At 41.6% G+C, this 70,189-nt stretch overlaps 6 protein-coding genes and 2 pseudogenes across 11 annotated transcripts in view; 3 read left to right on the top strand and 5 right to left on the bottom strand.

The window, feature by feature from the left end:
* Positions 1 to 6,296: 6,296 nt before the first annotated feature.
* hamp (hepcidin antimicrobial peptide) lies at positions 6,297 to 7,270 on the bottom strand. Its single transcript, XM_084026576.1, has 3 exons — positions 7,015 to 7,270; positions 6,834 to 6,911; positions 6,297 to 6,678 (listed from the first exon to the last, which is right to left on the bottom strand). Exons 1-3 carry the CDS (start codon positions 7,099 to 7,101, stop codon positions 6,571 to 6,573), a joined length of 273 nt encoding a protein of 90 aa, XP_083882702.1. The 5' UTR covers positions 7,102 to 7,270; the 3' UTR covers positions 6,297 to 6,570.
* A 6,511-nt stretch (positions 7,271 to 13,781) lies between these two features.
* On the bottom strand, positions 13,782 to 30,617 carry usf2l (upstream transcription factor 2, c-fos interacting-like). Of its 2 annotated transcripts, XM_084027167.1 has the most exons (11): positions 30,017 to 30,613; positions 29,520 to 29,560; positions 29,244 to 29,350; positions 23,217 to 23,336; positions 22,544 to 22,697; positions 21,278 to 21,365; positions 19,350 to 19,388; positions 17,301 to 17,359; positions 16,863 to 16,957; positions 16,651 to 16,779; positions 13,782 to 15,888 (listed from the first exon to the last, which is right to left on the bottom strand). In XM_084027167.1, exons 1-11 carry the CDS (start codon positions 30,049 to 30,051, stop codon positions 15,799 to 15,801), a joined length of 957 nt encoding a protein of 318 aa, XP_083883293.1. In that variant the 5' UTR covers positions 30,052 to 30,613; the 3' UTR covers positions 13,782 to 15,798. The 2 variants fall into 2 exon arrangements, with proteins under 2 accessions (XP_083883293.1, XP_083883294.1); XM_084027168.1 differs by lacking the exon at positions 19,350 to 19,388 and having other exon boundaries at positions 30,017 to 30,617.
* Positions 30,618 to 32,023: 1,406 nt separating this feature from the next.
* etfb (electron transfer flavoprotein subunit beta) lies at positions 32,024 to 37,115 on the top strand. Its single transcript, XM_084027169.1, has 7 exons — positions 32,024 to 32,183; positions 33,336 to 33,494; positions 34,064 to 34,222; positions 34,561 to 34,623; positions 35,254 to 35,412; positions 35,582 to 35,797; positions 36,491 to 37,115. The coding sequence occupies exons 1-6, from the start codon at positions 32,130 to 32,132 to the stop codon at positions 35,750 to 35,752; spliced, it is 765 nt and encodes a 254-aa protein (XP_083883295.1). The 5' UTR covers positions 32,024 to 32,129; the 3' UTR covers positions 35,753 to 35,797; positions 36,491 to 37,115.
* A 433-nt stretch (positions 37,116 to 37,548) lies between these two features.
* Positions 37,549 to 47,210, top strand: vsig10l (V-set and immunoglobulin domain containing 10 like). The gene is made up of 12 exons (XM_084027967.1): positions 37,549 to 38,122; positions 38,724 to 39,053; positions 39,621 to 39,893; positions 39,978 to 40,244; positions 40,483 to 40,725; positions 40,817 to 41,095; positions 41,574 to 41,666; positions 41,918 to 42,139; positions 42,206 to 42,325; positions 42,624 to 42,664; positions 46,712 to 46,798; positions 46,890 to 47,210. The coding sequence occupies exons 1-12, from the start codon at positions 38,050 to 38,052 to the stop codon at positions 46,962 to 46,964; spliced, it is 2,103 nt and encodes a 700-aa protein (XP_083884093.1). The 5' UTR covers positions 37,549 to 38,049; the 3' UTR covers positions 46,965 to 47,210.
* A 1,893-nt stretch (positions 47,211 to 49,103) lies between these two features.
* Positions 49,104 to 64,512, top strand: lim2.5 (lens intrinsic membrane protein 2.5). 3 transcript variants are annotated; one of them, XM_084027278.1, is made up of 6 exons: positions 49,123 to 50,028; positions 51,225 to 51,436; positions 52,186 to 52,335; positions 52,593 to 52,727; positions 53,089 to 53,469; positions 64,427 to 64,512. In XM_084027278.1, the coding sequence occupies exons 2-5, from the start codon at positions 51,259 to 51,261 to the stop codon at positions 53,148 to 53,150; spliced, it is 525 nt and encodes a 174-aa protein (XP_083883404.1). In that variant the 5' UTR covers positions 49,123 to 50,028; positions 51,225 to 51,258; the 3' UTR covers positions 53,151 to 53,469; positions 64,427 to 64,512. The 3 variants fall into 3 exon arrangements, with proteins under 3 accessions (XP_083883402.1, XP_083883404.1, XP_083883403.1); XM_084027276.1 differs by lacking the exons at positions 53,089 to 53,469; positions 64,427 to 64,512 and having other exon boundaries at positions 49,104 to 50,028; positions 52,593 to 52,986; XM_084027277.1 differs by lacking the exons at positions 49,123 to 50,028; positions 53,089 to 53,469; positions 64,427 to 64,512 and having other exon boundaries at positions 50,087 to 51,436; positions 52,593 to 52,986.
* Positions 53,451 to 56,194, bottom strand: LOC311024720 (free fatty acid receptor 3 pseudogene; annotated as a pseudogene). The gene is made up of 2 exons (XR_014599333.1): positions 54,985 to 56,194; positions 53,451 to 54,422 (listed from the first exon to the last, which is right to left on the bottom strand). The product of XR_014599333.1 is annotated as a free fatty acid receptor 3 pseudogene (transcript).
* On the bottom strand, positions 64,361 to 66,050 carry LOC311024719 (free fatty acid receptor 2 pseudogene; annotated as a pseudogene). The gene is made up of 2 exons (XR_014599334.1): positions 65,936 to 66,050; positions 64,361 to 65,373 (listed from the first exon to the last, which is right to left on the bottom strand). The product of XR_014599334.1 is annotated as a free fatty acid receptor 2 pseudogene (transcript).
* A 2,572-nt stretch (positions 66,051 to 68,622) lies between these two features.
* Positions 68,623 to 70,189, bottom strand: part of LOC311024715 (sialic acid-binding Ig-like lectin 12) — a 4,914-nt gene continuing 3,347 nt past the window's right edge. The window contains exon 8 of the mRNA XM_084027261.1: positions 68,623 to 70,189. This exon is cut by the window's right edge and continues 173 nt beyond it. Within this exon, the coding sequence (XP_083883387.1) occupies positions 70,009 to 70,189 (181 nt within the window). The 3' untranslated portion in view covers positions 68,623 to 70,008.

A 70,189-nucleotide genomic window follows, 5' to 3' on the forward strand; every position in this document is an offset into this window, starting at 1 on the left:
AATAATTGACTAAATGAACATCATGATATATTAAAGGAAACTTGAAGAGATTTAGATAAAGTCATGTTGATAATAAATCAAGTTAGAAGGAGGATCATTTTCTCATCGACGTCCATGCAATCAGACTTATTTTTCCAACTAGAGGAGTCGCCCCCTAAAGACCAACAGAGGAAATGCAACAGCGGCTCCTAAAGAGGTTGCCGTACAAGCTGCGATGGTTTCAGTTAAATGAGAGCATTTCTTCATTTGAAGGACGGCGCTGAAGGCTCCTCCAGATGGAACAACATGTTTCTTCTCCTGACTGCCTTCGACAACAGCTTTGACTGACAGACTGTTCATCCAATCACCTGCCAAGTATATCATCTTTTGAAGAGCCTGCCTTTTTCCACACAGCTCCTCAGATGGGTTGTTTGTGTTCAGATGTGTCGAGGTTAAAAGATCAACTCAGAAAATAGAAACTAGACGAACGAGCACAACTCGTTAGATTTAATAGAAGAACTTTGTGATCTCACTTTGTTTTTTGTTGTTTTTTTTAATTCACAAGACATTTGGAGTTGTCGTGGCGTGACGAGCTCAGGTGAAACAAACGTCTTTAAACAAAGACTCCATGAAGTGTCGCAGTAAGACGGCGGGACAACACGAGGCCCTCCCCCGAGTGGAGCTCAAACGTTATTAAATCCACTTTGCATTCTGCTATGAAGCAGGAAAAAGGCCTTACTGTCAGGAACGACATGACAGAGCAGAGCTGGAACACCAGACACCAACACACATCTGCATAATTAAAAGGAATCTGCTCCCAGACTAATCCAATAGGCCTCCCCCCCACACAGAAGACTTTTAAATAATACAATTAAAGATGGCTGAATTCCATTTAGCTGCTTTCGATTTTCGGGGTCACCGTACGCCAGCTCACTGGGACACTCTGAGAGTCGGGACTCGTTGTTAATGTGGTTAGGAGGACCTAACACCTGCTTTCCCTGTGTGCCAACATGGATGCTGTGATAGAAAAGAAAAGAAAAGCTGGATAACACAATCTGATGAACCCACGGGGCGTCTCTGCAAACGCTCCACAACAGAGGAAATAAAACATGAGGAATTATCACCCATTCTGATTGAATTGCTTTTCTCCCTCAGTGGGAGGAGACGGTGCTTGTTGTGCTTTTAATGAGGTTTTTGGTTTTGTGCTTGTTCTCATAGAAAATGAATGGAAGCGGTGTCTTTGCACCTGCAGTGTGTGGCCCTACCTGTCCACCACACAGCCTCTGAGTTTACCTGACACCTGATTGGCCAGCTGCCTGCTCAAGCTGTTTCCTATTTGCTCGTTAACTAGCAGGATAAAGGAAGGTGATTCCCTCGCGGGGTGTTTGTGGTGGTTTGGTTCGGTTTGTGTTGGTTTGTGTTGGTTTGGTTTGGTTCGGTTCGGTTCGTGTTGTGTTTTGTTGTTTTGGTTTGTTTTGGTTTGGTTTGTGGTGTTGTGTTGTGTTGTGTTGTGTTGTTTGGTTTGGTTCGTGTTGGTTTGTGTTTTGTTGGTTTGTGTTGTGTTGGTTTAGATTGGTTTGTGTTGGTTCGTGTTGTGTTGTGTTGTGTTGGTTTAGATTGGTTTGTGTTGTGTTGTTTGTTTGGTTTGTGTTGGTTTGGTTTGTGTTGGTTTGGTTCGTGTTGGTTTGTGTTGTGTTGGTTTAGATTGGTTTGTGTTGTGTTGTGTTTGTTTGGTTTGTGTTGGTTCGGTTCGTGTTGTGTTGTTTGGTTTGGTTTGTGTTGGTTTGTGTTGTTGTGTTGGTACGTGTTGTGTTGGTTTGGTTTGTGTTGCTGGAGCTGTTCCAGTCTGCCTGTTGCTGTTTGCATATCTGGTCCCACTCCAAGCAAAATGCTCCTCCAAAGTGTCTCTTCCCCACTTCTTCCACATTAAATTCCAGACACACATTACCACACTTGATGAGGTAACTTTAATTTGAGTGAAATCCAATAAACAGAACCTGCCTGAGGTGGAACCGCTAAGCTAGCGAGGATGAGACAACACGGGGATCATCGTGCTCGTGGCGTTCGTTCTTATTGGAGTTGCATTAGTGCCGGACCAAGTTGATTTTTCTTCCTGCTCTCCGACGGTTTCTAGTTTAACGGCTCGGCTTTATCGGGTTTATTGGATGGACCCGGTCTCGGACTGAGCCTGATGCCCCCGTTGTCGAGTCCACCACTGGCACACATTTGATTTCTAAAATAAACCAAGGTCTCGGTTGATGTAAGACTCGATGATGCACCATTCTGCCAGGTTGAAATAAAACGCTTTACCCTTTGAGTCTATTTTTCTTTTCTTCTTCGTTTTTTCATTTCACCAGACACTTAAATGAAAGGGCATTTTAAAAGCTTTTTTTCTCTCCTTGACGTATTTCCAATAGAAAGAGGAAATTTGTCTGGCCATATAACAGTTATTTTTTCTCAATTGGCTTCTCATTTCACGTCATAATCTATAATATATATTTTGTATGAAAACAACCCCATTTTGCTTCTCCAGTGCAAGTTGATAAAATGTAATAGTGATTCATCAAAGCTTTTCAATGGGTATTAAACAGGTAGAGCTTATTTTCACAGGAAAACCATCTGGCTGCAAGAAGTGCATTTACATCACAGCGATGACAATTTATCAGCGTAATAAATGAAAAAAGGGGAACGGGACATTTAACGGTTCCTACTCATACAGACGCTCGCAAACGGTAAAAGAAATAATCAGACCCAAATGTATGAAAATACAACAAAAAACAGAAATCCATCATCCAGCAGCAGCACGGGCTCTTGCTGGATATATAATTCTATAATGTATTATAAATGATAACGCTGAAGGATGCCGGCTGGAGTGTGTGTTGGATGTGATGATGACGAAACACAGACGACATGGCAGTTTATAAAATGATCACCCATCATTAGGCTTTGATTATCATGAAAACGATGAATTGTCAAAACCGATTGATTGCATTGAATTCTGTGTGTGTGTGTGTGTGTGTGCGTGTAACAAGGACATTCTGCAGGTCCACTGCAGCATTGAATCAGGCTCTAAGTCTCTGGTGATTGGACTTGAATTGTAGCCGAGAGGGAACCTGCAGGCGTGAGTGTTAAAGTTCAAGCTCAACGCTGCCCCTCCTGGCTGGAGGAGGCGTTTTTAATGACTCCCAAACACAAAGTTGTTTTGGGTTTTTTTATTTGTTTTCTCCATGTTCTTCCAGTATGTGCATGGCTTACAGCCCCAGGCAAGCTTTCAGGCTACAAGGGGGATATTTAGCAGGCTGGAGAGAACCAACCTGGCGACGACGGTAGCGACCTGTCAATCACAAGCTAGCCCCGCCCTCAAGCAAACGCTGCTTTATCATCTATTACTGTTAACATTCATAAACTGAAAACACACTGAAAGGGTTGAAGTTGAAAGACTACAACACAGAACAACGCTGCCCGTCAATCACAAGCTAGCCCCGCCCTCAAGCATCCCCTGCTTTATAGTCTATTTGACTCTAAAAGTTCCATAATTTCCTGAGTTGAAGAAGATTTGAAACAAGCAATTGGGAACATGAACTCATGTTTACGATGTTTACTGAGGTAATTAACCAGAGGAGTCGCCCCCTGATGGCCAGCAGAGAGAATGCATGTTTAAGGCACCTCAGCATGGGCTTCACTTTTCGGAACAGGAAGTTGCCGCCTGGTCTGAAGTCAGTACTTCAGAGTAAACCGTGCTGACAGCGTGTGTTTTCTGATGAGTTCATGTTTCTCCTCTTTAAAAGCAATAAATGCACATTATGCTTAATTAAAAAGGACGACTAGTCCTGCTTTCTATAAAAATATGTGGACATGACGATATGATGTTCTACCTCAGGTCAGAGTGAAGAAGGGAACGCACCTGTATAATTAATAGCCAATCAACGATTAAACATCACAGGATTATCCCCTAATCAGCCGAAATGAATCATCTGATGTGTGAGAGAGAGACAGTTCCTCTCATTTCTCTAAGATTATTTTCCTCTATTGTGATGTCATCGATCTATACTGGAACATGTTGACACTCTGACATTCTGCTTTTTGACACATTTGACTTGAAACTCAAGTCATTTTCAAATGCGTTTGTATTTGTGATTCTAAATATATTGATGACTACTTTTACAAAGTTATAGTATTTTTATTAGGACTTAGCAGATTCCCCCGCTGAACTCTCTTTCTGTGAACTCAACTCCAGCAAAGTATCACAAAAATAGCTTTCAAGAAGAGTAATGCTGTTTACAGCAACTCCCTACCCTACTTATATAGGGCCGATGTGATGTAACGCCTTTTTTTGTCTCTTTTTATGTCGCAGGAGTGAAAATGAGTCATCCTCAGCATTTTATTGTGCTATAGTTTCAGAATGATGAAGACAGCTTGAGAACAATTACATGCAAAATAGGACGGAGGATGTTTTTATCCAAATTATGTACATATTTTTAGGCATTTGAACATGATATGGCTTGAAGAATAGTGTGTAGCTGCTGTAAATGGGGAGGATGTCCCCCATGGATGTTGTCACTTTACCTTCTTTTTTAACTCTTTTCAGCTGTTTTAACTGTTGATTTGTTTTATACTGTGTATTTATTAATATTGTATTTGTATCCCCTTTTGCTTTGTTTTGCTTGTGTAACCCTGTAAATGCCCCACTGTGGGACTAATATAATAATATAATAACGGATTATCTGATCTTAATTAAATTCTACGTGAACAATAAAAATTGTAAATAAAGTATTTAATTATTACATGTATTTGTACATTTGTAATGATGATTGTTGGGTGATATGTATGTTGTTGTTGTTGTCCAATGTCCAATCTCTATTTGATCATGTGACAACACTGTACGATGGTGTGTGTGTGTGTGTGTGTGTGTGTGTGTGTGTGTGTGTGTGTGTTGAAGTTTAACCCCTGACACACAAACATGAAACATCTTTTTGCCGGTTGCATAACACCTTGTTTGAGGGATGAACGAGAGGAAATAGAAATCAAACTCAAACTGCCTGCCTGATGTTTCTTTTGGGAGTTCATTGAGAGTGTGTTGCTCTTCCCTTTTTTTTGTTTCAGCTGTTGTGGCTGCACACACACACACACACACACACACACACACACACACACACACACACACACACTTCTTCTCTGTCTCACATACAAGCAGTGACATTATGACAACCCAGAGAATCTGTGAGCTCCTGCATCCCACCGACACGCCAACATGTGACACCTTAAAGTAGTTCAGCCTTCAGCAGTTAGTTAATGAAAAGCGGTTTGTAACCTCGACACACATCAGCCAGTAAGAATCTTTCAAATAGAAAAGTTCCATGCCAGTCATTCATGTGAGCAGCCCTCGTCGTATCAAACCGACAGTCCATGCATGGCGTACGTTGGTAACCCAGAGAGGGAATTCAATCTCTGCTGCTTTTTTATTTCTGAGAAAACACCGGGGAATTCTTACAACACTGTCGTATTTCTTCTCTGCGGCTTTTATTGATTGATTGATTTGATTTGCCGTGGTTCTGCAGTAGATATCACGCTCTCTGAGGTGGAATGTAGCGAGCTGCATCTTTGGAGTGAACTGATTATTTTCTCACCGGTAGGAGCTGCAATAACTAGAAGAGCAAGCAGAGGGCACACTGTGGATAACTCGGCTGGTGCTTCTTTTTTCCACCGTGTGTGATGTGTGACACAGATACTGGAGCAGCCTGCCTGCTGTCACAGATCACACCAGGATATATGTCGCTCCATGTCTACTCTTTTGTGTCCACGCTGCGAGCCGAGCTGTTAGCAGGTAAACAATAATCAAGTTGAGCTGCTTTTTATGGAGATTATACGTGATGTCTCGATGAGGATCTGCAGGAAAGCACCGGATTAGAAGCCCGGCTGCCTTGACTGTAAAAACAACACCCCAAATAACCTGCAGAGAACATGAAATCATCTCCTCAGCACAAGAGAGAGCGTGATTTTTGTGAAGGAGCGCACTCGCAACACGATGCTAAGATGCACGAAAGCCAGAAATATCAAAGTAAGAGAAGGGACGAGGATTTAAACCATGGTTGTTCTGAGAATTTACTTTTAAGGTGCTGAAACAAGATCGGGTTGAAAGTCTCTAAACGGCAGCGACTGAGACGCCAACGACTTAGCAAACAGAGAACAGTGTTTCTATGAGTTCCTGAAGAGTAAAGCTCCTGATTCTTCACACTCCTACTGGACAACCGGTGTAATATTATATAAATAACATGTGACCTGATGGCCGTGATACCAAAAACAAATTTGCAGTAGCTTCAAAAGTTCACTGTTTATTCAACGTCAAACATTAACTCTGTTGGACTTAATTTACATGAAGAAACCGTCACATGTGGATTATTTTAGAAACAAATTTACAAAAACACTTACAGGGTGAAAATAAATAGTGTAGAACTAGAATTTCTTTCCTCAGTGCTCTTCCATGAATCATAATATAAAAAACGTAGCGCAGGCAATGCATTGGAGAAAGAGGTCAAGAAGAAGGTCATTTCTGGGGGTAAGAGCTTCATGTTTGGGGTTGTTGGGCGGCCCTCAGAACTTGCAGCAGTAGCCCCAGCCCTTGTTGCCCCTGCAGCAGTTGTAGCACCAGCGGCACATGGAGAGGTGGCTCTGGCGCTTCTGCCTGATGTGATCCTGCATCTGTGAGAAAAGACGAGACTGATCAACGGCAGCATTGCATCCCCTTCCATGTGGAGAGAGAGAGCACCACGGGCACTCCGTGGGGAGAATACAGCCACTTAGATTTTAATTTGCACACGGTAATTGCCGTAATTCATTCAGTCAATTGAACATACCATGCTCGATTCCATTGACATTTCTTGATACGCTGCAACTGGAGTGTCAAAGCTCCCTGCCTCCTCCATCTCCTGCACCTGTTAATGAATTATGCACATTTAGGAGGCCACATCTCAGCATCCTGACAAAACATTTAGAGCTTAATGAGCACATGAAGTGAGCTTCAAGTCACATTCTTACCCCGTGCAACGGGAGGGCAGAGCTCTCCAGAATGCAAATAAAGGCGAGCACGAGTGTCACTGCAACTGCAATGCTGGATGCCTTCATTTTCGAGGGTTAAACGGCTTTAGTTATGAAATCCTTCTGAAGATTAGAGTCGCCGAGGTCTTCTCTCTCATGGGTGTCGGGCCACCGAAGAGCACCACGATATCTCTCAGCGCAGCTCCAGTGATGGATGCCGATTTCCTTCAGATGTTTGCGACCCCCTTGTCGGCTCTTTGGAGTCTGATGGTCCGAGTGTGCAGAGTGTTCTGGTATTTATACCCTCAGTGTTGCCTCATCGCCCGGAGGTCCGGCCCATTCCTGTCAGCGGTTACCTAACATACTGGGGAAGTTTTGACCTTCTCCTTTCTCCATAGTGCTGCAACCCTGGTGGAAATGGGATTTTTTTTTTTATGATGATGGTCTCTGACTGTCTGTTCAGCAATATCAAATCAACTCTGAACGTTTCAATTCAATTACTTTCCACAGACAGAACACACATGTAATTCCACACATCAACAAGCTGCTGCTGCTGCTGCTGGAGACACCATCATTCTTCACAACATACCAGAGCAATATGTACTCTGTGTTGACGCAGACTTTTTTTCCCCGGAACAAACGCTAGAGATTCCTACAGCAAAGGTCAGCGTGGGGTCAACCTACGGCGCGGCTGAATGAGCAGCACTTGTGTCGACCCGGGAAATCCTTCACCGAGGAGAGGGAGCCACTTTGGAATATCCATTGCTCAGTCTAAAGGATGTAATTACTACCTCTCAAATGGAATAATTAGCCCCTCGTTTCCAACACATTCAGTTTTTGCATAATACACAGGAACCTGCAGTTGAACCAAATTAAATCCCTTTGAGAGCGGCGGAGTAGCCGGGATTAAAATCCTCCATTTGTGCATCAAGGTGTTTGAATGTGTGAGTTAAAGCTGAAGAATGATCTGATGAGCTTCATTGTATCTGGACAGTGAGAGTCCAGGCGTCTTATTGTATCCATGACTTTATATCCATGACTTTATATCCATGACTTTATATCCATGACTTTATATACATGACTTTATATCCATGACTTTATATACATGACTTTATATACATGACTTTATATACATGACTTTATATCCATGACTTTATATCCATGACTTTATATACATGACTTTATATCCATGACTTTATATACATGACTTTATATACATGACTTTATATCCATGACTTTATATCCATGACTTTATATCCATGACTTTATATACATGACTTTATATCCATGACTTTATATACATGACTTTATATCCATGACTTTATATCCATGACTTTATATCCATGACTTTATATACATGACTTTATATCCATGACTTTATATCCATGACTTTATATACATGACTTTATATCCATGACTTTATATCCATGACTTTATATACATGACTTTATATCCATGACTTTATATACATGACTTTATATACATGACTTTATATCCATGACTTTATATCCATGACTTTATATCCATGACTTTATATACATGACTTTATATCCATGACTTTATATCCATGACTTTATATACATGACTTTATATACATGACTTTATATCCATGACTTTATATCCATGACTTTATATCCATGACTTTATATCCATGACTTTATATACATGACTTTATATCCATGACTTTATATACATGACTTTATATACATGACTTTATATCCATGACTTTATATCCATGACTTTATATCCATGACTTTATATACATGACTTTATATCCATGACTTTATATCCATGACTTTATATACATGACTTTATATACATGACTTTATATCCATGACTTTATATCCATGACTTTATATACATGACTTTATATCCATGACTTTATATCCATGACTTTATATACATGACTTTATATCCATGACTTTATATACATGACTTTATATCCATGACTTTATATACATGACTTTATATACATGACTTTATATCCATGACTTTATATACATGACTTTATATCCATGACTTTATATCCATGACTTTATATCCATGACTTTATATACATGACTTTATATCCATGACTTTATATCCATGACTTTATATACATGACTTTATATCCATGACTTTATATCCATGACTTTATATACATGACTTTATATCCATGACTTTATATACATGACTTTATATCCATGACTTTATATACATGACTTTATATCCATGACTTTATATCCATGACTTTATATACATGACTTTATATCCATGACTTTATATAAATGACTTTATATACATGACTTTATATACATGACTTTATATAAATTACTTTATATACATGACGAAATCTATCTTTGGCCTCTTCTGTATTTCAATATGACAAAGGAATGCTGCTCTTTGTTTCATAAAAACACCGTTCCAGTCATTTCCTGACACACAGCGTTGATTAATACATTCACAAGAGTGTGAATTTATTAACCAATGACGTGAGAATAATAACCCAGATTGTTAATGATTGCATAGGAAACAAAAAAAAAAAACAACCCTAGAAATTGTAAGATTAATTTTCCCCCTTATCACCGAAGCAGCAATAGAAACCATAAGATTAATTAGCATGTCAGGGTAAGAAAACTATTCCACAACAACATCAGGCTGTGAATAAATACAAAAAAAAATCAATAACGGTGGAAATGAAATAACAAAAACAGGCAAACTAAAGCTCCAAACTGATAAACGGTGGGCTGATAACATCGGGGGGGCATATGAATTCTCATTACACCTTCAAAGTCCCTCCAAATCGCCTCGCTGACTCAATTAGTGAACAACATGCGGCGGGACGTCAGTCTGTCTGTTTCACTGATAACCCGCCGGCCGCCTGCTTGCTTTGGATGACCACAACACCAGTGTCAACAAATACAAGCATGAATGGCTCCACATCTGCTGGAATCCACCCATGCTGGCCCAATACGTGTGTGTGTGTGTGTGTGTGTGTGTGTGTGTGTGTGTGTGTGTGTGTGTGTGTGTGTGTGTGTGTGTGTGTGTGTGACTGAGACACTGGTCCACTAGCAGGATCGGGTCATTGTGTGAGCAAATGTGTTTAAAAGTAAAGAAAAGTGGAACGTTCATGTTAGAAAAAGGAGCTTTTTGAGACTGTGGGTTTTTCCCAGCATGCATTGTGTGTCCCGTGTTTTCCTGACCGTCTCCTATCAGCCACGAGGCTATCGCTGGGAATCTTCTAGCCAAACAAAGACAGGCACCAGCACGGCGGACAGACTCACCTCAGCAGGCGCCACGCTGCCTTGCTCCTCCTGGTCGAGGGCATTGCCCCCGGCTGTGGCTGTTTCATCATCGTCCTCTGTTCCTGCCCCCCCCCCCCCTCTGTCCCCACCTGCGTTATATGGAGCCACGAGTCACTCAAGACACGAGTTCAGCTCATCGCGGTCATCTCGGCACCACACAACCTCGTCACCCCAAACACAAATACAACAAAGTGTGCCTCAAAACTGGGACACAAAGAACCTCCAGCATAAATACGTCAACGTGTAAATAGACATGGGAACCTTTAAAGGTTCTGACTCCTGACTGTGAAGCTTTAAACGAGACGCAGTGTCACGTTTCAGACTCCGGGGGCAGTGTGGAGCTCGGCTTGCTGGAATGCCTTCTGAGAAAAGTGACTGTGGGGAATTCCTCAGTTTGTGTGAAGTATGATTCAATACTTATTACTGGAAGTTCCACCAGTTATTTTTAATGTCATTCATGGAGAACCCTGACTTACCTCTAAAATAATATGAAGGAAAAGATCATATTTACATGGTACCTTTTCATAAGAGCTCAAAGTGTTTCACAAGAAAATGACAAGAAAAACAAGAGTGCAACAATAGAAATACATTAGTAAAAGATATGAAATAAAAATGAAGTTTAGGCACTGACCATGAACTCCAGTGTTCCTGGTGGAGTCAGAGACGCTTCATCTCTCCTCTCTAGACACAGAAAATCTCTGAAAAATGAGAAACAAAACAACAGAACATCACATGGACGGCATTCTACCCAAAACTGACATATTCAATCAGTATTTGCTGCACTACGACGTCAAACATGTTCCAGGCAGCAGCCTTCTAGTCCCTCCTGTTTATTCTCATGTCAGTCCGATGAGTTCTGGTTCCTCCGGTCCGGTCGCCTGCTTTCCATGAGGGTTTAGTGCCTGAGAAGTCATTTTCAAATCCCTATTATGATCGTTATTTAGTGTACATCTGGTTATTATACAGTGTGTCAACCATTTAATGTACTGAACTGTCTCATTGACAGAATCAAAGGAAAATAAATCAATGATATAAATCCATCAGATTGTCTGTCAGAGAGAAACCTCTGATTCCGACCTGAGTCACCTTAATCATCAGTTGTTCCTTTTATGTATATATGTATGTGTATATGTATATATATATATATATATATATATATATATATATATATATATATATATATATAATAAAAAAAAAATGTCTTTCTATATAATAGAAAGTTGACTTTGAGATGAGGGAACTGAAAGTGCCACTCAGTTCCATGTTTTCAGACTAATTTGCTGCTATCCATGAATCATCAGTTCCCCCTTTGTTTCCTCTCATTGCTTCATTTCTTCACCGATGTGCTGCCAAACATTAAGTCATGTCTTTCAGAATATGCAAACACAAACTTGTATTCTCAGTTGGATCCAAAAAAAAGAAAGAAAAGCACCTTGGCTGCTCAAGAAAAAGGAAGAAAAAAAGAATGCAAGCTTGTTTCTGTAAAGCATCTCTTGACGGCAGCAGAATACACAACGCTGTGCTGATACTACTATATCATGAACAAGACAGATGCTGTGTAGTTATTAATGTAGGAAGATGAGAGCCGGGTATACCAGGTACCAGAGCATTGTGTGTCAGATGGAATGAGGCTCTTTCTCTCAGCCTTTTTTATTGTTCGACAGAAAACAACCTCGGAGCGAGGAGACGATGTGTGTGCTCCTCAGACTTCCTCCGGAAGCACGAAGGTACGACGACGAGCCTGCAGGACATGAAGCTTTCCAGCAGAAGGTGTTGGTCCAGAGCCGTTCAGCCGAATGCAGTCGACCAGCGGTGCCTAAACACTCAATTTAAAAAAGCTATTTCCCAGTTCACATAAAAGATTGGTACAAAGGACTTTCACAGCAGACGACTTCGGCCCTCCCTCCGGCAAAACGTGAAACCGGACACGAGCACACTGTTTCAAATCCATTAAAAAAATGATCTCTGCAATAACAATTTATTGGTCAAAGCGGAGACACTTCCAATTACAACATCAAACTAATTGTAAGTGAATTATCTGCACTGAGAGGCAACGGTGACATTTCCCCGGCACAGGAAATGTGTGTTCTGACTTCATGGCGTGGTTCTTTCAGTGAGCTCTCACAGGACTGGGGGGGAGACAGGCAGGCAGACAGACAGACAGACAGACAGACAGGCAGTTGTGTGTCCCACATAGGGAGCTACGTGTTATCAGAGATCAGCCACTTCAAACAGAGACAGGAACACACAGACGCCTGCCTGGCTAGCTGCATGTTTGAATGCAGCCTGCAGACGCTGGCTGGTGGATTCAACACATCGGCCTCGTGAATACTGAGAGGTAATACGTCTGTACTGTCTGTTATTTTAACCACAGACTGTGTAGAGGAGGTGGTTTGTGGACTACCTTAAGTCTGGGTGCCAGCCTGTTGGAATATTTCAGTGAATGGAAGTGATCGCATCGGGACTGTGGAGGAGAACCAGTTGATCTGATTCCTGCAACCTTCCTGCATCTGGTTTAATTCAAGGTCAACTTTACAGTTACATGTTAAAGTCACCTCGGTAGTTGCATTGTTAGCAACGCCATGATAGCGACCTGTCAATCTCAAGGTAGTCCCGCCCCCTAAAGCATCCCCTGCTTCCTGGTCTGGTGGACTCTAAATGGACCATCATGTACTAAATGAACATCATGCTGGATTGAAGAAGACTTGAAACTAGAGATTGAGACCATAAACTCATGTTTACAGTGTTTACTGAGATAAGACTCTCTTATAAGGTTCCCCCCGATGGTCAGCAGAGAGAATGCAGCTTAAGGCACTTCAGGTTGCTGCCTGATTTGAACAGGAAACGTCTAAAAACCTTGATCTAGAACTGCTTGGAGAATCGCGCTGATTGGCTGAGCATTTCTATAGAGTACCTCTGTTCCATTTCCAGGATTATTATAACGATGTATTTGGGGAATTGTGGTCATTTTCACACTCAGGACTCTCGGCCATCTTAATGCATCATGTTGAAACCCGGTTTGTTTGGATCCTTCAGAGTGAATGTGTTTAAATGTGGTCAAGTATGGCAGATAATCTCAAATAGGCCATTTAGCCTCATCTTAGCCTCTGAAAACCTTTTGCTAGCTTTGAGCGATGACAAAGTTAAAAACATTAACTGCGTTGCATATTGAATTACAAATATTTAATATTTTATGTATTAAAATGAGTTCTGATTGATTGCATAAGCAGCTTGAAAAATTTGTGTTTCATTTGTTTTCACTGGAAAGAGATGAGGACTATTGAAGACTAAAACTGAAAGAGGAAGCAACATATCTGTGATTCAGACTGTAAGTGAAGTCCGTGACTGAGATTTCACTCAAATCCATAATAATAATGCAAATAGTCCTGCAGGACAAACACACGAGGAACTGAACACCAACGTGAGGTATCGATGTTTGTGGAAGACGTGCAGAACGACAATGAGCCACAACCAGAGTCCATGAAGGATATTATCGAGTGAAAGTTTAATTTTTCCACCATTTAATTTAGAAAAGGTGTCTTAAAATCTAACCTGAGAACAGTGAGGCTGCTACAGAGAGAAATGAGTCTCTTTCTTTTGCCATTTCAAAAAAGAAACGCAAGGAAAAAAAAGAATTAGCCACTAGTGACCTTTCATTTGTGAACATCCGTCTTCCAAAGCATTATTCATGTCTTCACATTCACATTCTCTCCTCTGCTCTCTCACAAAGATGTAAAAAATAAAACCTACGGCAAAACATCTATCATTCAACTTTGGCTAGGAGCCTCTTTGATAGATCAGACACTTGCACTATCCATATCAGGTTTTAATCTAGCAGTAGTAGCAGAACAGCATTTAGAAAGCACAAGCTGTTAACTTGCAGAGTCTGAGATATTCAAATGTGATCGTCGGCCTGATTTTTTCCCAGTGTTGGTTTTGCTTTGCTGGATCCTGAGCTGTTGACACGGGGGGGGGGGGCTCCCAGATTTGATATCTCTCTTTTCCGCTCACAAAAATCATCAACAATGTTAATATTGTCTCTGTGCCGTTTGTACAACCAATTACAGTTTACTTTGTTCGCCTGAGTGGGCGCAGGAACGTGAGCTCAAGTTTCCCCGACTTTCAAACTATTCCTTCATTTGGTGGAGAACGAGTTGTGCCGAGCTAAGAAGTACAACACAGTATTTCCGTGTACTCCTTTTCCATAGTGAGCAGATAGTCTTTGAGTGCTGCTCTCCAGGGTGCCTCCCCCCTCTCCCCCTCCTCCCCTCCCTCTCCCCCTTGTGCATTGAGCTGCATTTGAAGTGTTGCAATACCGAAATAGAGCAAACAGCTTGAAATGAAACGTGGGGATTATTCTTACACGTATCGAGACGCCGGTAAATCACACGTGAACAAAAGCTGGTGAAAAAAACTAAAAACCCAACAGTCTCTCCGTCTAGTTTGGCAAAAGTTTGGGAATTTGCACGGCACCCTTCTCCAGTCCACAATCCAGCATGTTGGGTTTTCTCCTCCTTTACATGTTCCACTTGTATATTTCAGTGTAATTGCATTTGAACACTTAGATCTTTACAGGAGACTTTTTTTTCTCGTAAAGCAAAAGCCCAACAATTCAAGTATTCCCACTTTTTTTCTTTTCTTCAAATCAAGCTCCAAGATTGCACACACTTCATGGTAATTACTATGACAAAGGGCCAGCGTGAACCTAATGAGTTATTGATTGTTTACTCCCAGAGATAATCTGCTCTACCATTGTGTAACATCTGTATTAAAACACAAGAAGTCGTATTTACATAAATGAGGCCAGCACAGCGCCTCCTTTGTCTCCGGGTCTAGGTAAGCTGTGTGTGTCGCGTTATTTACGGTCTGAAGAAACACTATACTTTTGTATACTTTGATGTTTTCTCACTTAAAATTCAATCTGCTACTCCGGGGGAGCGTGAGCTTCGATGTAACCCGTCTCCATCAAGGTTTCTGCCAGCAAGCGGACTAATAAATTAAAGCAGCTACAAACAACGCATTAATACGCAACTCAAAAACACAAACAGAATAAGAGCATGAACTAAGTCAAAATCAATAATTTGGGTGAAAATACATTGACGGGCGAGTGGAAACAAAATGAAAACAACATGTATCATAGTCCATGAGTGAGGCTACATAAATACAAAACAAGGTTCAGCAGAGCGGGTGCTGGAGTCAAGCACTCTGGTGGTGGTGAGTGGGCATCTCTTTCTTCAAGCACATTTCTACTGACTCGTAACGGGCGGTTATCTCAATAGGATTGGAACAGTCAAGTACAGCCGCAATTGGCCGGCGAAGGGTTCGCGACCCGGGATCCCAGGGAAGGATGCATTCACTAAAAAGAAAGTGATTCTTCACAAGTCCTTTATATTTCTCCTCCATCATCTCCTCTTCTTCTTCTTCTTCTTCTTCTTCTCACCGTGGCGGTTGTACTTCTGAGTGGTGGCGTCCCTGCCCGTTCTGGTTTCCTGTCTCCGCTTCACTGCGGCGGCGTCTCTCCAACCATCTCGATGCCGTGCTGCTGAAGTTGTGCTCGGAGCAAAGCATTCTCATTCTTCAGCTCTTCAATCTTAAGAACAAAAGGAACAGAAACAATAAAAACTCTCATTATCAACATCATCTCTGTGACGGCTAAATATAGCTCCAAGTTTACCGACTTCAAAACATTTCTCCGTTTGAAGGCTGCGAGTCCTGAAATTTACATATAGGACTGTTCAGTCCCCGGGATTAAAGAGTAGTATGTGCAGCCCTTTAAAAAACAAACATAAAAAACCCTGTCCACAACAACTGGATGATCAAATCTTCAGGTATGTCATCTCGCTACATTTCCCTCGGGGAGAATCCTGAATCCCCTGCCTCCCCTCTGAGGGACGGAGGAAAGAATACTCAGCTTTGAGCATCAGAATAAGAGTGTATTGCAGAGAGCTCGCAGGCCTGGGATTCGTCGGGGAGATGTGGCAGCCTCAGAGCTGCTGGATCTCACAATAATTTGAGTGCATTAGCATGCAGTTAGTTCTCAAACAGCCCCTGTGTATTCTATTCCCACAGTCTCTCAAAGCACTGATTTCAGGTAGCATTATATAAGCGCAAACGCTTTTGATGCCTTTTTGTCAGGCTGTGATGATCGGCTACGCAGGGCTGCAGCGTTGGGAGGTTGGTTCGGAGAAATGAAGACGCATGTGGGGCGAGGTGGATTCACGCTCTGAGACGTGAAAAGGTGATGCAATACACCCCAAAACATCTGATCTATTAATGCATTATATGTGGCTCTAAATAAGGTCATCATCATTATTAACTTCCTGGAAGTTTTGCTTAATGCCAGTATCTCTACCTGTTGCCTGCACAGCTCGTTGTCCACTTGTATCCTCTCCACTTCCTTCAGACTCTCCTGCAGCCGCTGGTTGCTTTGCCTCAGGTCGCGGATGTAGTCGCATGCTTTCGACAGGATGCCCCCTTTGCTCTAGAAAGGACAGAGATGAACGCTGAACATTAACACGTGAACAGCCGGTTAGCAGCGGTGCAGGGTTGAGGGAGACCGCTTACTGCTCCGGTCTTGGTGCTGTCCATGTTGCAGTCTGGGATGATCTTGGAAAGCGTGACGATCCAATTGTTGATCTTGTCTCTTCGCCGCCTTTCAACTGATGTGATGTAAAATAGAACACGGGTTCAAAATCTTTACAAAAATAAACATATATATATTAATACTAGTGGCGTTTCTTTAGGATTAAAGAAATGAGAGGTTGGTTGAAAGAACCATGTTTTAATTATCTGCATCTTGTCATTTTTAGTGGTAATACTGCCCTGCTATGAAAGCTCAGCACCACCCTCTAGTGGCCAGTTCAGGAATATATGTTATCATTAAAATGAATATTAAGAGAAGCCTTGGTGATTTTCTTTCAACAGAAATGCTCAGTTTCAGCACCACACTGTGTTGTGTTCCACTGATGATATCATAAGGCTCAATCATAGCTAATTACCCACCTTCATTATGTTGCGCTCTCCTCCTTTCATCTCTCGGTGTTCGCGGCCCATCCATTTTCCTGCAGACAGACGGACAGGAAATAAAAACACTTTTCACCACCATATCTCCCATCTCTCCCCTCCAATCAGGCACAAATCCAATCCACTCGGCCAAATTCACCTAATCCTCTACCTATTGGAAACTATTCTTAGTGTTATCTTTAAAATTCAAGCCTTTTGTAATCGCAGCCACTTGCGACTAAGTGTGCCATAAAAAGGAGCGTCTGATGTTGTGCATTGCCTTTTGGCAGAAACGCTGAGAGGACGCACAGTAAGGTGAGACTACAGCCCCCAATGTCCTGAAGAGTTTGCTGCTTTCCTGGAACACTGAGACCCGTCCAACCATCGTATTCATGTATTCGCCGTCCTCTTCCCAGGTGTGGCCTGAAGGAAGCTCTCTGCTTTATTATGCTGTGAAATTACAACACCGAAGAAAACCAGATGCTGTCTATTGGTGTCTGGGCTTACGGCTAATGACACAAATGTCTCTTGTCTGTGTCCTCCCTTAGGTATTCTGTTAATTAAGTCCCTGAGACGTGACGGGGAAGACTTAGCCATTCACCCGCCAGAGCATGAACGGGCCAATGACACACTCACACACAATCATGTGTCAATTAAGACTCCACTTTATCTATAATGAATCAACAACCATGCAGAAGAACAGAAAGACTGCAGGAGAAGATTTTAAAAACAAACAAACAATGCAACTCTTGTTTATTGGCTGCATATTTGCTTGCTTGTTTGCATGAAGTAAAGAATGTCCCTGTAAGGATATTCGTGTTCCTGTTCCCACTAAGACACATCTTTATTCTGCTGCAGTGAGTTTAGAACCCATCAACACAACTCGACTGCTGATATCTCTGTTTGAGATAGTACTGCAAAGCCAAACTGCAGTCCCTCTTGTATCTCAACGCATCTTAATGGGATTTCAGCTTCATAATGGATTCACTCCAACAGTACTCTTAGGCAGAGTGTAGGGGGAAAATGTGGATGACTGTATGAATAAGTAAATGTACAAGCCTACAGAAAGTCCTCTGTAGGCACACCTCATCAGAATGACTGTATGCAGAGAAATACAGACACTGGAATTGAAGGGCGTGGATGTAGGGGGGGGGGGGGAGACGGGGGGGCTGCAGCATGACACTGGCTGGACAGTAAACTGGACATTAAGATACAAGTGACTGCACTTTGGGCTTTGATATTCCCTCATTGGTGATATGAACAGAAGACAATAAATGGCTTCTGGACAAACAGGAGATATGAGGCAACACGTGGCTTCATTTGTCCCATAATAAAAGTCTCATGGACTCAAAAAACCTCAAACACTGTAGCTGACTTAAAGAGAGCTGCAGGGCTGAGTCCTATTCACGCAAACTCATCTCAATGCGCAGCCGAACGTTAGCTTTCTACGTCTGCCAATCACATACACTTCAAAGATCATATGTGGTGTTTATTTGAAGATTATCTTGCTGAAAAGAAAATGTTTATGTAAATATCACAATCTTGTGAGCTTATTTTCTGCAATAATCCAAAACGGGGAAAAAAGATCCCATCGTCAAGGGAACCGGTGCTAACTTCCAGGGGTCGGCCTACAAAACTGCGTCTTGCCTGCGGCACCCTTTTCCAAACTAGGCTAAATGAGAACAAAACTCAAATCAACTACAACAGAGGACACTTTCAAAATGGTACGAAAATAAAAGCATGGAACGAGCCATTTGTTTCCAGATGGATAACACCGACCTAATTTGTTAAGTCCTAATGGAGAAGCAAGTTTGCCACAAGCACAACAACAACAATGGATCGGGGTCAGCGCTGGAGAAGCACTACATCTGTGTCTCACACATCAAGAGCAAGGAGAATCACCGGGGACTTTTGGGAGGGAGGGGCAGAGAGGGGAGGGAGGGCAGAGGTTTATGTACTTCTTCTCTTGTGAACGAGTTTGATTGGTTAGGAAATGGATTGGAAAAGAAATATACAAGTGTGTAAGAGAAATGTGGAAACTGTCCTCACCAGTTTAAACCTTCCTGCTGCAGCAGCTCGTTTTCATCTCTGCGAACGGCAGATAGGGTGGGAAATTTCATTCATTTTACTCACATGGCAACGATAATGTCACTGTTCAATACTTTACACCTATATATACTTCTGAGGCTTGTGTCATGAAATCATGAATTATTCATGTGAGAGGAAATAAATATAAACAAACATTGCAGGGAAAAAACAGTTCACTTTGTATTTCCAACGCACGGCGATGCAGATTGGTTACTCGCGACTGGAAGGCGGTCTGTTATACACTGTGAATATCAAGCAACATCAAAAGCAACAGAGCTGCTGCCAAATTGAAGTGGATCAGAAATGGCCCACGACGCGGCCACAACAAAGCAGCCGAAATCTAAAGAGGAATCTAAAAGTTCTTGAAAATCACAGAAGCAGCCAGCATCTGTGCTGTGGAAGTCTGTACCGCTTTAGCCCAACTAACGGTGATGAATGAACGGCAGGGAGAGGAAGTAGGTGTGTGTGTTCCGTTTGTGTTCTTCCAAATGATTATTGTAAGGAGGAGATAAACCGGAGTTAATATGTTGTGTCCAGAAACAACTGGTAGTCCCTCCATACTGGTGCTGTCGCTAAATAACTATGATGAAGCTCCCTCGTGTTAAAGGTTAAGTACGCGCCTGGTGGAAAATGGAAGAGGATCCACTTAGGTCAGGGCTAACTCAATTTGATAATGGGGTCATGTGGTCCTTTAAGGTGACTAAGAGTAAATTGCTGTGCTCCAGCTTCTCCACACAAGGAAAAAACACAGTTGCAAGACCTTTTAAAAGGAAATTGCATTCCTCGGCACCGCGACTCGTGTCAATGTGTATTCAGCACGCAAGTGAATTTCTGAAAGCTCGTTAGAAATCATTTTCTGAATAAGTATCTGTAGAGGGCCAGAACAAGGCTGGTATCATGCAAATAGAATGACAGCCCGGTTTGCCTTTGCTCATGTGAGCCTGCTGATTATCTTAATAACAGCAATCACCAGCATGTGGCTAACAGTTGGAGATAGTCGGGAGGCTTCTGACGCGTGATTATAATGATGCATGTTGTGAATTTAAGGGATAAACATCATAAGAAGACATTGGAGTAGGGAAAAGATGAAGCCAGGGTGTGCTAAAATAAAATAATGATCCTTAATACAAAATCAACCTTTACAGCAAACTCAGGAGAGAGATGATAGCTCTGCCTGGGCAGCAACACAGCGTAGTGGAAGAAACACAACTACAGTAGCATTTCATGTTGGATTAACTGAGCATTGCATTCAAATAGGTTGGAAGTTGTTTTATAGTCATATGTCCATATATCGTCCGATCGCTGACCGACCTGATTGGTCTCAAACAACTAGGTGGTCCAAGTAAACCGGATTTGGTGTTCATTCTCTCTGCCTACACCAAATCCCTGCACATTTCCCACACTACCTCCACTTCCCCAGCCTTCCCCATTATGACTCCATTAATATCTCAAATGTGTTGATGTTCATTATGTGTTGTAGATCTCAGTGTTGGAGTCTCTTGAACGGAGTCTGGTGTCAAGCCTGCGTGGGGATTTCTTCTGAAGTGTCAAATGTCTGCTTGTCTTTGCCAGAAATGGTTAAATCTGGGACAAAAATGTCATATCTGAAATTAAATGCATCGTAATTGCTATGAAAGGCTCTAAACACTAAAAAGCAATTTGTCCCACTTTTAAACTGCAACTCAAATTCACCTTGGAGCGATTCACAACTCGTCAGTTAATACCACTGAATGGCCTATTTCGAGTGGCATTTCCATGGAAGATGATAACGGTGCTTTACAAGGACTGACCAGCGGTTAAGTTTTGCTTTCAGAAAGAGCGGCATCACAGACTGCAATATCAATGCTGGGGCCTTTTCCCAGACAGCGACTGACAGAGCTGATACTCACGCAGGGAAGGACTGTGTGCGTGGGGCGATGGTTCGCTGAGCGCCTGTCTGAATGACATCAGGGGGGGTCATCATCACATAGAACTGACCTGTGGAAGACATGGCACTCATCAGTAGGCCACGGGGAACATGGCATAACAGACTGACTCTTGTTGCTCTGATTAAATATATTAAAAGGGTGTTTTAATTATTAAACGCCGTAATATTGATATCACATTTTGGTGTAATTTATTACCACACTGCAGCATTTCCTTTGCCCTCTGAGTTTGGGCTGAGCATCTCCAACTAAAGGCTCCTTCACTGAAGAAACACGACTGAATGGACCGTGATGTTCTGCTGGAAAAGCTCTCCGTTTACTTTCTTGCTTACATGAACTACATAAATAAATGGAATCCTACGATGAAATCCTGTCGTGTCATTTACTGCCGTGAAACATGTTGAGCGTTACTGACACAAACGTGTGTAAAACGGTTTGTGAGAGATATTACACGCTACATTACTTTGTGACCAGCTCTGCTTTTCCCCCATGTATGCCTCAGTGAGTAGATTAACTTCCTGTCTCTCAACTGATAATTCATTAATAACTTCTGGTATTTTTCAAGCAAAAATGCAAAACATTTCAGCTTCTCAAATGACAGGATTTGCTGCTTTCTGGTCATGTATGAGAGTACATTTAATAACTCTGTTGTTGTTCGAGACAAAACAAGCAATCAAAAAAAGAAATCCAACATCAGATCAGACTGGGTGAGAACTGGGTCTGAAGATACAGGTACACGCCTTGGTATGTCTCGACCCAGTGATTCATAATGAGGTCCCCTTTAAACACTGTCCAGGCACCAGTATGCCAGAACAATCTGCACAATCCGGGTCGACCGAGCCCGGACCAGCCTCCCTGACAGTCCACCATTCTCGCCTGGATCACCACCATGAAACCGCACGACACATAACACAGCCAGATGACGCCATACGGCAGCGTGGGTGGACATGTGACTGGAAGCCCACAGGAAATATGATCAGTGTAACTAACTCCATTTCAGCCTCTGCTAATGTTATATTGTGTGTTCAGCAGAAAAAGGGCATGTATTCCTATTTTCTTCCTCATCAGCCAAAGCTGTGGGGATCTCAGTCCTTTTTAAACCACTGAAAAAGAGCTGCTGTTCTCTCATTTTCTCAATGCACTCCCGTTTGCTATGGGGCTAATACAGTCATTATTTCCAGTGCCACTGTGGTGAGCTTCAACCCAAATTAGGTGTGAGGAGTGACTCACCCCCCGCCTGTGTGAGTGTGGGGTCCGTGGCGGCCTGCACAGACACAGTCCCGTCGCTCACCGCACTAGCGGGGAAGTAAGCGAAGCGCGTCTCCCCTCCCACTGCCTCTCCTGCTGGGCTTCCTCCATTACTGAAAGGGTTTTGGATCACAGCCTGTGACAGATAAGAGAGAGAGAGACAGAGGGAGAGGCTTGAACAAGTCACAATGGAGCAGTCACAGCAGGTAAATGCACACCTCAGTCTCTGTCATACTCGATGCTGGCATCACTTCTCGACCCCCAAGCAAGACGCAGTGCCGTTTGACAGCTGGGGAGGGAGAAGTAGTAGCAGTGATCTTGTTAGCAGAGATAACAGCAAGATCAGTAGAGCCATCAGTGTACGGCAAATGAAAACTAATGTCATCTGTTCTTGTGAGGATAATGTGGTGTTATTGACCCAAATCATATGATGAAATTGTCTATGAACGTGTCCGCGGTGCCTAACTCCAAAACAATTCTGCAACTGCAAATGTTTAATCTCCATGAGTAGCTCCGTGTCCAGCAGACGCCATGCTTGACTGTTTCGCTGGTTTCATGAGTAGAGGAATTAGCTACACCTGCAGCTTTAATCACAACAAAGGAATATGTACTGATGGCACATCCTTCACATATTCACACATGGAGACGTTGCTACCTGAGCCACGGCCTGAGGAGCCCCAGTGAAGGCGGCTGTGGAGACCACGCTCACTGCTCCGCCCCCATCGTCTCTTCCCTCAAGCTGCTGGTCGGTCACCTGAACAACACGGTACGTCACCTGCAGCGTGGAGAGAGAAACACGGTGACAAGGAAAGAATCAGTACAACCCATTTATTCATGTCATTTATAACCATCCCTCTGACTGGCGAGTCCAAATCAAAACCTGACCTGACTTGCAGATTTGTTAAGCATATCTATTCCTTCAGCTGAGACTCGTATCCTAATCTACTCGTGCATTGATCTCCCTTCAGGCACATTCTGGAGCTTAAGCATATTGCATCTGTCTCATTTTGCTTATGCCTCAGAATGTGCCTGATTCAATTTTAAAAACAAGTCAAGAAAATGAGCCTGTTTGTTTCAAGAATCAGTATTTGTAACCCTCCATCATGTGACTCTCCTCCTGACTGACATGTGACAGCGTTCCCATGCCAATCCCAGACCAGACTGGAATCACATGATCGCTCACACTAGCCTTGTTTACGCCAAATGAGCCACATGGATCACTGACTTACTTCCCTTCCGGGGTAAATCATCCCAATAAGTATAATCAAACTTGGTTATTACGATTTGTTTATTTGCGTCACTGCGCCATTGTCCATCACTGACCGTGGCCGGTGTTAACATGGCAAGCAGATACTTTTGACAGAGGTCACCAGTCAATCATGGGACTAGAAAAAAGAAAACCACACATTCATACCTTCGGGCATTTTAAACACTAATATCCTCCTGATTTGTCTCAGGAATAGAGGAGAAAAAACACATGACAACCTAACAAGAAGACGCAAACGTACACAGAACGGACTGTTTGTGAGGGTTTTCTCACTGCGAGACGCGACAAACTCAGTGTGGCAAACCCTAAAACAAGACTCAAAGAGCACATACGGTGAGCGAGGGTGAACCGTTGTTGGCTGACAATCACATTATCTACCACTGTCACGTTGCTCTATGCGACCAAATCCATTCAACCACATTCATCAATACGTGATGGGAAGCTCTGTCAGTCGCAAATTATGTCTCTGCACAAACAGCCTGCTGATGTTTATTCAATCTAAAGTAACTCTGGAGTCCGTTTCCTGTTGTGAGTGCTGAACAGATGCAATCTAACGCTAATACTCCAGACTCATACCCCATTAGGACAGTGGTGAAATGTAACCAAGCACACTTACTCCATTAATGTGCTGATGCACAACTTTGAGGCACTTGTACTTAACTGGTTCAAAGAGCTGCCGATGAATCGATTTCATCATTTGAGCTGAATTCATGGTTTAGGGCTGTTGTTTAAAAATGAAAATGGATTTTCAGGTAATGAAATGTTTAATTACGGTAGAGGACTGCCACTGTGAGCTCCCGTCGCTCATAGTAAACACACGAGTTCTCTTCAGAAACAGGTCAAATATCAACATGACAGCACGCGCCAATAAGAGAGAGAAGTGTGTTCCCAACAGTCTCCTCGGCAACCTCCAGCAAAACGTTGTCTGCTTTAAAGTTTTGTGGCAACTAAAATTGCCACAGGGCATGTGCAATAACATTTGTTTAATCTTGTCTACAAAAGTGTTTTTTCTCCAGGGCTACAATACATTTACTTCAAAGAAGTTTGGGGAAAGTTCATAAATCTCTTTTTTATCGTTTAAAATCATAAATCGGATGTGGTGTGAGATTCTATTTCAATATAAATCAACATATAAATCCTTATGTTATTATAGGTTAGACACCCAGCCGTATAAGTAGTGACATTAGCTTTACCAGCAGCAGCATCAGTGATGGTTACATATTAATGCATCACTAATTATAGTGCAGTTATATATTTCATTGATTATTTATAGGGACAAACCACAGGTAAAATGTATGTAGAGACAGACAGGTAACCAGTCTATCACTGGGAGACATGTAGAGACAGACAGGTAACCAGTCTATCACAGGGCTGACATGTAGAGACAGACAGGTAACCAGTCTATCACAGGGACATGTAGAGACAGACAGGTAACCAGTCTATCACAGGGCTGACATGTAGAGACAGACAGGTAACCAGTCTATCACAGCGACATGTAGAGACAGACAGGTAACCTGTCCATCACAGGGAGACATGTAGAGACAAACAGGTAACCAGTCTATCACAGGGAGACATGTAGAGACAGACAGGTAACCAGTCTATCACAGGGAGACATGTAGAGACAGACAGGTAACCAGTCCATCACAGGCTGACATGTAGAGACAGACAGGTAACCTGTCCATCACAGGGAGACATGTAGAGACAGACAGGTAACCAGTCTATCACAGGGCTGACATGTAGAGACAGACAGGTAACCAGTCTATCACAGGGCTGACATGTAGAGACAGACAGGTAACCAGTCTATCACAGGGCTGACATGTAGAGACAGACAGGTAACCAGTCTATCACAGGGCTGACATGTAGAGACAGACAGGTAACCAGTCTATCACAGGGAGACATGTAGAGACAGACAGGTAACCAGTCTATCACATGGAGACATGTAGAGACAGACAGGTAACCAGTCTATCACAGGGAGACATGTAGAGACAGACAGGTAACCAGTCTATCACAGGGAGACATGTAGAGACAGACAGGTAACCAGTCTATCACAGGGCTGACATGTAGAGACAGACAGGTAACCAGTCTATCACAGGGAGACATGTAGAGACAGACAGGTAACCAGTCTATCACAGGGAGACATGTAGAGACAGACAGGTAACCTGTCCATCACAGGGAGACATGTAGAGACAGACAGGTAACCAGTCTATCACAGGGAGACATGTAGAGACAGACAGGTAACCAGTCTATCACAGGGAGACATGTAGAGACAGACAGGTAACCGGTCTATCACAGGGAGACATTTAGAGACAGACAGGTAACCAGTCTATCACAGGGCCGACATGTAGAGACAGACAGGTAACCAGTCTATCACAGGGCTGACATGTAGAGACAGACAGGTAACCAGTCTATCACATGTAGAGACAGACAGGTAACCAGTCTATCACAGGGAGACATGTAGAGACAGACAGGTAGCCAGTCTATCACAGGGCTGACATGTAGAGACAGACAGGTAACCGGTCTATCACAGGGAGACATGTAGAGACAGACAGGTAACCTGTCCATCACAGGGAGACATGTAGAGACAGACAGGTAACCAGTCTATCACAGGGAGACATGTAGAGACAGACAGGTAACCAGTCTATCACAGGGAGACATGTAGAGACAGACAGGTAACCAGTCTATCACAGGGCTGACATGTAGAGACAGACAGGTAACCAGTCTATCACATGTAGAGACAGACAGGTAACCAGTCTATCACAGGGAGACATGTAGAGACAGACAGGTAGCCAGTCTATCACAGGGCTGACATGTAGAGACAGACAGGTAACCAGTCTATCACAGGGAGACATGTAGAGACAGACAGGTAGCCAGTCTATCACAGGGCTGACATGTAGAGACAGACAGGTAACCAGTCTATCACAGGGAGACATGTAGAGACAGACAGGTAACCAGTCTATCACAGGGAGACATGTAGAGACAGACAGGTAACCAGTCTATCACAGGGAGACATGTAGAGACAGACAGGTAACCAGTCTATCACAGGGAGACATGTAGAGACAGACAGGTAACCAGTCTATCACAGAGAGACATGTAGAGACAGACAGGTAACCAGTCTATCACAGGGAGACATGTAGAGACAGACAGGTAACCAGTCTATCACAGGGCCGACATGTAGAGACAGACAGGTAACCAGTCTATCACAGGGCTGACATGTAGAGACAGACAGGTAGCCAGTCTATCACATGTAGAGACAGACAGGTAACCAGTCTATCACAGGGAGACATGTAGAGACAGACAGGTAGCCAGTCTATCACAGGGCTGACATGTAGAGACAGACAGGTAACCGGTCTATCACAGGGAGACATGTAGAGACAGACAGGTAACCTGTCCATCACAGGGAGACATGTAGAGACAGACAGGTAACCAGTCTATCACAGGGAGACATGTAGAGACAGACAGGTAACCAGTCTATCACAGGGAGACATGTAGAGACAGACAGGTAACCAGTCTATCACAGGGAGACATGTAGAGACAGACAGGTAACCAGTCTATCACAGGGAGACATGTAGAGACAGACAGGTAACCAGTCTATCACAGAGAGACATGTAGAGACAGACAGGTAACCAGTCTATCACAGGGAGACATGTAGAGACAGACAGGTAACCAGTCTATCACAGGGCCGACATGTAGAGACAGACAGGTAACCAGTCTATCACAGGGCTGACATGTAGAGACAGACAGGTAACCAGTCTATCACATGTAGAGACAGACAGGTAACCAGTCTATCACAGGGAGACATGTAGAGACAGACAGGTAGCCAGTCTATCACAGGGCTGACATGTAGAGACAGACAGGTAACCGGTCTATCACAGGGAGACATGTAGAGACAGACAGGTAACCTGTCCATCACAGGGAGACATGTAGAGACAGACAGGTAACCAGTCTATCACAGGGAGACATGTAGAGACAGACAGGTAACCAGTCTATCACAGGGAGACATGTAGAGACAGACAGGTAACCGGTCTATCACAGGGAGACATTTAGAGACAGACAGGTAACCAGTCTATCACATGTAGAGACAGACAGGTAACCAGTCTATCACAGGGAGACATGTAGAGACAGACAGGTAACCAGTCTATCACAGGGAGACATGTAGAGACAGACAGGTAACCAGTCTATCACAGGGCTGACATGTAGAGACAGACAGGTAACCAGTCTATCACATGTAGAGACAGACAGGTAACCAGTCTATCACAGGGAGACATGTAGAGACAGACAGGTAGCCAGTCTATCACAGGGCTGACATGTAGAGACAGACAGGTAACCAGTCTATCACAGGGAGACATGTAGAGACAGACAGGTAGCCAGTCTATCACAGGGCTGACATGTAGAGACAGACAGGTAACCAGTCTATCACAGGGAGACATGTAGAGACAGACAGGTAACCAGTCTATCACAGGGCTGACATGTAGAGACAGACAGGTAACCAGTCTATCACAGGGAGACATGTAGAGACAGACAGGTAACCAGTCTATCACAGGGAGACATTTAGAGACAGACAGGTAACCAGTCTATCACAGGGAGACATTTAGAGACAGACAGGTAACCAGTCTATCACAGGGAGACATGTAGAGACAGACAGGTAACCAGTCTATCACAGGGCTGACATGTAGAGACAGACAGGTAACCAGTCTATCACATGTAGAGACAGACAGGTAACCAGTCTATCACAGGGAGACATGTAGAGACAGACAGGTAGCCAGTCTATCACAGGGCTGACATGTAGAGACAGACAGGTAACCAGTCTATCACAGGGAGACATGTAGAGACAGACAGGTAGCCAGTCTATCACAGGGCTGACATGTAGAGACAGACAGGTAACCAGTCTATCACAGGGAGACATGTAGAGACAGACAGGTAACCAGTCTATCACAGGGCTGACATGTAGAGACAGACAGGTAACCAGTCTATCACAGGGAGACATGTAGAGACAGACAGGTAACCAGTCTATCACAGGGAGACATGTAGAGACAGACAGGTAACCAGTCTATCACAGGGAGACATGTAGAGACAGACAGGTAACCAGTCTATCACAGGGAGACATGTAGAGACAGACAGGTAACCAGTCTATCACAGGGAGACATGTAGAGACAGACAGGTAACCTGTCTATCACAGGAAGACATGTAGAGACAGACAGGTAACCAGTCTATCACAGGGAGACATGTAGAGACAGACAGGTAACCAGTCTATCACAGGGAGACATGTAGAGACAGACAGGTAACCGGTCTATCACACCGACCCAGGAAAAGAACCCAGGACCCTCTTGCTGTGAGGTGACGGTGCTACCCACTACACCACCGTGCAGCCCCCCCCCAAACAATAGGTTAATAACAAACAGTAATTCCGTTGCTTACCTGCCCCCCCTCAGTGCGGAACTGGTATTGGATGTTATGGTCACCGAATGCTGCAGCCTGCTGAACGCTGGCTATAGTAACAGCGGTCTGCTCTTCTCCTGTCCCGTCTGGTGAAACGTGGGCAGAAAACAGCCAGTTGTGAGGATGGAAACCCCAATAAAAGGCAGATGCAGGACGCAATACGTGCTGCGTGTTAAGCATAACATTATATTCATTGCGCTATTACACGCCACACATCACTGCCGTGCACGGTGCAGGACAGCATTGTCATCCTACCTTCAGATGTCTGGACGACCTCTTCTTCTTGCTTGTCTTGGCTGCGAACAGAAACACGGAGTTTTAACGCCACTAACTAAAACTGATCAAACAAACACAATTCCTCATCCTCAACTTAACCTCAGCAGATGGAAAACTTGTAAAAAGAAAAAGAAGCCAGGCAACAAACAGCCACAACAGCCACGGCGGCTTATAACAGTTTGTTTGTGTTATAACACCTAGCTTGAGATAAATTAGCTCTTGTGTTATTAGCTAGTGATAATCCTGATTATGTTTGTCCACAACTGTCCACTACGATACGTCAGCTATGTTAGCTTGGACAAAAGTCGTCCACTTCCTCCTTCTATCCCAACGGCTGTTTATTATTTAAGATGTAATTCCTTTTGACAACAGTTTTCTTTTTTAAGGTCAGGCCTTAGTTAGCGTCCTAAACTAGCTATCCTGGAATAGCATGTTCAGTTAGCTCGTCCCTGTTAGCCATTTTGCGTCCCGGTTACCTTGCGCTGTCCAGACTCTGTTCGAGCATATCCATCAGGGTTGGAGTAAAAAGTGATATTCAGTGTCACAGACGGAGATGGAAGTTGTGATCACGGGAACAAACACTCGGGTCATGTGAGAGAGACAGCCCAGGACACGTGAGGTACGGCTCGGTGTCGGAGTTAAAATGGAGGCCGCTGCTGTTTGCCGTTCGGATGACCCGAGTTGACTCCGCTCCGTTTGCGCCGGCGGAGGGTTCGCACGGCCACGGGGGTAACAACGGCGCTTTACCGTCACCAGCGACCACTATACGGTCAAATACTACCGGCCGAATTCATGTCCGCGACGGTCCGCTTCACATGATGTCCGGAGAGTAATGTCAACACACATGGTAGATACGGATTTTTAAGTTTTAACAAAGTGGCTCAAATCTCTGACCTAGAATTGAATAGGCATTATAACGTCTATTATTGATCCCAAAAGAATCAATATGTTCCTTGCAAATACCATCCCATCTAGTTTTAACGTTAACGCCATTCTTTGTTTATTTAAATAAATACAAATAATTCTGATTTATTTATTTTTTTTATTTAATTTACCACTCTTTAGTATAGACAGCATTGGTCATTATATTAGGAAACCATCATCAAATAAATAAATGATCGAAATAGTTTCTCAAAATAATTAGTAATGATTTAAAAAATAATAATAATTATGAACTCTTAATAACAACGATTTGCTTATCTCAAAATTATTGGTTAGCTTCTCAAAAATAATTAGCTACAATTTCAAAAACAAACTCAAAAATAATTATTTGCTTATCTCGAAATAATGACTTACTGTCTCAAAATAATGATTTAGTGGTCTGAGTCAAAACAAATTGGCTTCTATGTGTCAATAACTTTGAAGTTAACTTTTACTTTTGGTTTAGCAGTGTTTGCTAATGTACAGTATAAGGTTAATAACATGCACTTCACCCACACCATCAGGTAGACCTAAAAGTAGCCTAATATTATATATTTACATTTTGAGTGTAAACTGAAAATGTCAATTGATGTGCATTGTCCCTTTTAAATAAAATAATAAATAATAAATAATACAGCCCAAATAAAACAGCTGCCACACCAGTTTTAGTTGAAAGCATTGAGAGGTGGTGGTGGTATGTGATGTTGTTGAAATATATAACAAGATGTGTTTCTAAAATCCACCCCATTGGTGGGGGCAGACTAAATATTACACAATGAAATATAGTTCAACATCACCTAATCTTCATCTTCCACTTCTCCATTCATTTTAATCAACACCTCCCAAACACAGTTTCAACAAACACAGACCAAGGTGAGATTATTTCGGGCTCTTTCATAAGAATGCATTTGTTTTAGGTCGTCCAGCAACTAGCTGCTATTATTATTAATATTTAGCTGCTTTCTTATGTCAATACTTTAAACGAGAAATTACTATAATTTGATATGAATGTTGGTCCATCTCCCTAAATTTAAATTATTTTTATTATTATAGTGGGAGAAAAGTGGACTGGTTTGAATTGAGCAAAGCAAGGACATCTATCATCCGTAAGAAACTATTAAAATAAAATATATGACTTTTTTTCTACTCATCTTCGATATTAGAAGACACCGCATCGAACATGTTTATATGTATCTTGCCATGTTTACTGTTAACGTGACCGTCATGCGTCACCCTACCGTTTCCGTGAACTTTGCCACACATAAAGCGGAACGATTATTCCATGCTTTTGTTTGCGACATGTTTAAGTGTAGCACCACATCGTTCACAGGTGATTCTGTTTGAGCAAATCAAACCATCTGACGATCGATATTGAGCATTAAAATAGAGTTAATACGCGTTTCCTCCACTAAGGTTTAGTTTATATTCACTAACATTGTTATATTTAAAAGGATTTAATGTAACAACGGCTCCGAGCGCGTCTCAGCCAATCGGTGTGGAGAATGTTCGCTCTTGTCCGCTTCTGATTGGCTAGACTGGGAGGCGGTCCCCTTCTCTGGTACCACCCTAAAACAAGTCCGACTCCCGGCTCTCCTTGGGTGAAGGTTCAGCGGTGACACCGTCTCTTTAGCCGTCCACTCTACCGGAAACTTTACCGTTTCAGCGACGATGTCTGGCCGGGTTCTCGTGGGAGTTAAGCGCGTCATCGACTACGCCGTCAAGGTAACGTACTTTTACACGTTTCAAGTACGTTTCTCCTGCACTCACCCACTTGACTTTCTGTCTTGGGCTAGCTAGCGTTAGCCTGCTGCTGCCACCAACTGACTGTGGCTCGAGGCTGAGCAACACAACCGACACTTGACGTGTCTGTCAGTCTGCAGCCAAACTCACGTGGTCACTTTACAGGATGCAGCGTGATACAGTATTTATATTATTGTTAGTAACGCTGCAATACGTGTGGGTCAGTGTTAGTGACGTAAACAGAGTGAGGCTGATTTCAAGTTATGTAACCTGATATGTGTTCCCTCACGTCAGATGTTAAATAAGCCTGTTAGACAATGCTGCACTGATGCAGCTGCACAATTAATACAGTCTCAGTATTATTCAGCGAGGATACCGTCTACTGTATCGATGAATTCATCATCTGTTTGCAGCTGTTTCCTGTAACAGCTGGATCATTCCTGCTTCGGCTGCCCTCAGAGGAACCTGTCCGGCCTCAATGACACATCTCTAGTTTCTTCTGCAGGATCACACACCACCAGTACTGGCCGTCCTACACCGGCTTCCTGTCCATCTGGGGATTGATTTTATTGTTTGTTTTTAAAGTTTAAATGGACTGGTGCCACCTTATCGAGCAGAACTATTGCATCTCTACACTCCAGTTAGATTACTGAGGTTGACGAAATCACATGGTGTCCCCAGAATTAGACACACAAACGGTGACGAGCCTTTTTACAGCGGCTGCCCTTATTCACTGGAACAGCCTACCTTTCACATTAAAACTCTTCGAACAAATTGGGATCAAATCCCTCCAATTGGAAAGCATTCCCAGAAGAATGGGGGCTGTTCCACATACTGTCCATCACCTCACAGTGTATAATACAGACCTTTCCCCCCCCCAGAGTGTATATTTAATAAGCTTCTTCTCTGTCATTTTACACTAGTGAATCAATGCAGAGCAATAAAAGTATGATGAGAGCTGAATATTTTGCCAGCTACAGGGCTCCTACTTTAAACATCTATCATTCAATATCTTACCTTTTCACTTCTTGACATTCTGCTGGCTCACTCTCTCTATCTGTCTCTCTCTGTTGATGTGACAGTTTGCCCTAGAATGCAGATTGTCTGGATCATTATATTATTGTCTGCCCTCAGATTCGCGTGAAGCCGGACAAGAGTGGCGTTGTGACGGATGGCGTGAAGCACTCGATGAATCCCTTCTGTGAGATCGCTGTGGAGGAGGCGGTCAAGATGAAGGAGAAGAAGCTCATAAAGGAGGTTGTGGCTGTCAGCTGTGGGCCGCAGCAAGCTCAGGTGGGTGAGATGAGGCCACACTCTGCACCCTGCCGTGTTAATCATTGTCCTGGAGACGGACTGTACAGTCTTCTTAGTGGTTTCTCTCATTTAGAGGTTTCTACTGTTGTTTGGCTTTCGTTTGTAGGATTGCATCCCTTTCTGGTTCGATCTGTTTTTTGTAATCTAATATGATTTCATGAAGTATTACTTGGTTGCTTTTTACATGTCTGACTCTGCATGCTGCTGCCTCACTTCTCTAAGCTATTAATCAGCTGCTCACGTTGCTTTTTCCTGTTCTAATTTTATGTCACATGTTTTATTTGTTGCAGGCCTGTATACTGTATTTATACTTATATTTAAATTAAAATTATTGGATGCAATCTCATGTAAATATACCTGCTGACATACATGCAGCGTGTTTTAATTATTCACCCATGAGAAAGGAATTAAAAAGCGCTGACAAAAGTTATTGTTACATTTCTTGCCACCACCATTGTGCTTTAAAGCCTTTAGGGATTTGTTACAAACGTTTTATTAAAAACATATTCAAATCCAGCCCCTCGATCATGTTTTGCTCCCTCACCTAGGAGACCATCCGGACTGCACTGGCCATGGGAGCAGACCGTGGCATTCATGTGGAGGTGACTGGGAAAGACTATGAAACGTTGGGACCGCTGCAGGTCTCTAAGATCATGGCTGCTTTGGCCAAGAAAGAGGAAGCTCAACTCATCATCCTTGGCAAACAGGTGCAAAATAAATAAACCAGGATTCATTTTGCATGTTTTGATGAACTTCAAGTTCATGCACTACGGAGAACTTCAGTTAATGTCTCATGTCACTTTACCTTTACTTTTTTATTAATTTGCAATACTCCCTTCCAATAATGTGTATTACTTAATTTAATGTTTTAGCCCCGTATTTTATCTTGCTCTAAACATTCTCATTTTGCTTTAAACTTGCATGATTATCCTGTTTTTTAAATGCATATTTAATGAGAATTGTTGTTGTAGAGCTTCACTGCCAACAACTGCTGTGATTGTGTTGCATATGATGTTGAAACTAATGACTTGTGTTGCTCCCATAGGCCATCGATGACGACTGCAATCAGACCGGCCAGATGACCGCAGCCTTACTGGACTGGCCTCAGGTGAGTTCTCACTTTAACACAGTCGTTCTTCACAGGACCCAGCCAAGCTATCCCAAATTAACAACTGCCTGTTATGATCTAAAGACGGACTGAGATTACATACATTTCTATTTAAGTGTCAAACGTGTGACGTGGTAGTGCTGATATCCGACTGTGCAGCCTAACTTCAGATAGTGGAGACTAGTTCAATCTGCACAGAGCAGGTCAAAGGCAGCGTGGACAGTTGAAGTTCCACTGGCTGACCAATAGGTGGAGCACTTTGTTGACGTGTTTCCTCTCACTGCAGAGTTTGAGGAGTGTGTTAATAATTATCTGTTGTGTTAACCAGCTAATTTCCAAAGTTATAATCTTATGTCATTTCCATGTCATTCTTACTTGCATATTATTAATGTTTTCCCACATTTTAACTTTTTATCATCAATACTTCTTTGTTAAAACACATCTACCCTGTATTAGTTATGATTAAAGAGTAGTTGCACAGTCCGACCATCAGATGTGGCTGTCTCGTGAAATCGAGTAACACCACACCATTTTGGGCTGCCATGGTAACGTTGGAAATGATGCTGTAAATGTTTCCCTGGTTTCTAGATGGACTGTTTTGTGAGTTTGCTCTGTATGTTCATTTCCCAGGGTACCTTTGCATCAGAGCTGTCATTGGACGGAGACAAGATGAAAGTGGTGAGAGAAATAGATGGTGGCCTGGAAACGATTAAGATCAACACACCAGCAGTGCTGACAGCAGACCTTCGACTCAACACCCCCAGATATGCCACCCTGCCGAACATCATGGTAGGTTTTCAGGAATGAACTTGGAGTTCAGCAAATAGTAAAAGTAAAGTGAATCTAGTAAATAAATATGATATAACAGTAAATAATCGTTGGATTGACGGGGCCTGGTTTAAAACAAATTGGACAGGATATCTACTGTACTCTTCTCCTGGGTTTCTCTCGTCTTCAGAAAGCCAAGAAGAAGAAGATAGCTAACGTGAAGCCTGCAGACTTAGGGGTGGACATCACATCACGGCTGGAGGTGTTGGGGGTGGATGAGCCCCCGCAGAGGGAGGCGGGAGTGAAGGTGGAGACGGTGGAAGACCTGGTGGCCAAACTGAGAGAGGCAGGGAGGGTGTAGAGGCTTTAGGAGGGAAAGCAGGGCAGCACCGAACCGGGCAGAAGGGTGAGTATTTATATCTTAATGATCTTAATTCGGTCTATGAAATTATTTTCCCTAATTAGACATTTTTAATGGCTTTTATTATTTTATAATGGTATTGCTTTTCTGTTAGTCTCTCTCTCTCTCTCTCTCTCTCTCTCTCTCTATCTATCTATATATATATATATATATAGATATATATAGATAGATATGCATTGTTATTTGAAGAGTTGATGGATCAGCTACCGTGTAAGATTGGTCTTCCTCCGATCGAGCCAAACTCCATTCACAAAACAAGCATTTTAAAAGTTGTTTGGTCGTCGTCTTGCAGACCCAACAAGCGATGACTTGAGACTAAATGTTCGTCATTATGTCGTTATTTCGGCATCCTTATTATCCCAATGAAATCCCAATTATTTTCGGTTCATAGCGCTGCAGAGAACCAGCAGACGTGTCTTGCTTTACACATTTATCCAGTTCAGTGAAATCCAGCGGGCGTCTCTGGTTGAAGTTATGACGAGGTGGAAATGTGCTTCCCGTTTGATGTGAACATGTATATTCGCCCTCTCTTCATTGTGAAGAAAAGAAAGAGACCTTATTAATTGCTTTGATAAAGACCATTTTTGTGGTGACTGGAACAAAGCGAATAAAATAATTTAATTGCATTTCTGGTCTTGAGCAGCATATCTCCATCTACATTCTCTTCTCTCCTTGCAGGAGTGTTCAGTGAATACTGGACAGTATTGCATAAGCATACCCAGAGGACTATCTTATGCATCTAATCCCTCTGTTGGACACTGACTCCTCAGGACATGCAGGGAGGAGGAGGACTGGGAAACGCTGTCCTGCAGCAGACCCACACAACCCTGAAAGAGATCTTCCTTTCTTTTATGTGCATTTAACTTCTATTCATCTGTATCGTACATTACTCATCTGAGTTTAGACCGTCTTGCAATCATTGAAACCCAGAAACGACTGTCGCCATCATCCAGGCTGCTGTTTTCATGACACTGTACACGACCAGCTACTTGACACAGCTGCTCATCTTCTGTGTCTGTAGTCACACGTGTTGAGAGGTGCCGTTTTTGTAAATGATATATTATGTAAATATGGACCCAAACATGTCGAGATGACTATCTGTCCTTCAAGATTAGCTCCTGCTGCTAATTTGTACAGTTTGTGTTATTGTAACTGGGTTTCAGGTACGCGTAGACTGTGATTCTCAGTATGAGAAATGGAAGATCACAAATCTGACTTTACCACAAGCGCCTCAATTCTCCGTTGATTGTACAGAGCATTACCGTGACAATAAAGCAGCCAGTCTTTTTCATATCTAAACACACCTTTGGACTGTTCTTTTGGTTCCACATTAGCACCTGGAAATGAGAGATTGTGGTGAAAAGGTGGGTATATATGGAAGTGTTTCACCGTGGTGGATTTAAAGTGTTATTGGTGTGAATGCTCGAAGCATTCACAACCATCTGTTTCTCCGACGCGTTTGCATTCTATTAATTGTTCTTCTGCCTGTTTTTTTCATCATCTTAACTCCACATTTTTCAAAGTGGAAACTTACTTTTCTCATTCATACCTTTTTAATACGTTTCAGAAATATTCATGGACACAATACCCTCGACTGATGGGGATTTCTCATCCAGGGTGATATATGTTCCAACTAAAAGAAAACATGACTATGAAAATGGAGAGAAATTGTGAAATAATCTGCTCATTCAGAACAAAGAGACAGTCTTCCCAGTTTATTAAGTCATGGTTACCAAATCTATCATCTTAACACCATTTACTGGATTATTTCGCAGTGTCATGGTTTATTACACTAATTAATTTAGAAAATGTCTTATGTATTTAATTTACCTCGAGGCTCGAGCACATGATGTACCTCATGAAGTGGCCCTGAGTGGAGAAGAGTTACTTTCTCACATTAGTGACAACGAGCCCAGTACCGTATTTCATGTAATAGACACTAACATGTAAACGAACCTACTATAATGCGTTAACTATATACGTTACATTGTAATAACGGATTTTTAATAAAACAAACAACGCCGCCACTGTCACGTGCAATTAGATGAGGGGCGTGGCCTCACGTGCACAATCAAGCCTTTGACTCTGCACAGGTGAGCCGCGCACGCGCCCTGCTGACATCTCCAGGGGCCGAGGACGCCGCTGGTTCAGTTCTGGGATTTTAACTTCATAATCGGATGAAGAGAAAAGGCTGCCTGGCTACAGTTGAAGTTACTTATCGTTTTTAATAATAAAAAATGATCTGCCCGGATGAGTTCGGGAGATTCCGCGCAGTTTCTTTGGCCGTTTTACTGACTTTTACTTTCCAAGGTAAGACAGTAAGTTTGTTCCTCGAACCTTTTTTCATGTTTAGGGTGTTTGTTCTTGTTGAAATAGGACCAGACAGGCGTCGCATGTCAACTTGCCATCAGCATTTATTGCGTTAAACTATAACAAGGATTTAGAGCAGATCCAAGGTGTTCAACAGAGGGTCGGCGACCTCTACGGGGGTCCGCAGAGTTACTGCATGGGGTCCTGGAAATGATATAATCCCCAACTTTTCTTCCAAAGATGTCTAAAAATACTCATGAATATGAATGCAACCTATAATAAGCAAATGTGAATGTTCCTATTCGTTTAATGTTATGTTGTGAAATTGTGATGTAGAATTAAAATATGTTCTGTAAATTATGAATCTGTCAAAAAGTATTATTTTGATGGCTTTGCCTTGTACACACACATCATTAAAGTACTTGCATGGCCCTTTGGCTGATTTACACATTGTTATTGGCCCGGTTTAATAAGCAACACAATCGTATATGCTATATAATAGGAGTCCCTATCAGTCAGGGGTCCTTTTCCTGGGAAACACTGAAGACCTCTGATCAGAGACCTGAGATGGTCTCTGTAGACTGATGACCTACCTTTCCAGGTGCTCGCTGCTCGCTGCTGGTCTCCCCTGCTGGTCCCACGCAGGTGGACGCTGTCGCCGGCACCAACGTGACCCTGGCCGTGACCTTCAGCGGGGCCCCTGACCCGGCGGTCTTCTGGTTCATGGGAGACGTTCCTATCGTCACATGGGCCATCAACTCGGCCGCCCCCCCAGACATAGCCGGAGACCGGCGGGAGGTGCTGCGGATCGAGCCCAACGGATCCCTCACCTTTGTGAAGGTACCAGTCGGGTTCACCAGTAACTACACCGTCGAAATGACGAAGTCTGGACTGGGGACGTCCTTGGCGACTTTCACTCTGCGAGTATTTGGTGAGTTCTGACTGTTTTGGATGTGCTGACTGTTTATACAGCTGTTGGATTGTTGTGAGTTTGAATAATTGTGTCTCGGGGCCGGATGGAGTTGGTTGTTGGGTAAATTGGGAGAACATGGCTTGCAAAGCCTCTGGCTGTGTTCACAAAGGCTCCCTCATTTCCTGCAGTGAACAATCTTCACTTTACCAACCGAAACAAAATGCATGTCATTATGTTTTGGGCGGCAGTGGTGCAGGTTCAATCCCTGTTTCCTGGATTTAATAAGCAGAATTAAAATAAACGGTTGATGAATCAACCAGGTGTGTAATGGAGCCCATTCCTCTGATTTCATGTGTTTTATGTTTCGTATTTAATCTTGTGTAACTGTAATATGCCTGCTTTTGTTATCTTTAACCCTGTGCTGAACGTCACAACGCTATGATTCATGGGTAATTCAAGAATGTCTATTTTTCAAATTCAGTCTAAAGTAGTCCTCTTATTAGTCACTGTCATGTGGTTTTGGTGCATTTTAGTGAGTATACTAACCGAGCTGTTCCTCCATCCTTCCCCCCTTTTCTTTCACAGAAATCATCCAGAATGTGAATCTGAGCACGCGGGCTGATTTTGCCACAGAGGGGTCCGAGGCGTTCACCCTGAGCTACAGCATGCTGCAGGGAGTGGTCGAGCACCAGACGTGGTTCTTCGATGGCGTGGCGATAACATCCGGCTCGCGCTACGCTGTGGGGGGAAGGAGCCTCGTGATCCTGAAGCCAAACCGGCGTGACACGGGACGCTACGCCGTGTTGCTAACGAACCCCTTCAGCAGTGTGACGACTCGCATCAACGTCACTGTGCTGTGTAAGATTACAGCCTCATTAATATCCGTTTGTACCCCATCATTTCCCATAACCCTCTTCTCCATCGGCCGTGTTGTTTGAACAGATGGACCAGATGAGCCCATGCTGGAGGCCAGTCCAGCTCGACCTTTCTACGTGTCCGGAGAGTCCCTGAACGTTTCCTGCCAGGCGGAGGGCTTCCCACCGCCCACGGCCGAGTGGGCCTTTGGTGCTCACACTCTCTCCGATTCCCGTCATGGAGTCTTAAATCTGACACGCGTGCAGACGAGTCAAGGTGGCGTTTACACATGCACGCTGCTCAACGAGCTGACCAAGGAAACGCGTCACAAGAGCATCCTGTTAAAGGTTTATGGTGCGTGGAAAGCTTGACTTTTCCCTTTGTTGTATGTCTTACATGTTGTTCATAATGTTGCTATCTAGTTTGAGGTAATGTTTTAATATCTTTATGCATACTCGATAAGATGCTGAGATTCTGTGAATGCGTGGTTCTGACTCTGACATGCTCGTCCACATGACGTGTAAATATGAACCCCAACATGAATGGATGCTCGGGTTCACTTAACAGTATCTGATGATATCGTCTCACACAGAGAAGCCGCCGGGCGAACCGATGTGCTCCGTGCAGTCGGTGAACGGCGTCAACCTGCTGTACCGCTGTCGGTGGCCGGGCGGCTCCCCGGAGGCCCAGCTCTCTTTCCCGGCCCTGAGCAACAGCAGCAGTGGAGCCGGGAACTTCAGCCTGACCTTCACCGACTTGGATGGCCTCAACGGGAAAACGGTCACATGCATGGCGGAGCACCCAGTGGAACGGAGTAAATGCAACGTTACTGCAAGTAAGTGACACGTTCATGTTCATGACATCCAACAGTTTATTTATTAGTCACCATGGTAGCCGACCCCAAACAAAGAGCCGTCTCCTCCCAGGTAGTCCGGGGAAGTTCCTGCCAGCTGTGAGAACCACGGTGAACTCTGAGGGCAAAATAGTGGTGTCTATCCGCTGTGTGACTGCGGCCTCGCCTCGGGCTGTGGTGTCATGGACCAGCGGCAGCGAGGCGGTCGCCAGCAGCACGGACTACCAGATCAGTAGTGACGCCACGCAGCTCGACATTCGGCATTACAACGTCAGCAACTTCCTCCTCCGGAACTTCACCTGCACCTGCCGCAACCCGCTGGGCGTCCAGAGACGGCAGATTCACCTCACGGGTTCAGTATCTGTAGATGTAGCCCCACGTTAACCCATGTGTTTGGGCTCTGGATTGTCAAACATAGCAAGCTGTTTGAATATGTCGCCGTGGGCAACCGTTGACTCGATTAATGAAGGGGGAAGATTAGCTGATTAATGAAACGAGGACAGAAAGAGAATAAAAACTATGGTTTGCTGCACCTTACTATACTTCCTTTCCATGATGAACTAATACTTTTTACCTCATATACACATATACATATTTTGACTCCACCACATCCACACAGTTCAGAGATGACATTTTTAAATACAAGGATTCTGTTTCCTTCAGCTTTCTAATTTGCATCAGCAGAGTGGAAGGAAACAATGGGCCCTCAGAGGGAGAGCTAAGTAATACCTGAGATTGCTCTTTCCCATTTTTAAACAAAGCTCTCCAGTCTTGCTATCTCCTCCCCTCCCTGGAGCCTCCCCCCTCGCTCACAGTCCCTCTCTCTCCAGGACCAGCGATCTCAGATTCCAGCTTGTTCCCGAATCCCAATGGAACCGTGGTCACATTGACCTGGGAGGTCCCGCCTTCCTCCGTTGTTACAGGTAAAGCAGAGCTGTGAAACATCACACACAAACCCACCGATCTTGTTCTTGAATTTGTACATGTCAGCTGAACGCCGCAGTGGTGAAAACAGAAACTCAACACAGGATAGGGGTGTAAATATTGTGTAATGTGTGAAGCATCTCGCTGAGCAGCGCTGTTTTAAAAATATACAAGCAAGCTGTTCCTCAACAAACAGGCCTGTACGTAAATTAAGATTAAAAATAAATACTTGCATGTGCTTTTGCTAAAGGGTTTGACATCCAAATGAAAGGACCAGACCTGAGCAAGAATCGGAACGGTACCCGAACCAGAGGCGACTCACACGGGTTTCGCACCGTCCAGCAGAAAGCCGGCGCCGCCAGGAGCGCCGACATCTTTGTCCTCGACCCCAAGCTGACCTACAGGTTCCGGATCGTCCCCAAAGCTCGTCTGACTGAAGGAGAGCCATCTGAGGTGCACAGAATTGGTCCAGGTAAGTTGGTGTTAAAGGGTCTCGCAGGGTGTTCCAGCGGTGTAATAATGGCTGGCTGTTGACCAGGTGAAGGGCTGAGTGGACCTGCCATCGCTGGCATTGCAGCTGGAATCCCCTGCAGCCTCCTCTTCCTGGCCCTGCTGGCCGGCTGCATCTACTTCTGTGTCTCCTGGAACAAGAACAAAAGTAGGTGCCTGCTTGGAAAACAAAGCTCAAGTCATTAAAGTCCAACTGAAACGGCTTTTCAAGACATATTTCTGAAAGAAACGGTTGATGAGCTCCGTTCAGAGCTGTAGAGCTTGATGGATGTCATGATATGATTGGTTAGTCCTTGGTGATGTCAGCACGCATCATATTAGTTTTTACAGCCAGGAAAAGGTATTTGATTTTGATAGAATATCTTGTGAGATCGATGCAGAGAATCATCAGGGATGTGATCTAAGAAGCTTAAATGTCAACATGGTCACATCTTTTTTTCCTGTAGGTCGGCAGACGAGATATCCAGTGTCCCGAGCAGTCGAGAAGGTAAGAATCATCACTGACCAATGAATGTCATGGTTCCAGTCGAGGAGGCGTTTGTGATCTGTCCTGTAGAAATGTGTTTTATAAGTAGTAAAAGTATAAGTGTGTTTTATAAGTAGTAAAAGTATAAATGTGTTTTATAAGTAGTAAAAGTATAAGTGTGTTTTATAAGTAGTATAAGTATAAATGTGTTTTATAAGTAGTAAAAGTATAAGTGTGTTTTATAAGTAGTAAAAGTATAAATGTGTTTTATAAGTAGTATAAGTATAAATGTGTTTTATAAGTAGTATAAGTATAAATGTGTTTTATAAGTAGTAAAAGTATAAGTGTGTTTTATAAGTAGTAAAAGTATAAATGTGTTTTATAAGTAGTAAAAGTATAAATGTGTTTTATAAGTAGTAAAAGTATAAATGTGTTTTATAAGTAGTAAAAGTATAAATGTGTTTTATAAGTAGTATAAGTATAAATGTGTTTAATAAGTAGTAAAAGTATAAGTGTGTTTTATAAGTAGTAAAAGTATAAGTGTGTTTTATAAGTAGTAAAAGTATAAATGTGTTTATAAGTAGTATAAGTATAAATGTGTTTTATAAGTAGTAAAAGTATAAATGTGTTTTATAAGTAGTATAAGTATAAATGTGTTTTATAAGTAGTATAAGTATAAATGTGTTTAATAAGTAGTATAAGTGTGTTTTATAAGTAGTATAAGTATAAATGTGTTTTATAAGTAGTATAAGTATAAATGTGTTTTATAAGTAGTATAAGTATAAATGTGTTTAATAAGTAGTATAAGTGTGTTTTATAAGTAGTATAAGTATAAATGTGTTTTATAAGTAGTATAAGTATAAATGTGTTTTATAAGTAGTATAAGTATAAATGTGTTTTATAAGTAGTATAAGTATAAATGTGTTTTATAAGTAGTATAAGTATAAATGTGTTTAATAAGTAGTATAAGTGTGTTTTATAAGTAGTATAAGTGTGTTTTATAAGTAGTAAAAGTATAAATGTGTTTTATAAGTAGTATAAGTATAAATGTGTTTTATAAGTAGTATAAGTGTGTTTTATAAGTACTATAAGTATAAGTGTGTTTTATAAGTAGTATAAGTATAAATGTGTTTTATAAGTAGTATAAGTATAAATGTGTTTTATAAGTATAAATGTGTTTTATAAGTAGTAAAAGTATAAGTGTGTTTTATAAGTAGTAAAAGTATAAATGTGTTTTATAAGTAGTAAAAGTATAAGTGTGTTTTATAAGTAGTAAAAGTATAAATGTGTTTTATAAGTAGTAAAAGTATAAGTGTGTTTTATAAGTAGTAAAAGTATAAATGTGTTTTATAAGTAGTAAAAGTATAAGTGTGTTTTATAAGTAGTAAAAGTATAAATGTGTTTTATAAGTAGTATAAGTATAAGTGTGTTTTATAAGTAGTAAAAGTATAAGTGTGTTTTATAAGTAGTAAAAGTATAAATGTGTTTTATAAGTAGTATAAGTATAAGTGTGTTTTATAAGTATAAATGTGTTTTATAAGTAGTAAAAGTATAAATGTGTTTTATAAGTAGTAAAAGTATAAGTGTGTTTTATAAGTAGTAAAAGTATAAATGTGTTTTATAAGTAGTAAAAGTATAAATGTGTTTTATAAGTAGTAAAAGTATAAATGTGTTTTATAAGTAGTAAAAGTATAAATGTGTTTTATAAGTAGTATAAGTATAAATGTGTTTAATAAGTAGTAAAAGTATAAGTGTGTTTTATAAGTAGTAAAAGTATAAGTGTGTTTTATAAGTAGTAAAAGTATAAATGTGTTTATAAGTAGTATAAGTATAAATGTGTTTTATAAGTAGTAAAAGTATAAATGTGTTTTATAAGTAGTAAAAGTATAAATGTGTTTTATAAGTAGTATAAGTATAAATGTGTTTAATAAGTAGTAAAAGTATAAGTGTGTTTTATAAGTAGTAAAAGTATAAGTGTGTTTTATAAGTAGTAAAAGTATAAATGTGTTTATAAGTAGTATAAGTATAAATGTGTTTTATAAGTAGTAAAAGTATAAATGTGTTTTATAAGTAGTATAAGTATAAATGTGTTTTATAAGTAGTATAAGTATAAATGTGTTTAATAAGTAGTATAAGTGTGTTTTATAAGTAGTATAAGTATAAATGTGTTTTATAAGTAGTATAAGTATAAATGTGTTTTATAAGTAGTATAAGTATAAATGTGTTTAATAAGTAGTATAAGTGTTTTTTATAAGTAGTATAAGTATAAATGTGTTTTATAAGTAGTATAAGTATAAATGTGTTTTATAAGTAGTATAAGTATAAATGTGTTTTATAAGTAGTATAAGTATAAATGTGTTTTATAAGTAGTATAAGTATAAATGTGTTTAATAAGTAGTATAAGTGTGTTTTATAAGTAGTATAAGTGTGTTTTATAAGTAGTAAAAGTATAAATGTGTTTTATAAGTAGTATAAGTATAAATGTGTTTTATAAGTAGTATAAGTGTGTTTTATAAGTACTATAAGTATAAGTGTGTTTTATAAGTAGTATAAGTATAAATGTGTTTTATAAGTAGTATAAGTATAAATGTGTTTTATAAGTATAAATGTGTTTTATAAGTAGTAAAAGTATAAGTGTGTTTTATAAGTAGTAAAAGTATAAATGTGTTTTATAAGTAGTAAAAGTATAAGTGTGTTTTATAAGTAGTAAAAGTATAAATGTGTTTTATAAGTAGTAAAAGTATAAGTGTGTTTTATAAGTAGTAAAAGTATAAATGTGTTTTATAAGTAGTAAAAGTATAAGTGTGTTTTATAAGTAGTAAAAGTATAAATGTGTTTTATAAGTAGTATAAGTATAAGTGTGTTTTATAAGTAGTAAAAGTATAAGTGTGTTTTATAAGTAGTAAAAGTATAAATGTGTTTTATAAGTAGTATAAGTATAAGTGTGTTTTATAAGTATAAATGTGTTTTATAAGTAGTAAAAGTATAAATGTGTTTTATAAGTAGTAAAAGTATAAATGTGTTTTATAAGTAGTATAAGTATAAATGTGTTTAATAAGTAGTAAAAGTATAAGTGTGTTTTATAAGTACTATAAGTATAAGTGTGTTTTATAAGTAGTATAAGTATAAGTGTGTTTTATAAGTAGTATAAGTGTGTTTTATAAGTAGTATAAGTATAAGTGTGTTTTATAAGTAGTATAAGTATAAATGTGTTTTATAAGTAGTATAAGTATAAATGTGTTTTATAAGTATAAATGTGTTTTATAAGTAGTAAAAGTATAAGTGTGTTTTATAAGTAGTAAAAGTATAAATGTGTTTTATAAGTAGTAAAAGTATAAGTGTGTTTTATAAGTAGTAAAAGTATAAATGTGTTTTATAAGTAGTAAAAGTATAAGTGTGTTTTATAAGTAGTAAAAGTATAAATGTGTTTTATAAGTAGTAAAAGTATAAGTGTGTTTTATAAGTAGTAAAAGTATAAATGTGTTTTATAAGTAGTATAAGTATAAGTGTGTTTTATAAGTAGTAAAAGTATAAATGTGTTTTATAAGTAGTATAAGTATAAATGTGTTTTATAAGTAGTATAAGTGTGTTTTATAAGTAGTAAAAGTATAAGTGTGTTTTATAAGTAGTAAAAGTATAAATGTGTTTTATAAGTAGTATAAGTATAAGTGTGTTTTATAAGTATAAATGTGTTTTATAAGTAGTAAAAGTATAAATGTGTTTTATAAGTAGCAAAAGTATAAATGTGTTTTATAAGTAGTATAAGTATAAATGTGTTTAATAAGTAGTAAAAGTATAAGTGTGTTTTATAAGTACTATAAGTATAAGTGTGTTTTATAAGTAGTATAAGTATAAGTGTGTTTTATAAGTAGTATAAGTGTGTTTTATAAGTAGTATAAGTATAAGTGTGTTTTATAAGTAGTATAAGTATAAGTGTGTTTTATAAGTAGTATAAGTATAAGTGTGTTTTGTATAAGTGTGTTTTATAAGTACTATAAGTATAAATGTGTTTAATAAGTAGTATAAGTATAAGTGCTGGTTGCTGTAGCTTCTCTCTCGTCCCTCCAGGTAGTAACAACCCAAACAGAAACGCTGCCTCATAACCTGCTGACCGGAGGGCTGAAGTCTCCACCGGACTACAACCGATTACACCTGGTCAGTTTTCTAATCAAACATCCAAGTGCAGCATTGTTTCTTTTTGTTATTATTATTATTATTATTGAATGCTTGTTTGTTTTTTTTCCAGACTCCATCTGAACGATCGATGGCTCTCCCGACGTTTGTCCCTCCACCACCTGTCAGAGTCGCTACGACCGTCTAAACGTCGCTTTTATGTTCATGTTGTACAGCATGCTTTGTTTTATTATAATGTATGCCATTTTTCTATATTCCTTTTAATATTATTATTATTTTAACTGAAATAAGGATCATGACAAATGTATTTGAGTGGATGGATATTTTGTACACTTTTCTGGATAATCTGCACCTTTTTAAAACATCATATTCTAACTGTTTTTATTCATAATAAATCAAAGTAGAAGCCACGCCTGTGAAGAAATTCAGCTCAACTGTTTCCTTCCGATTCCGTTTAATTTAGTTTCGGACAAAGTTTTTCTTATGGACAAAAAATGGCAGAATTTTTTTTTCTTTTTTAAATGAAAGTATATCTGTGGATTTGATCGAATGTTAAAACATGTAGAATAAGTTGCCATCATGGGGATAATGATTTCCTTACATGAAAAGCTATCTCACTCACAGTGATAGCAGAGAAATTAAAAATAGAGGCTGATATAGAAATAGAGGAATTATGTAAGAACAAACTCACAAAGTTGCTAGATTTATTTAGGATTACCAAATGTAAGATAGTTTTATTGTGGGGATTCCTCTATGTTGAAGGGCCATTTTGAGGGTTTTAAGCATGTTTTGATGATCATCGTGACACACACGGTCCCGGGCCTACTGTTCTCCATCTGCTGTGTGCATTCAGAGCTGGCCATGCGTGGATGATACCCAGATGAAATATTGGTAAGCACGTCTGTTTTGTTTCCTCCAGACATAACAGGATACGCTCACGATAATGTCCATGCTGCATGTCTCACCATCGTATTCTGTTTCATCTGCTTTGATCAGTTCCAGAGATGTGCTGGTTGATGACTAGTCTGGTCTACAGAGCCGGGTACCTGACTAGACCTGGACCCCCCCTTTGTTCCTTGGAGTCTGTATTCTAGGCTTCTTTACGGTACTGCTTTATGTTTTTATCTGCAGCTGCAAACGGATCTAGAGCTCGTATTAACTGGCCCTGGAGGTGGTAGCAATCAACTTGCAAAATATTCTTTCTCTACGTTCTTCAAATCCTGCAAAAGCTGCTAAAGTATTTTATATGTTATACAGGAGCAGTGACTGAACCAGTGATGCCAGTCGGGCAGAAGCTCGAGGTTGCCAGGTTTCGGCCCCTCACTTCCTCCCTTTTAGGAGGCGCTGAGCTGAAGAAGTGGTGTTAAACACTTAAACACTCAACATCAGTGTTTGTTGCCTAAACGCAGGATCATGGAACGGTGGCATGCTTTAAGGTCAGGTGGCACACTGACCCCTGTGTGTGTGTGTGTGTGTGTGTGTGTGTGTGTGTGTGTGTGTGTGTGTGTGTGTGTGTGTGTGTGTGTGTGTGTGTGTGTGTGTGTGTGTGTGTGTGTGTGTGCAGCAGATGGTGCTGTTCTGCAGTACTTAGGACATCACAGAATAGAAATTGAAGATATATGAAGATATAGATCTTAATATTCCTGATTTGAGTTGATGATGCTACATGATTCTACCCCCACAGTAACATCACACCTCCTCTTCTCTTTTTCATCAGATGTCTACATTTCTCTGGAAAAGAGGTTGAGTTTAGTGCAGATGTGTTGTTAGCAGCTGCCACTGATGATAAACCTGTTACTTCCTGTGAAGCAGTAATAAATGTGAACTTCTCTTAACCACAGCGCACAAATTCCCATATTCACCATATTCCCTGTGTGAGAACTCAGTGGAACCCATTTGATGTCACACATCAGTCAGCGCCCGAGGCCGGCTGTGTGAGTGTGAGGACTCCCCTAAGTTAATACGATTTGATCTAACGCTCATCGCCTGTTTCCACATTCACTCAAAGACCCAAACCATCCCGATCCACACGACCATTCAGCATGTGTTCCTGTTCTGATGCAGGCGAGGATTCGTCCAAAATCCAACAACCTGACTCTCGCCCTTTAAGAACGTCGTAAAGAAAGGATGTGTGAACAATGCATTACAAATCATAATCAGCCACAAATAATCTTTTGGGTTTGAACCCATGATTATCCCTCATTTTCTATTCAATCTGTGGAGGAGTTTTCTGTACCAACATAGCTGATGACGCCAAACAATAATTGTCTATGACATGAAAACACTGGCCGATGACACGCTGCTGACACAATGAGGACGATGACGTTCACATGTGTTAATGCACCTGAATACCGATCAGCTGTGTGTCGTTCACCTTATTGATCCACGGGGAAAATGAAGCTTTTAGCGTCATGCTTCAGGCAGCTTGCATACGTTTTGTCAAATAAGTCCCATTCCTTCCAAAGATTTCTGTTGTAAATATAGACCAATTAGGCAGCAAAATATGGATTCCCTGCTTCACGTGTCCCCGAGGGCAGACCTCTGAATATTAACACGTGTAATCAGCTGTGCTCATATTACTGAAATAGCCTTAAATTAGCTGTGACTGTTATAATATAATAGTTTGAGGGTTAATACTAATGTTGTTAACACTACAGCTATCTAGTCTGTGTGTGTTATACAGTATAGAGCAGCCTTTTTACCGTGCGGACTTCCACGGTGCATATTCAGTGAACAGGTAAAGTGTGCCGCTTCTTTCTTTTCTTTTTTTGAAAGCATCTCTGTGGTCATGTGTCTGCTCTCGGCGTGCATGTGACCCCGTGACCACACCCCGGCCGCCCTGAAAGAAAGTGTAGCTTCAGCATGTTCCATTGACCACCAAGTACTGCAAGCCTTTGCACATCCACAGTTCCAGAATGCCTCATAGAACAACAGACGAGGACTGTAGAGCAGCGGCCTCGCATCCCAGACCCCCCCATCACCGTCACCCCCCCCCCTCAAAACACTCCCATGTAGTTCAGTGTGAAAGCGTCACGTGGCCTTTGCCCCAACGGCTCAAGTGCATTTGTTCTGTGCCGATTGTTTTCAAGGATTTTGCCTCCATCGACAGAAACGTGGAGGGGATAACTTTTTGGAATTCAGCCTAGGGCTTCCTCTTTACGATTCGCTCACTCCAGCCTTGCACTCTCTCTCACTCTTTCCCTGAGGAAAGGCTGACACTTAAGAGGGTTGATCTATCCGGCCGAATTCAGGTAAGCTGATCGCATCTTTTTGTGGATTGCTAATGTGAATTAGACGGTGAGACTTTGGAGCAAATCTAATAAAGTAGAATATCATGGCATGTTTACTAATGAGTGTGTGTCACAGCTGGGCCCTGGAGGGTCTTCACCATGTGATGGCGACAAGCTTTCAGGACGCTTAAATACTCTATTATTACAGCATTACACAGTATGTTTTTACTTTATACACGGTGCTTTTCTCAAGATGATAGCCGAACTTGAGATTGGTGATCCACCTGGTTCCTCCAACATGTTTCGGCCTCCAGATAAATCTATGATGTTCAGACCCTCCACCTCCACCAATCACACAGAAGGTGAAGACTTGAGTTTAGCTCTCGTTTTGTTGTTTTCACAGTGAATCTTCCAGAAGATTTGACTGGAACAGATTGTGCTGTGAGAGGAGAGTCAACAGAGGGGAATGCTGCTGGTTTTTCAATTATAGAGCCAATGAGACACTTTCTGATACCTAACTGGAGAATATAAATGTGTTTTTCTCCAGAAAGCAACTAAGTACAGCTATTGAAGGACTATAAGTGCAAATCGGGGGAACTTGGGTCTCTTTCCAATTTCAAGTCCACCACATTTCAGAGGGAAATCTTGTTCTTTTCATTCCGCCTCATTTATTCGACCAGTTAAGAGTAAAATGCTGCTTACAAAGAAACCCATCCGTTATAATGATCTAATAATGTAATACTGTAATACACCAATCTGCTGTCAAGGGTATTAAATCAAGCTGAAAATGTTTTACATTTTTAAATTAAATTAAATTTGGCTCATAATACGCCCCATATTTAACCTGTATTCTTTCATTGAGGTATTGCACCTGCGTTGTGGTTGGTGTGAGGCTAGCAGCTGGGATCATTGTGGACGTGCTTTGTTGCCACAGCGAACCGCGTATTCAATACCTCTTATGCAAATCCCTCGAATGAGGGACTGCAAATGTTGCTACCTGCAGACCGTGCAGACCATCTTTGACCATCACAAATGGTCTCCAAGGGAGTCCCTCACGTCTTTGGGGGAATGTAGTGGTAACTTCATCACTGTTGCCTGGAGGTGGAGGTCTATCCTTCAGTCTATCCCCTTTGTCCTCAGCCAACTCACTACTGAATGAACACTGAAACTAACGTTCTATAAAACTTCATGACTGACCCCGTCTTCTTTTTGAACAGTGCGTAAGCCTCAACCACCATCATAGTGTCACTCATGATGCACAGCTTCATGGGAGGGGGCCTATTCTGTGCCATCGTGGGGAACATCCTGTTGGTGGTCTCCACCGCCACGGACTACTGGATGCAGTACCGTCTGTCTGGCAGCTTCGCCCACCAGGGCCTGTGGAGGTACTGCATGTCTGGCAAGTGCTACATGCAGACCGACAGCATCGGTAAGTGGGCAGATATCTCCTCGGATCCCTTGTGTCTCCAGACTTCCTCTTCCTCTTACCGTACAATGACTTTCCTCCGTTTCAGGTGACCAAACCATGTTGAACAATGTCTACAGCCATGCTAGCAGCTCTATGAGGCTGTTTGAAGGCACAGTGGTGCTTTGAGCTAAATGTAATATGGGCATGCTGACATGGTCAAAATTACATTTACCACTTACTAGTATTTACCATGAAGACCAAGTGAGTTTTGTGTGTTAGCATGCTACAAGTCGCTAATTGGCCCTAAACACAAAGCACAGATGAGGCTAATAGGAATGTCATTAGGTTTTTGCAGTATTATGTTGTAAACTAAAGTTTGTTATCCTGGTGATGGAGATGGATGTAAGCTATACATTTCTATAGAAATGTTTGTGGATTACCTTCGATGGCTGCAGATATATTTGATCTGGGCCAAAGTGGTGGACTCATCACCTGACACCCTGATATTATAACTGAATGGTAATAAGTGACACACAACATCAAAGTTGTACTTCAGTGTGTTCTTTAGTAAAATCACCGTTTCATGCCTTCGACAGCGTGATGGCGTTAATGGTTGCTGCCGTGTGAGTCCAGCAGGGCACTCGAGTACAAGTGTACAAGTTCACCAGCGAAAGAATTAATTGTTGAGTTCAAGTTTAATGCAAGTTTTTAATAAAATGACACTGAAGCGTTGCACATATCTTCATCACATGCTGTTTTCTCCTCCTCAGCCTACTGGAATGCTACTCGTGCCTTCATGATCCTCTCCGCCATGTCCTGCTTCGCCGGCATCATCGCAGGAATCCTCTCCTTCGCCCACTTTTCTGCATTTGAGAGGTTCAACCGCTCTTTTGCGGCCGGCATCATGTTCTTTGTTTCAAGTGAGTCGTGGATACACTCCATTCAGATTCATTCCAAATAACCAAATAACATCCCCATTTGTCTTTGTTTCCTACATCACGTCTGCCATCCATGACATTTATTATTTAGGGGATTTGCATATCATGTAAATCTCAACACCAACAACACCAGACCTGCCATAGAAACTCAGCAGCATGGCGCTACTTCCACCTGAGATGGCCTTTTCTTTTATGGATATTCATTTTAATATGTGTCGTCTCTCTGCCCACCATGCCAGCTCTCTTTGTTCTGCTTGCAATGGCCATTTACACTGGGGTGACTGTGAACTTCCTGGGGAAGCGCTTCGGTGACTGGCGCTTCTCTTGGTCCTACATCCTCGGCTGGGTGGCTCTGCTCATGACCTTCTTTGCAGGTTTGTTATATAAAAACACAGCAGCAGTTCGACAGACATGCTTACTATTCCAAAACTCTCACAACAGATCCACGAAATCTTGCAACAAATCTTAAAATCCCACATACAATCCTGGCACATTTCACATTTTATGGTTAGTAACGTCTCATCAACTTTGCACTCATGAAAAGTCCCACTTTATATTTTCAATCCCCACATCAGTAACATTCTTTCACACCAGAAAACTCCAAAAATATGTCTTCTTCTTCTTCTTCTTCTTATTATTATTATTATTATTATTATTATTATTATTATTATTATTATTATTATTGTTGTGTATGGAAATGGTCTTTGCTGTCATTAAACACCTTTTGTGTTGCAGGTATATTCTACATGTGTGCTTACAGAATGCATGAGTGCAGAAGAGTGGCTGGCCCACGTTAAAGGAAGTAACGTGTCATGGGCGCAAAGGGTATCAATTCCCATTCAAAAAATAGAAACATTACTGTAAAATAATAAAATGTGGAATTCTAAATATGCACCAAACATGCCTTGTGTGTTTTTTTTTTGTTTTTTTTTGTCATAAAATAATCTACTTGTTTGGTATGGAACGCAGCACAGTCCCTTTGAGCTGAGTCTGAACTGCTAAATATTTTTGGTTTTAGCATCACCTACATGTGAGACATTGTTTTGTACGTGAACTGATAAAGCATGCTATAAAGCATTACACATTGATATAATATCCATAATGTACACTTCAAGAGTAACAGTGAAGCTGGATATGTTCATATCGTATGGATGTGTCTTTACATTTAACTGGAGCTCGTGGGCTGCATTTGTAATTTTTGCTTCCTGAAAACGGACTTTTTGCTATTACAGTGGAACACAGAGGAGGAAAAGTAGAAGATAATGGGATCGATGCAGGTGTTGAAGGTGCTGAGCAGCAAGGTGTAGTGCCTCCATTTGGGGCTGTCGCCCTGGAAGTAGCCCAGTATGTGAGAGAAGTTATACGGCAGCACGCAAATGAGAAACACAAGTAGAGTCCCCAAGGCCATGCCGATGGCCTTCTGCTTCTGCATCCGGGATATCCTGGGGCGGTTGTACAGGATGAAGATGCAGCGCACGTAGCAGTAAATACAAACCAGAAGAGGTATGAGGCAGAGTACACAGAAGATCTCCAAACGGATTGGGAGGAGGATCGCCAACTGCTCCACATTAAAATCCTCATAGCACACACTGGAGCTGTTAGTGGACAGGGATGGGAGGTGCTGGGTAATGAAGATAGGGCAGCAGTGCCCTGCTGAAACCAGCCAAATGACAGCACTCATGACCATCGCGTACATGGGTTTGAGCAGCTGGTGATAGGCTATGGGGTAAGCCACCCCGATGTAGCGCACCACGCTGACCGCCATCAGCAGCAGGGAGCTGGTGTAGATGGTGGAGAAGAACATGAAGGAGGTGATGGAGCACAGGAAGCTGGGCAAAAGCCACTGCATGTCCGACGCCGCCTCGTGCATCTTGAAAGGGAGGATGAGCAGGAAGAGCAGGTCGGAGACGGTGAGGTTGAGCAGCAGGATGTCTGTTGGGAGCGGCTTGGAGTGGATCTTCACACTGAAGGCATAGAGAGCCAGGAGGTTGGCTGGCAGGCCGATGACAAAGGAGATGACGTAAACCGAGAGCATGACGTCACTCCTCATCACTGACTCCATTATGAGCCTAAAACCAATAAAAAACAGATGGTTAACAATGACACATTATTTTTTACATCAGTGACGATGCTGATAAATTTGGTCTGATTTGGTCAATATAAGAAACATTCATCTGGATTCTTATACATAATGAACATATATACAAAATCATGCTTGAAAAAACACAGAATCTTAAAGTCCCCTGAATGAAGACCGTGGTAGCCCCATGACCAATAACACAATTGGAATATACCATCAATCCCAAATTAATTGAGATAATAGTCATTAGACATCTTCTAAATTCTTAAAGTTGGTGCAGTTCTAGGTTTATTTACGTCAGCAGTTGTTCGGTGCGTCTGGTCAAACACATTACTGATTTGAAAGAAGTGAAATCAGCATCTGTCCTCAGCAATCTTCACACCTCCTGTGTTTGAAAGTGACTATTATTTTATTCGTGGATTAACAAAGCTGCTGAGGAGATTTACATTTCTCAAATCCCACAGTCAGCTCTCACACAACGCCAGAAGTGGAATTTCAATGGCAAAAAGGATCTGCAATATAAGGTCTGATGAATAAACATATTTACTTACCCACAAATAGAAGTTTAAGGCTTAAAGAAAAAAACTACTCAAGCTCCAAGGTGTTTGCCTTGCCGTGCCTTTCATCAAAAACAACAGTTTATAACTCGTGAGTTCAAAGATGAGCATATATAAAGTGCAATAACCCGGAAACGAGTCATGTGAACAAGGGCGTAACTTTGCGTTGAACATTGGGGGGGTTGAGATTTCCGCCTGTGAAGCAGGTATATATATATATATATTCACACACACACACACACACACACACAGGGCCTGAAGTTAAATTCTTTGGCCACCATGCACTGTGGCAGGTTGGGTTTACCAGCCCAAATAGTTTGTGCCTAAAATAAAGGTGACCGACTCAGAAAATGCATAAGAATGGTTCTTGAACGTGTACAGAATACACATTAAAGCAAGTGTTCTTTTTAGGACTTGTGTTCCTTAATTGCCTTTAACTTTAAGTATTTAGTCCCGATTACAAATGGGTTTGTAGTGTTTCCCACAGGATCTTTGGAGACTATGGTGGGGGGGCTTGCGATCCTTTAGGGGGGTTATTGGGTGGGTTACAACCCACCCATCCCCCCCATAAATTACGCCTATGCATGTGAAACTCCAGACTGACTCGTCGCTCGACTCTTTCTATACTGAGCAATGAGCACATCAATTGGTTAATATTTACTTAAATGCAAAACTGAAGTACATATCGACTTTCACATTGGGCATGTTGATAAAGGACTTCCTCCCACAAGATCTCTGCAGGAATAAACGGACATAATTAAGTTTGGATTTCATCAAGCCATGAGCCTGCATTTATTCAAAGTTACGCCTACGCCACAAACTCAGGGAATAACTCACCGCGTCAGATAAACTGATTATTCTTCCACATACATTCAATTTAGGGCGTCCTTTTATAAGAGGTCAAGTCCAGTGTGTACTGGAAAGCAATCTGAGACATTTGTGCTTCCAGCAACAGAAGCCAGGATAACAGCACGTGTTGCCCGACAGTCGATGTTCTCCGTCGCTTGGCAACAGCTTGAATATTGATTTCCTCCCTGTCACCCTTTTGTTATGTTAGCATTCCTTGTCGCAGCAACAGGAAAGAAACCTGGATCTATTTATGTCATAGATGTCCCAGACGTGACTGTGTATGTCAATTATTTTAAAAAGATGAAGATTAGTAAATATGATGCATACAAACTTTTGGTCTGCTTTTAGGTGTAGTTTGGGGAAAAAAGTAGAATGTTTTTGAGATGTCTACTGACAGCTGTTTGGTGTCTCTGCCGAGGGAGTTCGTGGCTGTGCGCCCATTGGTTTGTGGATTCTGGTTTTGAAGCCTCCTGTTTGGCATTTTATTTATGGCCATCTTGGAGTTGGGCAGTCACCATCTCTTCTTTCTTTTCAAGGTAAACTTTATGGCTGGTGTCAAAGTAATCCTCTAAATGGGACCGTCATTTACAAGATGGACATCGTGCTGTATTGAAGAAGACTTGAAACTAGTGATTGAGACCATAAACGTATGTTTACAATGTTTGACAATAAATCAAGTGAGAATCCGGGTCATTTTCTCATAGGTTGATATTTGCAACCAAAGGAGACGCCCCCTGATGGTCAGCAGAGAGAATGCAGGTGTAAGGCACTTCCGTGCCCTAGCTTCACTTTTTCACGGAGGTTGCCGCCGGTGAAGACGGGTGGTTACTTCCTGCCAGATGATGTCATTCCCATACATCACACGTGGTTTACAGCCGTGAACTGTTGGAGCTCGGCTAACGAATGTGTCCGCACCCGAGTTAACTTCCGGTCCGCCATTTCTACAACCAAACGGCATTTCTAGTTCGCTCCTCCAGGCTCCGTGTTATCCGGGACCAGCTAAAGTTAAGCTAGTTCTTTTTAAACCAGACAAAGTGAGTTTACAGCGTGTCCGTTTATTCAGTAAAAGGCGTGCATTACTTTCTTTCCATTTAGCTACTTAGCTAGCTAGCTAGCTAGGTGCTAGGGCGTCGCCACAGCAACCTTCATCTTCGACGGACGGACCTAGCCACGCCCACTAATGGCCTGAGAGGATGACGTTTTCCTGATTTAACAAACGAGACAGCGCGCCCATTCGCTTAATGGTGAGTACAGTTTATTCACTTTAATGGTGAGTACAGCTAATTTCTTAAACACAGGGTTTATTGATTGTTTTAGGTTTCGCCAACATTAGAAACGTCCGTTCTTGTTGACGCATGCGTGACGTCTCTCGCTGTCTGGTTTAGTTGTATATTGTATTTTGGTATCACTAGAGTCCTTAAGAGAGAGAGTGGCGACAACGGAAGTTCAAAACGCCGGCCGATCACGTGGTCCATGTAGCCTCCAAAAGTTCCCGGAAGTGCTTGGCGGGCAATTGAAAAACACTAGGAAAACCACGACGATCGGTAAATAATGGTCAATAAATGCTTTGCGTTGCAACATGTATATTCTTGTGTTAATTGATTTGAACTCCGTTAAGTTTATCAACTTAACTTTACTGTACAGTCGTTGAAAAGTCGTAATATTTTCTCTTTTTCTTAACTTTCAGATTTGAGTGAGGAGAAAGGTGACTAACAAAGATTTGCCCATTGACTGCACATTAGGTCTGGACTCGTAACAACATTATGATAACTGTATTCTAATATGAAATCCATGGCAAATAAATTACACTTTGATTTGAATTCACTATAAATCACTATTTCTATCACTATGTGTTAACTATTCTTCCTCATCTCAAACTTACTCTACTCAGTGATGCACAATAAATCAGTAGCACAATAAATCACAGTCTTGTTTTTCCCAAAAGCACTTAATACCACAATAAATTCCTTAAAACAGTATGTAAAGAAGTGAAACAGATCAGCATGTTAAGCTGTTTGTGTCCTTTTCACTATGTAGTCCTTGACAGTCTTCACGATGATGTGCTGTGCTGCGTGGGGATGCTCCAATCGCTCTGAGAGGGGTGTCCGCATGTATGGCTTCCCCAAAGACAGGGACAGGCGAAAAGCATGGGTGGTTAAAGTTGGAAGGAGCCATTTAACCACCTACAAAGACACTACTTACAAAAAAATATGCGAGGTAATCATATTCAAACAATGCATTTGCACTTTCGCACACTTTCAAATACCACACCACTGGGAAGTTTAAGATGTTTTTAATTAAAAATAGAACAGAGAACAGGAAAAACAATGCAAAAACCAAGGGAAGTTACGTTGTAAATATAACGGGGAAGAAAAAGAAAATGACAGGAAAAAACACTTGAAGGCCATCTTGGAAACAAGACCCAAACCAAGAAGGTGAACATCGGGCAACCCAAGAACAGCTGAAGGTGCTTCAGGACAGTGCTGGACAAGGGTAGAGCTGAGCACAGAGACAACAAAAAATATTTTAGCTCCTAAAAGAAGTCCCACTTCAAATTCTCTCTTTTTCTGTGTCTGCACTCTGCCTTCCTCCTGCAACCTGGGAGGGTGCAGTCTAGTGCAGGAAATGCAAGGCAGAGGGACCTCATACAACAACCCAATCACTTTCAGTTATAGAGATTCACATTTTCTAATCATCAACAGCTTTTCCTGCTCATGGTTAATTAAGTATAATCAGCCACTGATGTGTTACACATTTTGTCAAGTTGCCTCAGGAACTGGATGTGTTTTATGTGTGCAAAGATTTGAAACATATCTACTAAGTGTAATGTGCCATCTGATAGTGTGTATTCAACCACTATGGGATATATGCTAGACATGTTCATAGTGCCGGATACAAGTGAGTTGTTGAGTGTGAGAACTAAGGTGAAGTCACTCTGCAGGCACATTTTGAGGCTGACCAGTTTTTGAAGACGAGCAAGGGCAAGACTAGGCTGAGAGAAGATGCGATACCCACCATCTTTGTGCATCGGCCAGTAGTCAGAAAGAGGAGGGCCCCTACTCCACGATGCCCCCCTTCACCTGCAAAGACAGGGTTCTTAGCTGCAGATCACAGCTACTGTATTTTAAGTGACACAGGTAAAATGTATATCAAATCTTGATAAATATACCAATATTTCTTATTTAAAGTGAAACTCTCGCTAAATGCAACCTAGGCTTTTTTGTGAATGTATACGAGTCAAACCTTTGTGTAAAAGCATAATTACGATGAAAGAGGCCCTTTTAAGATTTACCGTATTTTCGTTTTTGGTTCAAACTCATTTTCAATGGGAGTGCTACAGACACTTTCACACTAGCATCAAATCGCTATTTTTAAAACACACGCAACACTTTCGCCGTAATTATGCTTTTGCACGAAGGTTTGACTCAAATTATACATTCACAATTCAATATTTGAAAATAAACAGTTAAATGTGAACTTTTTCACCCCGCACTCAAACCTATATATATAGCCTCAATTATATTAAATTGATGTTTATCTACAATGACACTCCCTGCACATTAAGCTGGCTATTGGTATAAATTGACAGTGTTCGATTAAGTTATATTTAGTGAACAGAATTTACATGCGTCCGCCTGTTGCATGTGTTGCTATCGTTATCCAGCGTGCTAGCTTAAACTTTTATCCGTTAATATTCTCTAATCTTCTAATCTAGACGGGGACAATCCGCCAACATATTTAATATAGCTAATTACTCATGTCAATTTAATTCCAATGAACTACTGATGTGAAAATGTCATTCTTTAAACATTTTACCTTGATCAAGTGTTGCTCCGACCGTGTGCTCCATAAGAATTACGTTGGGCGGAAGTTAGCTTTTGCTAACTTCCGGGAACTTTTGAGGGTCTCCATGCTCCGCCATTGCTGTGAAAAAAATTAACCATTGCAGTAAACGTAGGTGGCGCCACTCTCTCTCTTAAGGACTCTAGGTATCACTAGCTACAGTTATTCCTGCCCCTAAACGTTGTTACTCAGCTAAACAATGCCCGTTTAGTGGAGATGTTAATGCAACCTCACAATCTTGTTTAACAGATGATGATGAGTTGCATAGTTATGTATATTTAGATGTTTAGGCTTGATTGAAACTACATTATTATTAACCCTTGAAAGAGTAACTGGTTGATTGTAAACTCTCAACACGTGGTCCCTTTCGGCCCAGCAAGCAATAGCTGTTCTGGGTTGATTCAAAGGTAAATGTTCAGATTCTTGTCTGCCATCAAGAATGACCAAAGTAAAAAAATATTGGACTAAACAGTGCATTTACACAGTGTAGAAATAGTAAAATGTCCATCTTTATTATTAGAATTGACTTTAACAGGCATTTCTGCACCACCAGTCTACATCCACTGGAAGTACTGTGTTTTTTGTCAGGCTCAGATTGTTGTTTGAATGTCTGACCACATGGAAAGGAGCCTGAAGAGGAATGCCTTTGTTTTCTTTACCTTTGCTTGGTCTGTTTGTTATTGTGCTGGGTGACTTGTTGGAAGACAACAGTGGAAACGTGAGTGATGGTAGAGGAATAGTGCCGGTGTTGTGTTAGAGTTAGTGTAGTGTTGTCTAAGGATTTTCAATATCATGGCTGAATATTGAGCCGATATCGACGATGAGAATGCAAAACAAGATTTCTCCTCGAGTGAGACTTCATTAGATGGAACCAATCATGTGTTTTTCAAAAAAGTAATAATGGCAGAAAACCTAGTCAGATGGACTTAGTGGTTCTTGAGGCAAACATTGACATACAGCACATCATTTATGACTTTAAAGTTGACCTTTAATTGTAGCGCCCCCATCAGGCTGATTGGAGTCATATTCCTTGGGCAGCATTTGCCCAAGAAATGTGTCTACAATGTATGAACTTTTCTAATGAAAAACTAATATTTATTATTAATATTTATATATTTTTGGTTCTTTGAGAGAGAGATAAAGAGAATATTATTTTTATTTCATTTTGATGAATAACATCTCTGTGTCACTTTTAATAATAGGTTATTGATTTGAAAGACAGTCCACGATGCTTAATTGAATCATTTTTGTGAGAGAGGTGCTAATTAGTTTGCAGTGTTGTTTTATATAATGAGTCTTTCTTGTCGGGGACGAAACCATGACGATGTAAATCGTTACCAAAAACACTACAGATATCACAAAAATTATTATAGAAATTAAGCAATTTCAGCAAAAGTTACACACAAACAGATCTATTTGTGCATGAAATTTTGGTCGCAAAAATGAACTTGGGCATATTCACTGTCCAATCTCTTCTTTGCATCTTTCCGAGTCCCGATGTTGTCGTACAGACTCTCCATCTCCAGAGCGTTTCTCACATAATCCCTGCCTCCTTCCAGGCATCGCTCCTCCTCCTGATACGAGTTACTGGACAGTTTCCTCCCCTTGTTGGTCTTGTTCTTCCAGATCACGCTGCAGTAAACCACATCGCCGCCGTCCTGCTTCCTCTTCCCCGAGCATCTGCTTGCAACCCGTTGATGTCCTTGGACATCGTTTCTCATCATAGTGTTGTTGACATAGATGTCCTCATCTGTTGCGATCGATGCCTTGAATAAAAAAAATAGAAAAGGTCAGTGGTACAGGTATTCTCTTAGACTACCCCTGTCTCGTACCCACATTAGGAAACAGTCTGTACCTGAGTTCCATTTTTGCTCGTCGGGCATTGACTCCTCCCAGCTGTGCTGGTGTCACCTTTGACCCAAGTCTTGGTCCAATCACAGCAGAATTCAGTGTAATTTATAGGGATGTGACGATTTAGGATTTTATCTTAGATTGAGATTAAAAAGATGTTTTGTTCATGGTGTCCCAAGAGGTTACCTACTTGATAGCAAAGAGTAGAGCACCTGCGAGTGCTGCTGTTAGAAAAACAACTGTAGATATCTCCTCGGATCATTAGTGTCTCCAGACTTCCTCTTCCTCTTACCGTACAATGACTTTCCTCCGTTTCAGGTGACCAAAACATGTTGAACAATGTCTACAGCCATGCTAGCAGCTCTGTGAGGCTGTTTGAAGGCACAGTGGTGCTTTGAGCTAAATGTAATATGGGCATGCTGACATGGTCAAAATGATATTTACCACTTACTAGTATTTACCATGAAGACCAAGTGAGTTTTGTGTGTTAGCATGCTACAAGTCGCTAATTGGCCCTAAACACAAAGCACAGATGAGGCTAATAGGAATGTCATTAGGTTTTTGCAGTATTATGTTGTAAACTAAAGTGTGTTATCCTGGTGATGGAGATGGATGTAAGCTATACATTTCTATAGAAATGTTTGTGGATTACCTTCGATGGCTGCAGATATATTTGATCTGGGCCAAAGTGGTGGACTCATCACCTGACACCCTGATATTATAACTGAATGATAATAAGTGACACACAACATCAAAGTTGTACTTCAGTGTGCTCTTTAGTAAAATCACCGTTTCATGCCTTCGACAGCGTGATGGCGTTAATGGTTGCTGCCGTGTGAGTCCAGCAGGGCACTCGAGTACTAGTGTACAAGTTCACCAGCGAAAGAATTAAATGTTGAGTTCAAGTTTAATGCAAGTTTTTAATAAAATGACACTGAAGCGTTGCACATATCTTCATCACATGCTGTTTTCTCCTCCTCAGCCTACTGGAATGCTACTCGTGCCTTCATGATCCTCTCCGCCATGTCCTGCTTCGCCGGCATCATCGCAGGAATCCTCTCCTTCGCCCACTTTTCTGCATTTGAGAGGTTCAACCGCTCTTTTGCGGCCGGCATCATGTTCTTTGTTTCAAGTGAGTCGTGGATACACTCCATTCAGATTCATTCCAAATAACCAAATAACATCCCCATTTGTCTTTGTTTCCTACATCACGTCTGCCATCCATGACATTTATTATTTAGGGGATTTGCATATCATGTAAATCTCAACACCAACAACACCAGACCTGCCATAGAAACTCAGCAGCATGGCGCTACTTCCACCTGAGATGGCCTTTTCTTTTATGGATATTCATTTTAATATGTGTCGTCTCTCTGCCCACCATGCCAGCTCTCTTTGTTCTGCTTGCAATGGCCATTTACACTGGGGTGACTGTGAACTTCCTGGGGAAGCGCTTCGGTAACTGGCGCTTCTCTTGGTCCTACATCCTACTCTGAAATCATGGTGACAATGATGAGACTCATAAACTTCTTGAGAGCATCATCTGCACTGCAGCATCGTTTGCTGCGCTCGTTCCTGACAGAGGTCAATGCTGCCTTTGATCAGATGGCTGAGCAAAGGCAAGGTCCTGGAGCGTTTTTGGGCCATCAGGAATGAACTACAAGTGTTTCTGTCAGAGCAAAAGAGTGCTAAAGCAAAACTGTTCACAGATTTCCTGCAAAATCCAGAAAAGATGGAAGCTGTGGCATTTTTGACTGACATAACATCTCACCTGAATAACCTAAATCTGAAGCTCCAAGGGAAGAACAACACAGTGTGTGACCTGATCTCAGCAGTGTGGGCTTTCCAAAGGAAACTGGAAGTCTTCAAGAGTGACCTACAGGTAGGCTGTTTAACATTTTCTACCACACACATTATCTGGGTTTTACTTCTTTTTCTTTTTTTTAAACTTCATGCCCTTTTTTTAATTGATTATTCCTTTTTCATTTTTACCTATAGGAGGAATTGCTTCATTTCCCCAAACTTTTGGAACAGACCAAAGAAAAAGCAGCTCATGAGCAACATGTTCAATTTGTGGAGAAGCTGATTGAAAACTTCAAGACACGCTTTGATGACTTCATATTGGGAAAACAAGTCTTTCTGTGCATTGACAATCCATTTTTGGTCAGAAATCTGAGAGAGTTCACTTCAGAAGCACAACAAATCTTTCTATGGGCCACAGCTGCTTCACTGCAAAGTGAGCTAATTGACCTGCAGGAAAACATTGCACTGAAAGAGACTCAGTGTGAGGTTATCACCTTCTGGACGAAGATGGTAACTGCAGCTAGTTTCCCTCTGCTGCAGAAGATGGCACTTCACATTCTGACGATGTTCGCATCAACCTACTGCTGCGAATCTGCGTTCTCAACACTGAACGTGGTGAAGAACCACTACCGTAGAGCACTTACAAATGAACACTTTCAACAGTGCCTGGCCATCACACCATTTGAGCCAAAGTTCCAAAAACTGGCAAAAGACACAAGATGCCATTTTTCCCATTAAGCAGTGTTTCATACTGACAGGAAGAATGTAAAATAGTTTTTCGTTACACTTTGACTCCTTTTTTTTGGTTCCATGACAGGTGTCATTTCTTGTTTTATTCAAATATTTATTTTAATTTAGTCAAAATGGAAATTGTATTTTATTTAAGTGCAGTTGTTGTTGTTTTGAATAAAAAGGACATCTTTTGAATATTTCAGTACAGTACCGACCTCAATAAATGGACCTTTGAGTCACTGAAAAATATCTTTGTGGCCCTTGAAGATTTGTATTTGAGTACCCCTGCTATAAAGCATTACACATTGATATAATATCCATAATGTACACTTCAATAGTAACAGTAAAGCTGGATAAGTTCATATCGTATGGACGCGTCTTTACACTTAACTGGAGCTCGTGGGCTGCATTTGTAATTTTGAATCAACATGTGCATGCTTCCTGAAAACTGACTTTTTGCTATTACAGTGGAACGCGGAGGAGGAAAAGTAGAAGATAATGGGATCGATGCAGGTGTTGAAGGTGCTGAGCAGCAAGGTGTAGTACCTCCATTTGGGGCTGTCGCCCTGGAAGTAGCCCAGTATGTGAGAAAAGTTATACGGCAGCACGCAAATGAGAAACACAAGTAGAGTCCCCAAGGCCATGCCGATGGCCTTCTGCTTCTGCATCCGGGATATCCTGGGGCGGTTGTACAGGATGAAGATGCAGCGCACGTAGCAGTAAATACAAACCAGAAGAGGTATGAGGCAGAGTACACAGAAGAACTCCAAACGGACTGGGAGGAGGATCGCCAACTGCTCCACAGTAAAATCCTCATAGCACACACTGGAGCTGTTAGTGGACAGGGATGGGAGGTGCTGGGTAATGAAGACAATGCTGCAGTGCCCTGCTGAAACCAGCCAAATGACAGCACTCATGACCATCGCGTACATGGGTTTGAGCAGCTGGTGATAGGCGACGGGGTAAGCCACCCCGATGTAGCGCACCACGCTGACCGCCATCAGCAGCAGGGAGCTGGTGTAGATGGTGGAGAAGAACATGAAGGAGGTGATGGAGCACAGGAAGCTGGGCAAAAGCCACTGCATGTCCGACGCCGCCTCGTGCATCTTGAAAGGGAGGATGAGCAGGAAGAGCAGGTCGGAGACGGTGAGGTTGAGCAGCAGGATGTCTGTTGGGAGCGGCTTGGAGTGGATCTTCACACTGAAGGCATAGAGAGCCAGGAGGTTGGCTGGCAGGCCGATGACAAAGGAGATGACGTAAACCGAGAGCATGACGTCACTCCTCACCACTGACTCCATTATGAGCCTAAAACCAATAAAAAACAGATGGTTAACAATGACACATTATTTTTTACATCAGTGACGATGCTGATAAATTTGGTCTGATTTGGTCAATATAAGAAACATTCATCTGGATTCTTATACATAATGAACATATATACAAAATCATGCTTGAAAAAACACAGAATCTTAAAGTCACCTGAATGAAGACCGTGGTAGCCCCATGACCAATAACACAATTGGAATATACCATCAATCCCAAATTAATTGAGATAATAGTCATTAGACATCTTCTAAATTCTTAAAGTTGGTGCAGTTCTAGGTTTATTTACGTCAGCAGTTGTTCGGTGCGTCTGGTCAAACACATTACTGATTTGAAAGAAGTGAAATCAGCATCTGTCCTCAGCAATCTTCACACCTCCTGTGTTTGAAAGTGACTATTATTTTATTCGTGGATTAACAAAGCTGCTGAGGAGATTTACATTTCTCAAATCCCACAGTCAGCTCTCACACAACGCCAGAAGTGGAATTTCAATGGCAAAAAGGATCTGCAATATAAGGTCTGATGAATAAACATATTTACTTACCCACAAATAGAAGTTTAAGGCTTAAAGAAAAAAACAACTCAAGCTCCAAGGTGTTTGCCTTGCCGTGCCTTTCATCAAAAACAACAGTTTATAACTCGTGAGTTCAAAGATGAGCATATATAAAGTGCAATAACCCTGAAATGAGTCATGTGAAACTCCAGACTGACTCGTCGCTCGACTCTTTCTATTATGAGCAATGAGCACATCAATTGGTTAATATTTACTTAAATGCAAAACTGAAGTACATATCGACTTTCACATTGGGCATGTTAATAAAGGACTTCCTCCCACAAGATCTCTGCAGGAATAAACGGACATAATTAAGTTTGGATTTCATCAAGCCATGAGCCTGCATTTATTCAAAGTTACGCCTACGCCACAAACTCAGGGAATAACTCACCGCGTCAGATAAACTGATTATTCTTCCACATACATTCAATTTAGGGCGTCCTTTTATAAGAGGTCAAGTCCAGTGTGCACTGGAAAGCAATCTGAGACATTTGTGCTTCCAGCAACAGAAGCCAGGATAACAGCACATGTTGCCCGACAGTCGATGTTCTCCGTCGCTTGGCAACAGCTTGAATATTGATTTCCTCCCTGTCACCCTTTTGTTATGTTAGCATTCCTTGTCGCAGCAACAGGAAAGAAACCTGGATCTACACTCAACAAAAATATAAACGCAACACTTTTGTTTTTGCTCCCATTTTTCATGAGATGGACTTAAAGATCTAAAATTCATTCCAGATACACAATATTACCATTTCTCTCAAACATTGTTCACAAATCAGTCTAAATGTGTGATAGTGAGCACTTCTGCTTTGCTGAGATAATCCATCCCACCTCACAGGTGTGCCACATCAAGATGCTGATCTGACATCATGATTAGTGCACAGGTGTGCCTTATACTGCCCACAATAAAAGGCCACCCTGAAATGTGCATTTTTTTGCTTTATTGGGGGTCTGGGGACTCAGAACCAGTCAGTATCTGGTGTGACCACCATTTGCCTCATGCAGTGCAACACATCTTCTTCGCATAGAGTTTATCAGATTGTCAATTGTGGCCTGTGGAATGTTGGTCCACTCCTCTTCAATGGCTGTGCGAAGTTGCTGGATATTAGTGGGAACTGGTACACGCTGTCGTATACGCCGGTCAAGCACATCCCAAACATGCTCAATGGGTGACATGTCCGGTGAGTATGCTGGCCATGCAAGAACTGGGACATTTTCAGCTTCCAAGAATTGTGTACAGATCCTTGCAACATGGGGCCGTGCATTATCTTGCTGAAACATGAGGTGATGTTCATGGATGTATGGCACAACAATGGGCCTCAGGATCTCATCACGGTATCTCTGTGCATTCAAAATGCCATCAATAAAATGCACCTGTGTTCTTCGTCCATAACAGATGCCTGCCCATACCATAACCCCACCACCACCATGGGCCACTCGATCCACAACATTGACATCAGCAAAGCGCTCACCCACACAACGCCACGCACGCTGTCTGCCATCTGCCCTGAACAATGTAAACCGAGATTCATCCGTGAAGAGAACACCTCTCCAACGTGCCAGACGCCATCGAATGTGAGCATTTGCCCACTCAAGTCTGTTACGGCGACGAGCTGGAGTCAGGTCAAGACCCCGATGAGGACGACGAGCATGCAGTTGAGCTTCCCTGAGACGGATTCTGACAGTTTGTGCAGAAATTGTTTGGTTATGCAAACCAATTGTTTCAGCAGCTGTCTGAGTGGCTGGTCTCAGACGATCTTGGAGGTGAACCTGCTGGATGTGGAGGTCCTGGGCTGGTGTGGTTACACGTGGTCTGCGGTTGTGAGGCCGGTTGGATGTACTGCCATATTCTCTGAAACGCCTTTGGAGACGGCTTATGGTGGAGAAATGAACATTCAATGCACGAGCAACAGATCTGGTTGACATTCCTGCTGTCAGCATGCCAATTGCATGCTCCCTCAATGCTTGTGGCATCTGTGGCATTTTGCTGTGAGACAAAACTGCACATTTCAGAGTGGCCTTTTATTGTGGGCAGTATAAGGTACACCTGTGCACTAATCATGATATCAGATCAGCATCTTGATGTGGCACACCTGTGAGGTGGGATGGATTATCTCAGCAAAGCAGAAGTGCTCACTATCACACATTTAGACTGATTTGTGAACAATGTTTGAGAGAAATGGTAATATTGTGTATCTGGAATGAATTTTTTTAGGTTGGTTACTTCCTGCCAGGTGATGTCATTCCCATACATCACACGTGGTTTACAGCCGTGAACTGTTGGAGCTCGGCTAACGAATGTGTCCGCACCCGAGTTAACTTCCGGTCCGCCATTCCTACAACCAAACGGCATTTCTAGTTCGCTCCTCCAGGCTCCGTGTTATCCGGGACCAGCTAAAGTTAAGCTAGTTCTTTTTAAACCAGACAAAGTGAGTTTACAGCGTGTCCGTTTATTCAGTAAAAGGCGTGCATTACTTTCTTTCCATTTAGCTACTTAGCTAGCTAGCTAGCTAGGTGCTGGGGCGTCGCCACGGCAACCTTCATCTTCGACGGACGGACCTAGCCACGCCCACTAATGGCCTGAGAGGATGACGTTTTCCTGATTTAACAAACAAGACAGCGCGCCCATTCGCTTAATGGTGAGTACAGTTTATTCACTTTAATGGTGAGTACAGCTAATTTCTTAAACACAGGGTTTATTGATTGTTTTAGGTTTCGCCAACATTAGAAACGTCAGTTCTTGTTGACGCATGCGTGACGTCTCTCGCTGTCTGGTTTAGTTGTATATTGTATTTTGGTATCACTAGCTACAGTTATTCCTGCCCCTAAACGTTGTTACTCAGCTAAACAATGCCCGTTTAGTGGAGATGTTAATGCAACCTCACAATCTTGTTTAACAGATGATGATGAGTTGCATAGTTATGTATATTTAGATGTTTAGGCTTGATTGAAACTACATTATTATTAACCCTTGAAAGAGTAACTGGTTGATTGTAAACTCTCAACACGTGGTCCCTTTCGGCCCAGCAAGCAATAGCTGTTCTGGGTTGATTCAAAGGTAAATGTTCAGATTCTTGTCTGCCATCAAGAATGACCAAAGTAAAAAAATATTGGACTAAACAGTGCATTTACACAGTGTAGAAATAGTAAAATGTCCATCTTTATTATTAGAATTGACTTTAACAGGCAATTCTGCACCACCAGTCTACATCCACTGGAAGTACTGTGTTTTTTTGTCAGGCTCAGATTGTTGTTTGAATGTCTGACCACATGGAAAGGAGCCTGAAGAGGAATGCCTTTGTTTTCTTTACCTTTGCTTGGTCTGTTTGTTATTGTGCTGGGTGACTTGTTGGAAGACAACAGTGGAAACGTGAGTGACGGTAGAGGAATAGTGCCGGTGTTGTGTTAGAGTTAGTGTAGTGTTGTCTAAGGATTTTCAATATCATGGCTGAATATTGAGCCGATATCGACGATGAGAATGCAAAACAAGATTTCTCCTCGAGTGAGACTTCGTTAGATGGAACCAATCATGTGTTTTTCAAAAAAGTAATAATGGCAGAAAACCTAGTCAGATGGACTTAGTGGTTCTTGAGGCAAACATTGACATACAGCACATCATTTATGACTTTAAAGTTGACCTTTAATTTTAGCGCCCCCATCAGGCTGATTGGAGTCATATTCCTTGGGCAGCATTTGCCCAAGAAATGTGTCTACAATGTATGAACTTTTCTAATGAAAAACTAATATTTATTATTAATATTTATATATTTTTGGTTCTTTGAGAGAGAGATAAAGAGAATATTCTTTTTATTTCATTTTGATGAATAACATCTCTGTGTCACTTTTAATAATAGGTTATTGATTTGAAAGACAGTCCACGATGCTTAATTGAATCATTTTTGTGAGAGAGGTGCTAATTAGTTTGCAGTGTTGTTTTATATAATGAGTCTTTCTTGTCGGGGACGAAACCATGACGATGTAAATCGTTACCAAAAACACTACAGATATCACAAAAATGATTATAGAAATTAAGCAATTTCAGCAAAAGTTACACACAAACAGATCTATTTGTGCATGAAATTTTGGTCGCAAAAATGAACTTGGGCATATTCACTGTCCAATCTCTTCTTTGCATCTTTCCGAGTCCCGATGTTGTCGTACAGACTCTCCATCTCCAGAGCGTTTCTCACATAATCCCTGCCTCCTTCCAGGCATCGCTCCTCCTCCTGATACGAGTTACTGGAC

Source organism: Eutrigla gurnardus (genome assembly GCF_963514095.1).
Source record: "Eutrigla gurnardus genome assembly, chromosome: 14".
Taxonomy (NCBI): Eukaryota; Metazoa; Chordata; class Actinopteri; order Perciformes; family Triglidae; genus Eutrigla; species Eutrigla gurnardus.

Coding starts and splice junctions, on each gene's coding strand:
- hamp (XM_084026576.1), bottom strand. CDS start 7,101: ATGAAGGCATCCAGCATTGCAGTTGCAGTGACACTCGTGCTCGCCTTT. Junction 6,912..7,014: donor CTGCCCTCCCGTTGCACGGG/GTAAGAATGTGA, acceptor ATTCATTAACAG/GTGCAGGAGATGGAGGAGGC. Junction 6,679..6,833: donor TGTCAATGGAATCGAGCATG/GTATGTTCAATT, acceptor CTTTTCTCACAG/ATGCAGGATCACATCAGGCA.
- usf2l (XM_084027167.1), bottom strand. CDS start 30,051: ATGGATATGCTCGAACAGAGTCTGGACAGCGCAAG. Junction 23,337..29,243: donor TCCGCACTGAGGGGGGGCAG/GTAAGCAACGGA, acceptor TCCACGCTGCAG/GTGACGTACCGTGTTGTTCA. Junction 21,366..22,543: donor CACACTCACACAGGCGGGGG/GTGAGTCACTCC, acceptor TGTCTTCCACAG/GTCAGTTCTATGTGATGATG.
- etfb (XM_084027169.1), top strand. CDS start 32,130: ATGTCTGGCCGGGTTCTCGTGGGAGTTAAGCGCGTCATCGACTACGCC. Junction 32,184..33,335: donor TCATCGACTACGCCGTCAAG/GTAACGTACTTT, acceptor GTCTGCCCTCAG/ATTCGCGTGAAGCCGGACAA. Junction 33,495..34,063: donor GTGGGCCGCAGCAAGCTCAG/GTGGGTGAGATG, acceptor TCCCTCACCTAG/GAGACCATCCGGACTGCACT.
- lim2.5 (XM_084027276.1), top strand. CDS start 51,259: ATGATGCACAGCTTCATGGGAGGGGGCCTATTCTGTGCCATCGTGGGG. Junction 51,437..52,185: donor CATGCAGACCGACAGCATCG/GTAAGTGGGCAG, acceptor TCTCCTCCTCAG/CCTACTGGAATGCTACTCGT. Junction 52,336..52,592: donor CATCATGTTCTTTGTTTCAA/GTGAGTCGTGGA, acceptor CCACCATGCCAG/CTCTCTTTGTTCTGCTTGCA.
- vsig10l (XM_084027967.1), top strand. CDS start 38,050: ATGATCTGCCCGGATGAGTTCGGGAGATTCCGCGCAGTTTCTTTGGCC. Junction 39,054..39,620: donor TTTCACTCTGCGAGTATTTG/GTGAGTTCTGAC, acceptor TTTCTTTCACAG/AAATCATCCAGAATGTGAAT. Junction 40,726..40,816: donor TAAATGCAACGTTACTGCAA/GTAAGTGACACG, acceptor GTCTCCTCCCAG/GTAGTCCGGGGAAGTTCCTG.